General features: G+C 40.4%; 1 protein-coding gene across 3 annotated transcripts; it reads left to right on the top strand.

Annotated features, from left to right (window-relative positions):
• The first annotated feature begins 27,040 nt into the window (after window positions 1–27,040).
• TSPAN8 (tetraspanin 8) lies at window positions 27,041–53,289 on the top strand. Of its 3 annotated transcripts, none has more exons than XM_074869383.1 (10): window positions 27,041–27,068; window positions 36,916–37,132; window positions 37,628–37,813; window positions 42,576–42,638; window positions 45,323–45,451; window positions 46,092–46,166; window positions 46,274–46,381; window positions 48,085–48,234; window positions 50,311–50,394; window positions 52,985–53,289. In XM_074869383.1, the coding sequence occupies exons 3-10, from the start codon at window positions 37,754–37,756 to the stop codon at window positions 53,036–53,038; spliced, it is 723 nt and encodes a 240-aa protein (XP_074725484.1). In that variant the 5' UTR covers window positions 27,041–27,068; window positions 36,916–37,132; window positions 37,628–37,753; the 3' UTR covers window positions 53,039–53,289. The 3 variants fall into 3 exon arrangements, with proteins under 3 accessions (XP_074725484.1, XP_074725482.1, XP_074725483.1); XM_074869381.1 differs by having other exon boundaries at window positions 37,625–37,813; XM_074869382.1 differs by lacking the exon at window positions 27,041–27,068 and having other exon boundaries at window positions 36,520–37,132; window positions 37,625–37,813.
• Window positions 53,290–72,089: the final 18,800 nt, after the last annotated feature.

Below are 72,089 nucleotides of genomic sequence, written 5' to 3'. Positions count from 1 at the left end.
AACATAGAGTTATGCAAGACAAATGCCATACTTATCAAATTTTTCTGGCTGAGCTTGATACCTCTGAAAACCAATATTTATAATAGAAATGTTGACAAAGCCTTTAAATAAAGGTGTTAGACTAAATATATTAGCATGTATATGAGAAGATTGAATAAAATCATAGCTTTTCTCCAGATGAAAGTCAAATCCTGTAAAGAGAAAATCAAGGTCTTTGTGCTGAAGTACAGCATCCAGGGCAACTTTTTCAGATGTATGGAATGCTTTACCTAGAACAGGCTTGGCTAAATCCTTCTGTCTGCTTATGTGGTATAAAGTGAATTTAAAATAACCAGAGCAACTAGCAGACGTTTTCCTGCTGCAAGGGAATCCTCTGCCTGAAGAAAGATCATGGCAGTTGGAAGTATCTTGCATTGGTCACATTTTCACCATTGAAATAAATGAAAGCCATCTGCTATACATGGACAGTGGAGCAGGATGACACTGAGGTACGTTTGCCGAGGCTCTTTATTTGGTGGGAAAAAAAAGACCTAAATACAGAACTCCTGGGATAAAGGAATTACAAATGGCTTTTTTTGTAGCCCTTTTCTCCACCATCTACAAATATAGACCAGCTAGAATGGAAAATCTAGCTCTTAGTGCAAATGTATTCAGTACACAAAATTGGTATGTGCCTATATATTGGTAGGTTAACCACTTTGCATGCTCTGCTGGGACATTTAGACGTATGTACTCAGACAGCTATTTATGTGCTTGGATTTTTCACATAATTTAGGGGTACTCAAGCTCATACTGCTAGTTTAAAAATGTAAATCCATTTATATAAACATCTGCAGCCAATACAGAATTCTGTACATGTGACTGCACTGAGACCATGAATGAACCAACTGAGATGAACAAAGTCTGATAGTGTATAAACTCATCAGGATTCTAGACAAAAAGCACCAGAGACTTTAAAGTTAAAAAAGGAAATGTTTATGTTGGATGACCTTGAAACTATATAACAATACCAGCAATGTCCGTTTCTTCATTCTATAGTCACCATGGACATCCCAAATTCCCTATGAATATCCAGCCATGTCCCATTTTAAAACAAACTGACCCTCCCATAATTATTCCTTTTAACTATTAATATTTGTTCTCAAACAAACACACAGTTGCATTTATATGTAGACAGATGTCTGATCTATGCTTTCCCTTGTGCTAAAGATTTGAAACAGAAATATCCAAATTCAGCTGTGTTTGTCTCCTTTCTTAAAATAGTTTGCTACTTGAATATCTGAACCTTGTAGTTTTTAAGAAACTGTATGAAACTAACACATCATGTATCCACGCTTGATGTCTGATGAATAAAGACTGTTTTTATGTACAAAGAATTTTTGTTTTTATGTACAAAGAATTTTTGTGATGTCACTGATATGACATGACTTGGTTAGAACAAATTTGGGGAGTGGCCTTACAGTCCTCATTCTATTCATTAAAACTTCAGAAGAAACTAGGAGGCATTTGGGACAAATGACACTACAGGAGCAAATTTACTTTGATGTCATTTACTCTGAGGTGCCATTTTGCTGGCATAGATGGTGATTTGGATTATCATTACCTCGTAGCATGTCAATACTGAAATTGTAATTTGCACAAAAATTATTTTTTATCTCATAGGATTAATGTAAGAATAATATTAAAGGTGGAGGGAGGAGTAGGTTATCTGGTGTGCTTCTACTTCCTTGCATCTGGAAATTTCTTTGTTTTCATATATTGAAAGCATTTATGGCATGTTTTTTACGAAGTGTAAGTGGTGGAAGAAGAGTCTGAATGAGAAAGTTAGATAGGGCATAGAGGAGCCTAGGGAGAAAGCTAAGGTCCAGAAAGTCTAGTATGAAGCCCATTTGCTTGTAGTAATAACTGCTATTTGCAGCTGAGAATGCTCATCAAGTTCCAAATATTTGGCTGTGGTTCTCTTTCCATAAACATTGGAGTCACATCATACATATCTACAGGGCTCAGCCACACCTCTTCTGCCTTTGCCTCAGAATCCCTGCCTCTAGTGGTGCAGCCAACACAACAGTCCAGAACACTCTCCTTATCGTTCCTAATTCCTCCTTTTAAAGTTTGTTTTGGGGCTGCAACATGCAAAGTCTTTCCCCTATCTCTCTCCAATTCAGGGTCGCTGACCTCTTTGGAGATTAGCAGACCAGGTTTTTCTTAAGCTTCACAAGAGCCTGGCCTTAACCCACATATTGATAGAAATAGCTGGTGGTGTTTTAACTTTCAAGAAGAGTTTGAAGCTTTAGGGGCTATCTCCGCCCTGTTGACCTATTTAGCCTAAACAGACTGCCAGAGCTTTGGGGATGCCAAAGGTTGTGCTAGCTAGTTCCATTTGGGTCTCCCACCCAAACAAAAGGGTGGAGAATTCCAGACGCGATGTGATTCAGGAAGGCCAAAACCCCAGTAAGACTCCATGAAAAATATTTATTTTTCATTTTTTAAGCCAATCCAGAAGAAACAGCACATCCTTTTTGCCTTTAACTTGGCCGCAAGAGAAAATTGAACCACCACTGAAGGTGGAAATTCTGTGTACCTGCTCTTACTGTTGTGTTTTTAAGCAGAACCACAATAGTTTTATTGGAGTGTTTTGGTTAAAGCAGAGGTCAGTCTACCACTTGGGATATTTTGGTTGTTTGCTTTTAAAGCACATGGTAGAATGTAGTGACAGCTTTTTGCCTGTATGTTGACAATGTTTGTGCAGGTAGTGTTACTTGTGGTTGCTGTGTGAAAAGCAAATCCTGGGAGATACCTGCCTGTATCATGAGAGTCTTCTGACTACTCTGCATTTTAGGTGTAACATACATATAAAACTCAGCTTGTCACAGATGCTAACTGACAGGCTTTGCCAAAATGGACTGTTTTCATGCTTTCCCCAATACCCCAATACTTGGAGGAATCCTAGGAAGCATTTCATTATGCCATAGGTATCTTGACCAGGAGTGCAGCAAAAATCTTTCTCTAGAGCATAGTGGAGGCGGTAGCTACAGATTACCTACTGGAGGTTTTCCTTATTCAGATTTGTACTGGTTTTGGCTGGGATAGAGTTAATTTGTTTGTAGTAGCCTGTAGGGGGCTATGTTTTGGATTTGTAATGAAAATTATCTTGGTAACACAGGGATGTTTTGGTTACTGCTGAGCAGCGCTTACACGGCATCAAGGCCTTTTCTGCTTCTCAGACTGCCCTGCCTGTGAGTAGGCTGGGGGCGCACAAGAAGATGGGGCAGGTGACCCCAACTGACCAAAGTGATGTCCTTGACTGTATGGTGTCTTGCTCAGCAATAAAAGCTGGGGAGGTGGAGGTTGGCACGGGCTGCCATTGCTTGGGAACTGGCTGGGCATCGTTTAGTTGGTGGTGAGAAATTGGGGTTTTTTGGGTCAATTGTTCTTCTTGGCTGTCAATCTTTTCCCCTCCTTTTTTTCAAATAATTGAACTGTCTTTATCTCAACCCATGGGTTTTCTCACTTTTACCCTTCTGATTGTCCCACCCATCCTGCTGTGGCAGCATGAGTAAATGGCTGCCTGGTGCTTAGCTCCCTACTGGGGTTAAACCACGACAAGATTTGAACTGCCACATGAGTCCATTTGCCTCTCTTTTGAATCCCTGGAAATCATAGTTCAGAATGTGGTTTGGGTACTCTTCATGAATGTGCATCTACAGTCCTTAATTAGCCTTGTTTCTGCTCTGCTGCACTGCTAACCAGTTTTATTCCAATAGGAATGGAGAAAAAGAATAGATAAATTGGATAAAATTAATCTGACTAAATAGAAACATCTACAGTAAAAATAATCCCTTTTGGGTCAATCCCTTTGTAGTCAATGGAGAGAAACAAACATTTGTAGAGTATGATTTGTCTCATCCTGAGGTAGGTGTCTAAACTAGTTTAGATGTCCTAAAAATGCCTGATTCTCCACATAATGAAAGCAGATGGTGACAACTTCAGGTGTAGGTTTCTTCACTTTAGAAACCCTTATGTAAAGGGAGATGAAGTGAATCTCACCTAAGGAGATCCTAAGAACAGATAAACTACCACATCAGACCAGACCATCTAGCTTAGTACCACCAATGATTGATGCCTGAGACAACGTGCTTAAAGAATAATGCAAGACCAAGGCAAGTATTATCTTTACTCATTATACCCTCCCAGCTTCTGGTAGTCAGCAGATTGCAGTCTCCATGAGCCAGAGGTTCCCCCGCAGTCACTGCTTATTGTAGCTATTAGTGATGTCTTCTATGTATTTTTCTAGGCCAGATTAACGTACCCCACTAACCCTCCCCATTGTATTCTCCTCTGAGACTTCAGGATTTTTGCCCAGGATTAAGAGTGTCCTAATATTCCTAATCTGTCCATGTATGGAAACTGTTTCAACTGAATCGCTATGATACTTTTCTCTATATTTTCTCTATTTCTATTATATCCTCTGGGAACCAGAACTGCATGTTGTATTCAATGCCTACGTACTGCATGGATCATACTAATGTATTTTGTTCTCAATTACCTTCCTAATATTTCCTAATGTTCTAGCTGTCTTTTTGATCACTACTGATCATTACACTGGTTTTGTAGGTAATTATTCACCATCACTCCAGGACTGGTTTCCTTAACAGTGAGAATTAATAAAATAAATTAACTGTAAGGTACTTTTTCCTGTGTGCATTGCTTTACACTTGTCAATAGTAAACTTCAAATTCCATTTTCTCTCTTAGCCCTAGAATATTCTTAAATTCTCTTGCAATTCTTTGCATTTCTCTTGATTATGGTACTCTGGTTTATTTTATATGATCTGCAAGTATCGCTGCCTTCTTGTTCATCCATTTCCTGTGTAAATGTGTTAAACAGAACAGATTCCAGAACAGATTAACATAGGACAACAGAGATATACTCCTGTAAAAAGTGACCTCTTATCCTCAATCCTTGCTTTGTATATTTTAGGCAGTTGTTTATCCTATAACAGCTTAGTTTTTTTGAAGTTTCTTTGATAGAGGATCTCCCCAAAATCTGTTAAACTTTATGGTGAGTCTTCGCTGGTTAGAGATTAAAAGGGGTTTTCACTACAGAGAGAGAAAATGAATTATGAAATATACATTGTATTAGCAGAGAACTGGGGTATTAGGTAGTGGAGGAGATGCATGGAAGATCATTTTATAATAAATAACAAAGGAATTCTGTGGAAAAGGGAACGAACAGGGAAAAAAAAGATAATTGCTTTCAACATACAATAAATTAATTTAAATAGGTTGTGATTCTAGTACTTGGGAAGAGCAAGATTCAGAGGAGGAATCTTCCCTTTCCCTCTGTTTCAAGCCTGCTGCTTTAGAGTCTGCCTGCTTCTAATGTGAAGCTGTAGCACACCATGCAAAGTATAAATATGGATTCCTTCAGAGGTTTGATGACATTTTGTTGGAAGACACAAACATGTTTCTTGCAGATTTGTGATCTGCAAGAATTCTGTGTGTGCCAGTACATTGGGGACCATGCCATACATCACAGTTCAAAATTGCCAGTTCACTCTATTTATTTACCTGGGTTAATAGAAACAAAAGAATATTGAACTGCAATTAAACTGAACTTGGAAAAGGATTTATGAAACCTTGTCAACTGTGTTATCCAACACAATACCATTTGTGGGAGAACAAAGATTCTTCATTTAGAATATGTTGAAACCATAAGTGAAATCACCTTACAAATATTTTTCTCCTTGAACGGATAACATCTGACAGACGGGAAAGCAAAGCCTAACCCACTATTAACCATTACCTGGTTACCATTATAGTTAATTAGCAAGGCATTACCCATAATCCTCTGAAGACAATCGTTTTCTGGCTGTCACCCAGGCCTGCTGCAGTATAGGCTCACTGACTCCAGAAGGCTGACAAGAGTTTTTTTCCTGCAAGAAGCATGTTGTGAAAGAAGCCTGGTGAAGGTGAAACATGTGTTGTTACTTCAGCTTTAGGAGACCAATTTGATTGCATTAGCTGGCAGCACTTCTGATGTTCTTTTCAATGTCAGGGAAATTTCTGCATTGATTTTCAAAACATAACTCTATATACAAATTGCTTTTTCTCTTTGGCAGATACCTAACTTTAACTAGGAACTAATTTGAAACCTGTACTCTTGTTGAGAACTCATCAATAGATCATGAAAATCAGGTCACAGTTTGAAAAATTACAAGTTTTTTTCACTCTATGAAGAGACTAGTTTAACATCCTCATTAAAGATCTGATGATGGGGCAGAGTGTACCCTCACTAAGTTTGCTGATGACATAAAACTGGGAGGAATGGTTGATACACCAGGGAGTCTTATTTGACTTCTCTACAAGGATGGCCTGACAGTAATGCTGAACATGTTTATGTGGGAGATGTGTGTTTCCTCTTTGGACTGTGCCAATATGGCTCATGTCCTGACCTGGAAGATGCTAGCGTTACTGTGGCAGCAGCCCATTCAACTGCTGAAATGAATAAAGTGCCATGCTTTAATCCATAATGACATATCTTGATCACTAAAAGGAGAGTCAGAGGCCTTCAAAGTGGTCGCTCCCAGGTAGCTGACTGGCATGGAAATGGACAATGCAGTAAGCATGTCACTGAACTGTTAGACTTTTATCACATAAAACCTGAGAACAGTCCAGGAAATATCAACACTGACCACTTCAGAAGGAACATACCCTACAGGATTTCTGACTCATGGTGATAAGCCATTTCTGATGCACATCCTGGTATTTAAGACCCCAACTTTTCAAGGTGAATTTTCAATGACATTTGAAAAGAATTCTTGCTTTTCCATTCCTTTCATGCCTTTGACCCATACTTTCATTTTAATAATATTCTATCTGGTGATGCCAGAAGAAGTGAAGATTGGAAAGAAAACCAAATGTCACTACTGAGCAGTCTCATTGCTCAACCAGGTTGCATTCTCCATAACCTGCATTCAGTGCTCTGCTCACTGAAACACCAGTGTGCAGACTGCATAGCCCAGAACCCCTATTACATTATAGGATCTGTGCTGGGGGCTGTGTGGATATTGGAAAAGAAGACCTCATGTGACAGTCACTGCACAGGGTATGGAGACTTAGCACTTCCCATTTATGGAGCAAAATTTATTAAACAGAGAGTATATTTAATATATACATGGGCTTATTCATCTGGTTTTCTTCTCATCCTATCTGTCAGTGTCTACAGGCAACAGAAAGACCAAGGTTTCATGGCTTTACTTGTGACAGAGGACCCCTCTGTGAGTTTTGTTGTTGGGCTGCTGATGAGAGCCACCTGGCACTCTGCATTGGTTCATGGGTCAGGAATGGTGAGGGACAAAAATGGAGCATGTGAGAGAAGACTGCACCAGTAAACAAAGTAGCCTTGGACAGATGTTGTGCATAAGCTCACCTGGGGTTCAGAACTTAGACACCTCCTCATCAAAGCACATTGAGAGGCTTCATCTGGAGAGCAGGACCTACTCAAAATGTGCTGACAGAGGCATTCTTCACAAAATTTGGCTGTGGGTGCTACCTTCATTATAAAGCTAGAGCATAAAGACACCTTCCCCATCCTCCTCTATATAAGAATCTAATGGTGTGAACCTTCAGGCTGAAGGTGTAGGAAATCTGGATTCAGACTGTCTTCATCTTAAGGACACGCAGTTTCAGATCTCCCACTAGAATGCCTTAATCCTTGACTCTGGGGGAGGATAGGGAAGTGATCTTAGCCTGTTTTGTCAAAGTAAATGCAAAAAAAGGAGACAAGATTCATTGGGCTGGAGAAAAAGAGGAAGATCTGGGCAATTTCCTGAAGGAGGGGAGTCCTGGTGTCTTGATCTTTCATAGAACTGATACTGTATATTATATCAAGAAGTCACTGGATAAAATGAACTGAATTGAAACAAACCCAAAACAAACCCTTTTCAGGGGCCTAAGTCTTTTTGGATCTAACTATAGGTCCTTTCATTGCTAACTTTTATGGTGCTATATTGCTTTGATGACCCTATTGTGAATTCCCTTCATTTTACTGTAGCAAGCATGGTGGCCTGTTACTATAACTTTCCTTCTGAGAACAATGACATGACTGTATGCTGCGCATGTACATGCAGAATGTGTGGCGCACATTTTAACCTCACTTCCCAGAGCAGAGGTATATTCTTATTTTGGCTCACTTAGTAAGTTCACTAACAGGCAGGAGAAGAATAATGGAATTCTGGAGATCTGGCTCATGAGATACAGCTGTGTGACGTGAGTAAAACCCCCTTTGGAGATATAATTTGGGGCCAATTTCTTTATTTTGTAGTCAGGCAAAACTCCCATTGACGTCAATGGGAATTTTTCTTCCATAAAAAATAGGGACTCAGGTTTGGCCCTGAATTTTTTTGTCAGCTTGGGACACTTCAGATAGTGCCAGTATTCTGAACATCCATTGGTGGGCAGAAAGCTTCTGTAATGTACTTCAGATATTCTCAGGTTGGCATAAAAAGGTAAAAAGAAAAAACAACTCGTCAGTCGGCCTTTTGTTTGTATTTCCAAACTTATATTGTATGAATAGTTGGACCCCCTCAGATGCATAAGGATAGCAGGTATTTTGAATTTAATCTTTCAAAAATGCTTTTAAAATCAAACATCTGGTAATAGCTTGTAAATAGAAATGTTAATAAAAATGCATCACATTCAGGGATATTCACAATGTGAACTGCTTACTCTGCCCCAAGCTTAGGAAAAGTAAATGTTATCCATTTTCACATAATTTTTTTAGCCAAAGTCTTTTAAGCATATAACTTTACAGCTTTCATAAAAAGGGCATAAAAATGAAAAATGTGTTTTGCAATGAATCTGCCACTGATATGAGTGTTCAATTAAATGGACCGTGCAAAAAAAGAGGAAAGATTTGCTACTGGGATATTGCCAGTGGTATCCTCTGACACTTCTATGGTCTCATGTGTTCCTGATCAAGCAGCACAGAGCACTGGAAAATCCCAAACCAATAAGCTTGAAACCAGAGCAGTCTGCATACATTTGATATGCAGTCAAAAGAGGCTGATTTGAAATGATTGGCACTGAACTACGGCCTTTCTATTAACTTACCTTAAACCATTTTTGCCCTTTTGTTGACACAGAACTTCACCAACTCTATTTATACCCTGGAAAACTGCATATTTCTGCTTAGACAACAGATTCAAACTGTGGTTTTAATAGTGGCAGCCACTTGGAATTCTTTCCTACCACACTGTATCCCATTTCACTTTAAATCTTCTCTTCTGGACACATACAAAATTCATACTTCTGTAAAATCTAGTTACCAAACTTGGTAATTTATCATTGGCATTACCCAGTGAAATATGTAACTGGTTTTAGTCCAGTTCCTGAATTTGTCTATTTTGTTCCCATCACAGAAATTTCAGTGTTCCTGATGTAATTTGGCATGGTTCCCAGTGTGAGATCCAGGTAGCCATGCATGCTGTACTGCAGGTGCAGAGACAAGAGTGTCAACTCTGCTGTCTTGACCTTTCTCTCCAGCTCCAACCCTCTCTCCTATGACTCTCCAGGGTGCCTGTCCTTCTGTGCACCTGGTCTGAGGATAGATGAGCATAAAATAAGGACTGGTAGTTGATCCATCTTGGTCACTGTTTAAAACCTTAGTAGCCAATGGGTGCTGAGATTGTCATGGGTCATAGAGTTGCCTCCCACTTTTGTGGTGCAGCTTCCTAGGAGGAATAAGGAAGGGAAGTTCCAGGGAAGAAAAGACAGAAATCCTGACTGCAATATGACCTGGGAACCAATGTTGGGTTCCCATGGTTTCTCTACCTGTTATCTTTTGATTTTTGTGTAAGGTTTCAAGTATCTGAACCGAAGATACAGAGAGAGCCATTGGTTTTGGGAGACAACTCCTCTGCTGTTCCCTCATCGGGACAGCAACCACTCATTCTGACTGAAGAAAGAAAAGGAAACCCTATGAAAAGGGCACATAAATGTTTCCATCATCTGCTGTGTCACACACCCATATACACAGAAAGAGGCATTTAGAGTATAGTAGGTGCTCTTAACAAAGAAAGCATGAAACACAGAATGTCACAGAGACCATTTTTCCTTGTAAAGCTAAGAAGTGGAAGCATCATGAATATATTTGCGCTCTTGCCACTCACTGGCTTACCTTCTGTAAAGCTGAGGTCTTCCTTTTCCAGTGCTACAAATCTGGCACCACTCATAATGATTAAATTCGCTTAAAGAAAAATAAGAAAGAGAGAAAAAGAATTATTGTGTTGTGTCCAAGGAATCCACAAACTACTGGAAGAAGAATTTTATAACTGCTTAACACAACATAACAGAGGTTATGCCAGTCTTCAGGCTAAAAAAGATCTCATTAAGAATTCAGCTTCTTACTTGCTGTTTCATGTAATTTCATTCTCATCTGTGCAGATGCCATTTAGTTCTAAGTATAAAACTACTATCAGATTTATTTTTCATATGCAAGAAATCCTGTTTCCATCAGTTCAAGATTCATCTGCTATGACTGAATTTGCTTTCTTGTGCATGAGTAAAGATACGTAGCTCATTTGTCAAACAAATGACATGTGAAGGACCTGCCACTACTCTTCCAAACACGTCCAATTCAGATATATCTTGGTGTTTGCTGGTGAAGAACACAGTTGTTAGAGATCTGTCTCTCTTCACGGCAATTCACTCAAGTTCTGTCTTTGGCTGCCTTGACCACTGCATCGCCAGCAGGCACATTGACTCCCTGGCCTGCATATGGACAGTTGATCCCTACAGTAGAGAAAATGGGACAGCTCTCAATTTCAGGGGCAAGTGGCATGGCAGACCTTGTGATTACTAAACATGTTTCCTCCTCAGAACAAGACAACCTTGTTTGTGCTCCTCCTGGGAAAAGTCTCTGCCCTGTGCTAAGCCTTGTATCATAACTTAGCATTATCTGGGAGAATATTAATTGTCTCATGTCAAAACTGGGAAGTATTCTAACATTTACATTTAACAGATGATTCTGGGAAATTGTTCACACTGATGTCCTGACTGTAACCTTTTTACTAGCATAAACATAGTCCAAAATATCTAAAATTCACCCCATTAAACTTGGAACACTAAGGAATAAGCTTGAATTGGTTTGCATGGGAAGCACACATTTTAGTGAGTTATGAGTTCTCATTGGTCTTTCTGATTTAAATTGAAGTCTCACTGAATATTGCCATTCAGTGGTAATTTGGGAACAGAGGAAAAATGCTGAAGACAAGTAAGCATACCATTAAGAAGTAAACTCGAGCCTTTGAAAATGCCAAATAAACGTATCTATGTAACTTTTAAAACAAATGATGGACATGTCCCCAGACTGCTGAAATAACATTATCTCTCCATTTTTTCCCATAACTTTATTCCCTTGTCTAACCAGGAATAATTCAGTGCAGCTGAAATTCGGGAGCTCAAATGAAATGCAACTGGGACTAATCCCAGCGAAGTTACTTGCTTCATGCCAGCCAGTGACTTCAGTACAATGAGTCATTTTAACTGCATCATGAGTGTCCAAAACACCTTCTGTTTCATTGACCTCTCAGAAAAGTGAAGGCTTCTTGTTGGGATAAGTCCTTTTTATTTTTTCCTTTGTTATAGTTTGTGTATGTTTGTCTATGAGACACATTCAGGACTATAAAGAACTGAATCATCAAACTCCTGACAAAATTAACAGTGGTGTTCAGAACAAAGAAAGATGACAGACAAACATACAGCCCTTTATAATTCCTTTTCAGTCCAAGTGGCAAAATAAACAGAGATGGCATTAAAATCTAAAAGGAAAACTAGGTGTGTTTTGAATATTGCTACATGGACAACTTCAGAAATGAAAACTTGGCATTCTCACATTTGTTGAAGCTAAGAAAAAATACAAATCTGTACTTGCAACTGTATTATTTTCTCCTCAATTATTTCAGACCTTTCATGTATTGTATCATGAACTTCTTTACAGAGAAAAACAAACAATCCAGTAACATAATTTGTGCAATTTCATGGCTCTAATTTCCTTTCTTGTGAAGTGGTCAAAAAGAGTGTATTTATTCTATTTTGGTTACAGAGCATTTTGGCAAAAACTTAGTTTTGGAATAATTTCCTTGACATTTGACCCACCAGTGTAAAGGAGAATGAAGAAGGAGAAAGAGGAATTTCCATCTGGAATCTTTCCATTTGGTGCTACCATTTATTCTGTGACAATCAGCAGCTATTCAAAACCGTCCCCGGATACAAGCAGTGAATGGTATTTGCATGTTAATACAGACTTTATTTATTTATTTATTTTGTTTATTACAAACAGTGTCATTTGTTTACATGCAAGTTTGAGGCAACAGTTCACAGTGATTTTAAAAGATGTTGTTTGATAAATAATCTAAAACTGTTCCTAATCTGCATGAGACCTAGGCTTTAGGAAATGAAAAAAAACTTCAAGAGGCCACCTATTCTGAAGAAGATCTTTGCAGGATCAGGATCAGGGCAAAAGTATTCCTGGAATTCCTTCTCAACAGAAGATAATGTCTCAGGGAATCATCACTGGGGCTGGAGCACCTCCCTCATGAGGACAGGCTGAGAGAGTTGGGGTTGTTCAGGCTGGAGAAGAGAAGGCTCTGGGGAGACCTTAGAGCGGCCTTCCAGTACCTAAAGGGGGCCGACAGGAAAGATGGGGAGGGACTCTTTATTAGTTAGTGTAGTGATAGGATGAAGGGTCATGGTTTTCAACTGAAAGAGGGTAGATTTAGATTAGATATAAGGAAGAAATTCTTTACTGTGAGGGTGGTGAGACACTGGAACAGGCTGTCCAGAGAAGCTGTGGATGCCCCTTCCCTGGCAGTGTCCAAGGCCAGGTTGGACGGGGCTTTGAGCAACCTGCTCTAGTGGAAGGTGTCCCTGTCCATGGCAGGGGTGTTGGAACTAGATGACCTTTAAGGTCCCTTCCAACCCAAACCATTCTATGATTCTATGATTCTATGAAAAACCATGTGCGGTATATACTGATAAACAAAATTCCTGCGCAATACCTCTGCATCACATTAAATCCTACATTTGCCCAGTATAATTTGTGTGATGTATAGGCTTGAGTGGGCCTCTTCACAGTTAAAATAGATTTACAAGCAGTGTTTTCTTTACTTGTCAGGAAAGTTGTTGAAAAAAGTACCCCATAATATCAGAAAGTGGGAATAAAGTGGGAATGTGGTTACATGTAAGGATAGAAATCCCTAGTAAACACTGTACTCTGAGACGGAAAGACTATGGACCTGTTATTAAGCCCATCAAAGTTAACAGGAGCAGTTCTGACCACGAGAATGAGTGCAATTCACATACAGACTTGGACTCTGTGAACAAGTTTGCATAAAACAAGAGCAAACCTGAAACCTTGCAAAAAAACCTTGAACTGAACCAAGCCTTTTCCTGAGGGTTGGAAAAAATTTGATTAATTGTTTAATTTTCACATTCCTCATCTTTTCCATTTTCAGTTGGGAGAAAAAGTGAACAAGAGAGTATTTTGTGGTATTTTTACTGGCCTGACTGAAGCTGAAGAGGTATTGGAGTTAGTCTCATGAGAAAGTTTGACCTTGCAAGATTTCCGATTGATTTCCAGAGCCAAAAGATTCAGATACATTTGGATAGACTTTGATCAAACATCCAAACTTCTGCATGCTTGTCTGAACTGAAGATCCAAATGTTTTGATACACCTTCCTTCCTCTCCTTGATGAACACACATGTATATTGTATGCGTACTTGCCTCTGTTATTTATGAAACTTGGGAAAATATGCGTATGTTTAGGCTCTTGTCAGAGGGGTTTCTGGGCTGAAGTGCTAATTCATTACTGGAAATAAAAGTTGATACAAAACATAAGTGCTAAGTACTCCAAAAAGTACATTATGAAAAATAGTTGAGCTATATGCAGTCTTCAGTCTCATTAGGAAGTGAGAAAGAGATGGCATGGAAAAAATTAACTTGTCAACATAGCCATATATAATTTTCAAAGAGCACAATGTGAACACAAGATGTTGCACTGACCATTCAAATAAATCAGAAAGCTGTGAATTGTTTCAGAGATTTATTGATTTAATTACCGATCATAACACAATGTGTTTGTTCTAAAGTAATCCTATAAAAAAGGAGAAACATGATGTATTTATGCAGCTCTTGGACAGAAAAGCAGATCCTTTGAAACTGGTGTGTTATGGACCGCATGTAAATCACGCATTTACTATGCAAAGCTTTTAAAAAGTTTCTATAGAGAAGAGCAGCATCAACAGGGCATGTAAAATGTTAGAGATTCCAGTGAAGATCTTTCTGACCTCAGAGTAGCTGAAGATTTCTCTGATTTTGGTCATCACTAAAACCTGAAACATCAAAGCAGCACACTGACCAGGAAGATTATTTAGCCTGGGAAAATCATTGGTGCTTTTCAGCTTTGCACACAGACAGCACTTAAAAATAACTATCCTGCAAAGCTTGTACTGAGATGGAGGGAGCCTGAAGAAAATTACCTGGTGCTCCTATCTGAATATTTGCCAGCATTTCAATATTTAAACACCCTGATCAGAAAAACTAATTAGAGTTAAGCACAAGCTAAAGTCTCCCGAGGCAGTTCACATGCTGAAGGTTATGTATGTGCTTAAGTGCTGCCCCGTGGCAGGTCTGTGTAGATATGGAAGCCAGTATACTGAAGCAGTACTGGGAAACAGGAGCAAACAAACAGATCTGTAATTATGGATAAGGAGCAAAAAAAAGCAAATAGCCACAACATAGTGGAAGAGAAGTCACAATGATTAAATTCATGTCTTATGATGGATCCCTTTGTCTAAGGCAGATTTTCCTCCTCAGGACATGCTGCTGAAAAACCTTGTCTGGGTTGTCCAAAGAACCCACAAGGCACATAAGAGGTCTTTTTGCCATAATAGCACAACACAGTTTATACATAGATTTAAACAATATTTGTAATATAGAAATTTCAAAGGTTTTGATCTTCAGGGACTTGATTCATCCAGAATAGGACCAGAGTAAGCAAGCTTGTGTGTGCTCATTTTGAGCAGTCAGGGTACAAGGCCCATTGAAATGGGAAGTGAAGTGAATTAAACTTGGTGTTTTAGACTAAAAAGTATCACCTCATATAAGGGATGGGGAACGAATTTACCAAAGCCACAAGGATTCCTGTCTACCTGACTTTTGGTCCATGTTCTACATGTAGGGAGATGAAATTAAACATAAATGAATGTGATTTCTCTGGGACAAAATTTAATTTTCCAGGCTGTCCGCTGCAAAAATTAACTTCTAAACTAAATCTCTGGATTTTAATTCAGGCCTGATTTTTATTGGTCCTTAAGGAATAAAAGTTAGTAACATCTAAAATAGTGTAGCCTACATCTCCCTCAGAGCTGGAATAAACAGAAATTTTAATGATCTATAAAGTTTTATGAGTGACTGAACTTTAGTCAGCAGTGTTTCAGTGGGATTTCTAGAAACATCAAAAGAATAAAAAAATCCAAATATAACACCATTCCACTTTGGTGGCTAAGAGTTAATAAAGTTAAAACCTCTTCCATACTCTGTCATTTAACTCCATATCATAACTCTTGTTACACTAAGGTTCATTGCCAAGAATTCATAGTAGTAGAAGCAGCAAATGAAAAATGGCCAGAAAGACCACAGTTTTGTTAGGCAAAACAGTTCAGGTACAAGATTTTGGCTGCTGTGAAAGAAGGGGAGGTGGCCAAAACTACTTGAGTATAACAGCCTCCCCATATTCTGCAATTATATAACAATGAGTCTAGTCATTAATATCCATTAACTGTCTCAAAATCCTGAGCAATCCAGTGCTATAACCCCTCCCAGAGTTCATCAAGCCAACAGCCTAAAGAGGTTCCCAAGACCTAAGCAAGCAGAATAATAATGATAGCTGGGATTAAAACCTTTGTTCAGTAAAATTAATCATTGCAATGCTAGATTCTGTGACCAGGTCATTACCTTAAAGGCAGGTTCTGATTGTGGCAGCTGAGCAACCATAATGGAAAAACTCATATGCAGAGGGCATGAAGGAGTTCTTTCATAACGCGTAACTAGGCCAAGGGAGCAAGACCTTACAAGTGACAAGCTGAGCTGGTCACCCTGTTGCTAGTATAATACTACTATGGCTATAGGATGCTGCCATCATCTAGGGGTGACATTCACTGACTGGCAGAAGAAATGAGAAGAGAAAGAGGTCAACTCTGTGTAAGGCAGAGAAAGTAGATGAAGAAGCAGGACAACCTGAGACTAACACAGCACTGCCCCAGAAACTGAGCTTCCCTTGCTGGGAAGAGATGCAGTTAAATGGAAATCCTTGCTCTGTAGTTGGGCGTAGGCAGTGCTTACCACCCACAGCCTCTGCTGCAGCCATTAGTAGGCTTGAGGCCTCAAAGATATACCTGCAGAGCTGGAGGGAGGAGGTTGTCTAGTTTCTATAATGTACCTAACTTGCTACTATTTCCATGGGAGGTTAGGTGTCTGAACATTAAGTTAGGCACCTAATACCTTTCATGGACCTGGCCTCCTATCCTTACAAAGATAAACTCATTTGGATTCCTTAATAATAATTCGAAAGTGAGATTCCTCGCAGTCACTACTACCACTTCTGTAAATAGCAAAGGTTCCTGCGTGGTGTGCAGGTTAGAGTCAGATAGCAAAGGATACAATTTATGTCCATGTCAGTCATGGTGGATGAACTCAGTGGGAGTCAGATGAAAGGATAAGGCAAGTATAAAGTGAACAGGGCTTAGCAGGTATGCTGAAATCACAGATTTGCATTTGTTTGGCCAGTGCAGGAAGGGCGTTGTGGAACTTATTTCTCTGTCCCCAGACAGCATAGAGGGTGGCTGAGGAAGAAACAGACATGGCGATCAAGGCTGTCATCTGTGTCAGATCACAGGCAGGAGCTGACAGTTTGATAGGCTGATATATTTGAAGATAGGGTGAGGCTAAATGTGAAGGATCTTAAAGGCAAAGATAAGATGCTTGTGTTCAAAAATGCAAAGCCATGGGAAGGACACAAGGAGAGTGGTGATGCAGCCAAAGCAACGAGCCAGGAACATGGTTCTAATCCTCAGTGTTTTGAATGGAAGCGAAGGCAGCAGTAGTGCTGGAACATGGCTGGAGACCAGATTATTACAGACAAAGTGCAAAATGATGGGATCCTCCTATGAGCCTTAGTCGGCTGCTGAGAGAAAGGATGAATCTGTGAGCTATTATGTAGGAGGAGGCAAATAGACTTGGATCATACAGTGACTGAAAGAGGGAGCAGAATCTAAAATGTTCCCTGATCATGGGCTTGAGGAAGTGTGACATTAAGAGCAGGGCAAAAAATTGGAGAAGCTGGACAGAAAATTTAGTTTTAGCCATTGCTGATTGTCAGAGACGTGGAAGTGAAGTGTTAGAATGAGAATTACATAGAGAAAGAGATAGTGAGATATTTGGGAATCATTTGCAGACATAAATTCTTAGGAGAAGGGCACCTACAAATGGGATAGAGCTAAGATCTTTAAAGAAATCTTTCTGCCTTTCTGGCTCTCTCCTCCCAAAGCCTAGGCAGCTGGAAAAGTTGTAGGCATCACCAATAGCAATTCTTTCTTTCTTTGCTTATTAAAGCATAATTTTCTTAATTTTATTATGTTTTTCTCACTTCTACAATAGGTTGTGCACTGAGTGCACAGTCAACTGACACAGCTCTTGGTATTCCAGATATTCCAGATACTGATAGGGATTACTGACAATACTGGACACAATAGAGCTTGCGAGTTTTATGAAAAAGGACAATACTTTCAGTGCAGTGACAAGACTCATCCCAAAATGTGACAATCTACTGGATGCACAATGATCCCAGTCTTCTATTGTTTCGATGTAAAATAGTGTGGCTATATGACAAGGCCCTGGGCATTCTTTAAGCAGCTGTGTGTGGCTTCTTTAATTTTCACAGTGAGATAATTTTCTATCTGGTGAGAAACAAGAGTCCTGATGGGAGTTACCGGATTGACAGCCCAGGAATTACTTGATGGACATGTCATTCTTATCAAAACCACCTGCTTTCCTGCCAGGTTGAATTAAGTCCCATCAGTATGTCATGGTCCAGCTTTTCTGTACTTTCTACCGTTTTGTCCCCCCTCCGTGTCCGTGCCCCCCCCCCCCCCCCCCGTATTCTTGTTGATGGACATGACACCCTCCCTCACAGCCTCAAGAAGAGAAGGGCAGTAAGGACTCCTGTGCACTTTTTTGGCTCACTCCTTTAATCCCAGAGTGACAGACTTGGTCTCTGATGAGAGACACCAGGATGAGCTGCTCTTCAAACTTGCTCCAGGACTCATTTCATGACAGGTTTTAGCTCCATCAAAGAGTATCAACAACATTTTCACAGATTTCTGCTGAGAAACCAAGGCCAAAAGCCAAGGAAACTATTTGAAGAGATGGTAGTAATTCCTTCTTTCTACTAAATTTCTAGCCAACATATAAAAACCAGGGTGATGGCTGAAGTGCTGAGAGTAATAAGCAGAACATCTTAGTGATTGTTTTGGCTTAAGAGAAAAAGAAAAGCAGCAAGCCTTTGTATACTTGAAATAATTATTAACAGTTTTTATTAGGAAGAGACCAAACTTGTTCAGCTTCTTTTATAGTAAACATGTCTGATGGGGTGGAGGGAAAGGAGAGAAAATCACGCATACTTTTTATGCAGTCTGGTTGGATAGCTGGCAAGTGCACCTGTAGGGCATATGTGAATGTATAAACCCACACATGTTCACTTAAAAGGACACTGTCAGCTTGCTTCAGAGCTTTTGTTTGCTCTTTAATCTGCATTATTTTAATACCCTCTTAGAAGCTTAAAAAACATTATTTATTTCCCTATTGATTTCCTTCTCTTTCCCCTTGTCAAGCCCTTTCTGCGTGTGTTTGTTTTGCTTTGTTTTGAGTGGAGATAAAATTAACACAGCTGGTCTTATTTAACAGCCCAAACAACTTCAATTTGTACCACACTTTATTAGGCCAGTGCGAGCAAGGACAAGAGTGTCAGTGGACAGCGAGCTGCGTGGGCACACCATGGGACTGCTGCTCCATGGTGTTGTGCTTAGACTCGCCTTTGATGGGACCAAGGCAATGCGGTTCCTGTGTTGGTCACCTGGGCCTGGCAGAGAGAACAGACACATTAAAGAGGTTCAGTTCCTGTAAAAATGTGAGTAGCCATTTGCTGTCCCTTCTTGAACAAAATGGATGAATTAAAAATCCATGGTGGCCTTCGTCTTAGTCTGTGCTGTCAGGCTAACACCTGACAGTGCAAAATGACCTGGTGTTAGTATAACTAAGTGTGAGCAACTCTATTTTCAATTCTTACTGACCACTGTTTTCAATTCTTACTGCTCTTATGAGCATGGGTCAATTTGCAGTGATGCAGAGCTCCACGAAGAGCCCTAGGGGCAGAGGCTGCCTGTCCTTGCCATCACCTCGGGGGGCTGCAGGCAGCAGACACACCAGGAGAAGCAGCATGGTGGGAGACACCCAGTGAAAGCCCTCTGCTCCTTGCCCTCCCCATATGTGGGGAAAGAAAAGTGCAGAGAGGAGCTTGCCAGAAAAGAAGAGATGGTAGGGAGTCATTCTGGGTACTGGGCTTTCTAGGTAGATTGAAGTGGGGAAATGAGAAAGAGCAGAGGAGCGTGAGAAGGGGAGTTTTCTAGTTAATCCACTGTGCAATAGCTCTGCTGCAGGACCTCCACCTACCTTGGGAGATTTAGCTGCGCTCACTGCTCACTTGGACATTGCCTCTAGGATCTGTTCCAGAACAGATTAGTTTAACTGCTGACTCTCATTTTTAGATATTTGATCAAGTGAGGAGGCTAGAGGGAAAGCAACAGACATCCAAGGATCAAATAATGCTTCTGTCTTCAGCCTTGCAGGCTTTGTCAAAATCTAACAATCCCTCTTTTAAGTTCCACATGGATGAAAGGATTTTGTGATTTCACCAAAGTTACACTCAAAAGGAAGGAGCATCACCTTTGACAACTTGCTTAACACTGAATGAATGCAAGTGGGACTGATGCTGGCACTGGCACTGTGCTTTTGTTTCTTCTTGATGGCATGGTGGGACAAGATTGCAAATGAACCCTTGCAAGCAGAAAGTGCAGGAAAGGCTTATTAAGCAAAGCACCAGGCTAAAACATACAAAATGAGCTGCACAAGAGCTCCAAATCTGATGTTTCATCTGTTTTTGAGAATTCACAGGATTGCTGTCCTTTGGAACATGACTCTCCAAAGGTTGCCACAAAAGAGCAGAATCTGATCTCAGAAATAGCCGTGGCTACAAAAGCAGTATGAAATAAGAAGGTGAAAAGAGAAATTCACACCCAGCCCATTACTGTATTAAGCGTTTTCTGTTCCCACAGTGTCCAGCTATTATTCTCCAGTACTTCTGGTGTCAAATAAACATAATACACCAAGGCAAAGAAAACACTCCAAAACGCTGAGATGAAGAGACACCCTCACACGTAGGTCAGATGTGGCTACTTCTTTATCTGTAATGAGCAGCTTCGGGCAGGGCTTCCCCATCTTGACTGGTGGGATGCCATTTCAGGGCTTCCTTCTGCCATCTTCTGCTTCTTTGTAGTATTGCGAGCCGGGGAACAAATGCTTTGGTCGGTGGCAGCAGGACCTGGGCTTTTGCTCAAGGGCAGAAGATCTGATTATAGTCATTCACCAGGAAATAACTGAAAATAATTTGTGTACAGTAGTAATTATGCTTTACTGAAATGATGCTCTAAGTGTTTATAGGCATCCCTGCCTAAGCATCTGGTGTCTGAGAACACACATGACAGTAGAAAATAGCCGACAAAGGTAAGAGACCATTTTTTCCCTGAGGATTTTTCACCTTGACCTTGTGCTGCTAGCTGCTCCACCTCCTGTTGAGGGAGGAGCTTTGTCCACCCCAACGAGGTAAGGTGCCCAGCTTCTCTGCAAGGAAGACTATAGGTTGCATCCTTTGAAACAATGAAGAGGGCAGACAAAGAAGGAAGCCAGAAACCATCTATTTCACAGTGTTAGAAGATGGCTGCGCACTCCCATGGGTACTCAGGTGTTTTGCTTCCTCCTAACAAAAATGTGTTCAGTGACCATGTAACTTTACCATGTGTGTCTCAGGATATTGTTGATTGTCTGATGGGCCTGGCTTACAGTCACCCCTTTAATTTGCTCTGACCAGCTAAGAGTTATACTGAATACTGACTTATGCCTGAGTTTTAGATAGGGATTGTCTCCTTGGGCTACTGCAGTAGAATTACACACTGTAATGGTTATCATCCCCGGTTAGTTGTGATGGAGTAAAGACTGTGAGGGACCCTCCTTTGCCTCTCTTTCTTTTAAGCTTCCAGGCTGAAGGATAGCACTCATTCAGTAAGGTGGAGGGCTACTAAATTGACACCATCCAAAGGGAACAGTTGTGTGTGTGTAAGATCTATGTCCCTTCTGAAGGGGGTCCCACCCTGCTTTTGTTGCTGATGCATTTAGCCTTAGCCAAGCAACTTTCTGGATATGTCTGCCCCCACCTCAATGCACATTAGTCGTTGCCATTGCTGGTTTGGATAATATTTGAAAATACTTTGCATAAGTAAATGTGGCATTATTTCCTTGCAGCTGTATCCCTGTATCCATCCACCATGCTGCCAACTATTGCACAGCATCCGGGATTTGCAGTGGTGTTCTGCTGCATTTGTTTTCATATCAGTTAGTAAGTATGTTTTCAGGTTTTAAGAAAACCTCAGCTACAAGCTGTATATACACATATATTCTGTGAGGCATTTGCTGCTGGCATTTAAACAACAATAACAGTGACAGCTACCAATTTATGTTCCTGCTAAGCTACAGTACTACCTGAGAAGGTGGAAGGAGTTCAGCTATTTTCTGCTTTTACCTAAGAAGCTGATTTATTGTTTCTCATATGTTTTTCCTCATCTCATTTTGGCCCTGGATGTGTCTCTGTCTTGTCTCTATTTACAAATGTTGTCACAGAAGTATAAGGTTAAAACAGTGGTCACGCTATTCACCTCTCACTTGGAGTTATGGACGTAGAAGTCCCTTTCCTGCCAATTTCTATGAACAACCGCATCTAAAAGCTCATATGATGCCTTTCCTGGCAAAACACTGCTTCTCATTTCCATTCTTTTGCTACATTTTTGTCCCTGCACAAAATAATTAATACTTTCTGTTCTGCTTTCTCTTACCTTCCACTCGTCTTTGTTTAATTTCTGACTTTGTAAATTTTTTTTGGAATAGAAAGGTCTTTCTCTTAGCTCTTTCCAACAATCTTGTGTACTACATTTTATGAATGATTGTGACTTTTACAAACTACAGCCTATTTGTGTGTGCAATTTTGCAGTGCTAAGGTTTTCAATAAAATTCCTCTCACCACAGAAATTTAGTTAAGTAAAAAATTGACTTTTTTTCCAGTTCTGCTTGGGATTGCTTTTATGTGTTGTTAAACATGTCTAATTAACATTGGCACAATAATTTTGTCATAAAAGCGGAGACAATGCAAGCTAAGTAATCCTTGCCTAAGATCTCAAAATACAGAGAATGTTGGTGTTTTGTGGTTGTACTGTGATTTATTTTAACAGAAAACAATTTACTCCACCAAATCTTTTTGCATATTCTTAACCTGTAAGGTTTGTTTCCTTGCTTATGAATATGAATATTTACTACATCAGTTATTTGCTATTGTTTTTGTGGTTAGGGGGAGTCTCTATGCAGTCCCAACCAAGAAGCAAGGTTTACTGTGTCTGGCTGCCCAAGCAGCCCAGGGGGCAATGAACCTTTCCAGGCAAATCTCTGGGCACAGAGCTTGGCACAGGGACTTCAGCAGGGCTCTAAAGTAGCACAGGTGCAGGAGACTTTCTGGGCCAAAGTCTGAAGTAAAGACTGCTGCCAGCAGTAGAAAGACGTTATTTACACACTGAGGAGTAAGTAACAATCAAGTTTTTGTCTCCAAGAAACGAATTAAAAGGCAGGGAAGGTGTAAAGCATTATGATAAACCTATGTTTAGTTTATAATTTCTGGGACTATATTATTTTACTAAAACTGGCAAAAATATGCTGTATCAGTTGCACCCTAGTAAAAAAGCTGGGCACATGCTGAAAAAAGAGAGAGTTTAGTAGAAGAATATTTTGTTTGCTGTAGTGTTCCTTTTCCTTCCTGTTTCTTCAGCAAACATGTGCGTTACAGTACGCACGGTATTTTAGCTTAATCAGTAATGTACCAGGCACCAACAGTTACACATCATCACACACACGTTCTTATCATCTCTCAAGGTGTGTTTGTAGATAGTGTGTAATGTAAATGTGAGTGAAGTCTCCATCATTACATGAGTTCCACAGACTTGTTATTGTTATCTACGAAAATTATTTATTAACAGAATAAGGGAGGAGAAAGGCTGGGTGCAGTTTCAAACTAGGGTTTCTTTTGATTAACCTTGAGTAACATGAATTACAAACTGAGGGGTGTGAATGTGTATCTAAAGCTGTTCTTTATTGCCTCAACTATGAAGAAGCTCAGGAGCATTTTGTCTGTCTCTGATCTCTGTTGTTAATAGTTTACTGTGTAGCACAGTCGATGTATAGCCCCCGTCTTTCTTGATTTCCCTTGCCCTAAGTAGCTCACAGTACTCTTCCTTCCCCTGATTTCCCTGGTATTTTCTTTGTCATCAATTCTCTGCCCTGTTTCTGTTTTTCTGTTCTCTCCCCCACTCCTGACACTGAAGCAGAGCATTTGGTTTGGAGAAGTGTCAGGGTTGCAAAAGCCTGCTTCGAGTGCTGCGGTATTCCAGCAGTCAGGGTCGCTATTGCTTGGCCATGCCCCAGAAGACTTTCTATAACCAGAGCTGGTGCCAGAGTAGTTATGCCAATTTGGTGAATGTAGAGGATTCCTCTGTGCATGGAGGACAATCAATTTGTTATTTAACTACCTTGAAGTTTTCTCATGAAATCTGCAATGGCACCCAAACAAGCCTGATGTGGTTAAGTATTCAGCCCAATGATCTCACATCCTCCACAGCAGTTGAAGACTCATAAACACATTTTATGTCTGTATTGGTATGCTGTCATAATTTGGGAGACACATTGCCTGGAAACACAATAGTTGGTTATGAAAGTCTAGTTTGATGCTGAGAGACCTCAAGCCAGATGTTACATTCCATAATCAAAATTAAATTATTGCAGGAGCAAATAGAAAGTACTAAAAGGCTAACTTTATATAGCTCTGTTTTTTTCTTTTTCTTAAAAACATAATTTATTTTTGTCTTTAAAAGCAGAGACTATTCAGAGAAGTCAATGATGACTAGGAGACTACTAGGAGAAGAAATCCAAAGAGTTGTAGAATCAGTAGAGCTAGTCAGGGAAGACACTTCACATTATGCATTAACTTCGAATGTATATCTGATTAGAGCTGTACATGCATTAAGTATATCAGAGCTCCAAGAAAAGATCAATGGACTGTAGAATCAACTGGTGCAGGAGTACAGATGGATATAGAAAATATGGTAGAGAAAAGGCTTTACAGAAAACTCAGAATTTGCAGATATCTACTGCACAAGGCCATCTCATGGCTGTTCTAGATAAGTTGACCCAGGGAAGTGTGTCTATAAGAAAAATAAAAAGGAACAGAGAGTCAACTGAAAGACACAGAAATAATTAAGGGATGAGTTTTCTGCACACTGAAATGAAGAACAGGAAGGGAGAGAAGGTGGGAAAGAAGGAACTTTGAGAGAAGAGCCAGCTTCAAAAAAGACAGGAGGAAGAATGCATATATCTGGCAGCTCTGATCTGGGAAAGAAGAGGAAAAATACACAGAAAAGCTGTCTCTGAAAAAGGGACGGGAGAGGAGGACTTGGGGCAGGGTGGTGGAGGGCAAACAATCACATTGGAAGATTCACCCACCTCTCTGAAAACTAAGATCCTTTCACGAACAAATTGAAAGTTAGTGTGCTGGGCAGAGATGAATGCTTAAAAGTGGAAGCTCAGGAATCTTCTGTTTCTGTCACATATTCAAGAACCAATTTAAAGCAATATGCATAAACACCTATGGTAGTTGAATCCCACAACTGATCCATGGTTAGTTTACTATCCTAGCGAATAAACTAATAAAGAACCTGGATTCTGCTTTCTTATCTCCAGAGAGGCCTAGCTTCAGAAGTAGCTTATGTTTATACATGCTACCTTCATACCCTCCACAATGAACTGTCCCTCAATAGTGGGGATTCTTCCCCCTCATTCAAGGCTGAGATTTGCCTAGACCCGAAGTCTTTTGCTTCTCAGGAAAGTACTTCAGCTAATATTCAGAAAATCACCATCACTGGCTTTGTCCTGAAAGATGTGAAATATGCTTGATAAGACAACCACTTCCACAAACAATGGAGATGCAGAAATGCAGGAGCTCTTCTCTATCCTATCTCTGTAAAGCATGTGATGGGATGCCACATAGGGGGTTATCTGTTAAATCAGTAAGATGGAGATCAACGGAAGCACTCTATGGTGGGTAAGGAGATGCTTAAAGTAGAGTTGTCATGAAGTAGTGTTGAAAGGGAAGATGCTGGCATTAAAGGAAGTAAGTTTGTAGAGGAACAGAGCAGGAGCATCAAAGGAGCAGAGTTGGGACCTTTTTCTTTTTTAGCATTTTCACTGCAACATAGAGAATGGGAGAGAACTTATGGGAAATGCTAGTGACAAAGGTTTGAGAGATGATCAAGATATGAACCATCAAGACATACAGAAGATGAATGGCCTGAGGACTGGGGGTTTAGAGTAGGTGGATTTCTGCAAAACATAATGTCAAGTATTTAGCTTGGACAGGGATAAGAAAAAATCTTCTGTTATAAACCAGAATCTAATCATGTAAGATCAGCTGAGGATGGGAACTTGGGCATATAATTTACTGGGATAAGTATGCACTACTGGTGTGATACAGCCAAGAAAGACAGGTCAGGGGAGCAGTTACCTGTAGAATGAGGGATGGCTGTTTTTCAGACCTCGTCTGGAACTCCATGTCTTATGTGGGGCTCCCTTATTCAGGAAAGATGATCTCAAATGAAAAAGGCACAGAGATACATGGTTAGGTTCAGCAGGGGAATGACAAGCATCTTGAGAGGAGAAACTAGAAAAATGTGGCATCTTTTTAGCAAAGCAGTCTTTCAGTTCATAAAGGTGTTACAGAAAGAAAATAACTATTTAAGCTAAAAGACAGAGTTGTCAGAAAAGACAGAAATAAACTGTATAAATGTAAACTGGCCATGTGCAAATTCAAAACGGAAATTAGAAGAACTTTCCTAACCACTATAGCAACCGGAGTTGAGGAAGTGAAGAAAACAAACTGCTAAAATGGAAGTTGATAAAAAAAGGCATAATATAATGTCTGCAATAACAAGAGACTGGTTTATGTGACTCAGGAGTAGTCACTGAGCTCAAAGGCCAGTTTCTTAAATTAGATGTATTTTTATAGTTCCTTAAATCAGCATACCTATGGCAGTGAAGGACTGTCTAGCTAAACAAGACTGGATTCATATGTTCAGGTGAGGAGAGAGCATTAAAATCGTCTATTCTGAACTTTAATGTCATACAGCCCATAGAAACCCACTCATTCATTTTTGCTCCAGGCTCAATGCATCTCTTTGATCTATAGCATATCTTTTCAGAAAGGTATTCAGATTTAATTTAAATACTTCAAGTGAAGTAGAATCCACCACATTTAACAGCAACATCTATTGAAACTGCAATGCAGATGCGGTTTGAGAGAACCGCTTTTGACCTTCATGATTTTTTTTTCTTTTTTGCCATTGTTGACAGGCTTTATGAGGAAATGCATCAGATGGATCATTGTGGAAGATATTAAACTTCCTACATCTATTCTGATCTGATGAATTCCTTTTCAATAAGTCTCAGGAGGAGTTAATGGCCTGTGGTATGTTCTTTCTGCTATTGAGCCCAGTTTTGAAATCAGTGAAGTTATTCCCATTTACACCAGGTAAGAGTCTGATCCTTTATGCATTTGATTAACAGAGTTCCTGGGATGAGTAAATATTTTCTAAGTAACCCAACAGGCTGGAAAATAGCTATATATTTTATCTCCAGGTAAAGCCAGCAGACTTTGTTTTATGGTACGCTGTGTGCAGTGCACAGATAGAAAGCTCTTAGGGTAATATCTATTTCCTTTGATATTAGCTTCCTAAATCTGGCACATATTCTGAGCTAATACTTTGAATTGTCTCTATTGTCAGAAAATAGAGATAAATACTTGTTGACAACAAGCCATCTCACCTGGTTTATATACTTGGGATGGATCTCTGTCAGGTTAGAAAACTATCTTAAAATACAGACTTACCTTTTAAGTGGCTGCAATTAAGTGAAAGGAATCTTATTTATAAAGTCTGGAAAAGAAATACCCTCATGGCAGGGAATTCTGGGTGGCTGTCATAGAGTAAATTTGGAGTAGTGCAGTGGTAAGACTAAATAAACCAAAATAGCAGTGCTCAGATGCAAACAGAGGTCTGATTTCTATGTGATGGGGAGAAAGGAGAGGAGAGGAAGACATTCAGATCTGGGAATAAATTTAACTCCTCATAAAGTTCTATGAGCCTTAAAAACCAAGTATGGAGCTGAACCCAAGCATAACTAAATAATGATTAGATTCGTGGTTATTCTTCTCTTGCAACATTCCTGTTTGGTTGTAGTGTTTCACTGGTACCCCTTCCAGAGATCTCAGGCACCCTGGAGCATAGTCCTGTGCAACCAGCAGTGTGCACCCTGGAGGATGCTCCCACTGTGTATGACATCTTGTGACAAGCAGTTTATTGTTTGCAGCACTGTGGTTATGCCTTATTTTTAGTAACCAAAGACTCCTTCAAGAGCAAAGTGCAATGGTGCCAAACTTAGAACTTAATCTCAGACTAATCAAAATCCTTGCCCAAATGACCTTTTTTGTGTATAGTCAGCACACTGTTAAGCATGTCTCTTATAAGGATAGTTTGAATATATTTAATATATCTGTACTATGGTGCTATGAAAAGAAAGACAATGTGTCCAAACTCTGCTCTTAGCTACAGCAGTCAGCACAGCCATCTGGAGGTCAAGTATTTTTAGAGGGCTGACTTGGATTAAAGTATGACCCCCACGCGCATGAATCATCACAAGGATTAATGAAGTGTATAAAGTGTGTGTGCTTGTTAATCTCATCTACGGACATGACAAAGGAAGAAATTTTTCACTTTGAGATAGTAAATGGTTTAGCAAAGAGAAGACACAAAGCCTAACCATATGCTGATGGGGAGCCTACAGCTTAATGGAAAAGTGTCTTTTATTATTTTAAGTTAAGAAGTGCAGTGGTGCTCAAAGGAGGCATGACATGAAAACGATCCTGTTTCACTTTTAGCCATGAAGTTTTCACTCTTCTTCCTTTTGGCATTTCTACCTCTGTTTTAAATGTTATCTATTATATAGATTCTATTTTAAATTAAAACTAGAGTTTCATCATTTGCATTGATTTTAGCTGACACTTCCTTTAAGTTCCTCTGGCTCATGCCATGGTTATAAACATGGTTGCTCAAGATTTGGCTTTGGCTTGACCAAATACATTCACAGGGGCAAGTATTTCTCATAGCAACTTAATTTTGGCTTGAGTTGTTGCATTGGTTCTTTAACTGTAAGGTTAACAGGGGCCTCTGCCATTCCAGCTATCCACCCAAGGCAGATACTCTGAGGCAGAGTAGTTCCATAAAGATTATCTTCCCTGTCTCTGCAGAGGAGGTTTTAAAATTTTCAGTCAGATCTAAGACAAATTCTGTGCAGAACTTTGAAATCCTTCAAGGATGGTGGCAATCAGAGGCTCATCTTCAGAAGCTCATCTCTTCTGGTATTGTACTGTTTGACACAGAATGAGTCAAGGGGATCAGAGAGCAAGTGAGGAAGCACATCATGGCCTCCTGAGCTGGTCTCTAAGAACTTCAGTAGATACAAAAGCCCAGGGTTTGTTCCAGTATGTGTCTTCTTTCTTTCTATTTTGGTAAAGGAGGGTTTTGGACACTTCTTGTAGCATTGAACAGAATCATCTTTATGCAACAGCCAAGAGTATCCTAGCTCCATGTGCATGTTTGTTCAGAGGGAGATAATCCCAGAAAACTTGTGAAAGCTGAAAAAAGGGGAACTATTTTTACAGTAGTGGTTAACATTTGGAGCTTAGTGCTGGATGGTACTGGGATTCCTCTGAAAGCAGCTCAGCACTCTCTTCTCTGATTACAGTCTTGGGAGGCCAGCAGTCCCTCAGCATGGGCTTCTTAGCTTTTCTGAGGACCGGACTCTTTATGGCATCTTTCTTCAATGGCTTCAGTAGGAAATTAGTTTTTAGTACAAATGTGAATTGCACATGTGCAAGTTATAAATCTGGATCATTGCCAGTAGGTAAAGTCGCTAACTCTGCTATTTGGTAGTTACTATAAAGTTTTCAGTAATACTCTTCTGTTCTCTTCCTGTCCTTTCAGCTACAGAAAAAACATTTGGAAAGAAAAGAGCCTTTTTATGTATAGAGGGGCTAAATGAATAGCACTTGAGGGACAAAGATGAGTGGGAATGAAAATACGAGCTTTTTCAGCAAATGTTTATAGTCTGCAAATGATAGAATTTTCATACTCAACCTTTGTAGAAAACAGCACTCAGGGGCAGAAATGAAAGGTTTGTGTGTGAGGGGATTAAACTGAAAAAGCAATACAGCTATCTGAATCAGAAAAGACCCTAGTGTCCACAGAGTGCTGCAGAGCAGCAAAGTTTAATGTCAGTGGGATTGTGAAGGTCAGTAAGCAGATGAGGGTTGATCAAAACTCCTCTCTGGATTGTGAAAAAACTATACACATCTGGTAGAATAGTCCCAGAGGATCTCTGAGTTTCAGGGGGTTGTGAAGCCTCAGCTCACTTGCTGTGCAGTGTTATTTTGATAGCATCACTTTGTCTACAGCAATCATAGAAAAATAAAGAAGCTCCCATTCGACTTTCAGAACGTGGATGTTTTACTCCAGATGAGACTTAAGGAATTAATAACATTGAAAGCTAAAGCTTGCTTACTTATATTTGCTTTTTAATTTTTGTATGTGTTTACTTACTTTGCCAAACAGAGGTATGCCTCAGTTGAAGTGGGGATTGAGTGTCATATTATCCTGAAATAGAAGAAATACACTTGTCAAAATAAATGTCAAATCTGCATTTTTTTGAGCAAAATTTCATGACAGATGTTGTGTACTTCCCATGTATAAATTCTAAACGTAACTGGTGACCATATTGCCTGCCTGTGCATATTGTGTAGAGTTTTCGTATAAGGCATTAGGAAAGCATCTTTTATGGGGAATAATATAATTATAGTTACATAACTGATGTCTATAAAATGAGAACAGAATAACCTAGTTCTCATTTTTCAAACTATAAGTATCTGATTTTTGGATCACAAAATAACTGTATACCTGTCTGGGACTCATACCATTTGGGACACTTCCCACCCATGGCTGGAGGGCAGCAGGGAAAATTCAGAAAGTGTCACATTTTTCTGGCAGGTTTATTCTTTTTCCCGTGGAAAAATTAGGGCAGGGAGGAAGGTTAGATATATAATTACTAATCTGTACTGACAGTGACTTGCCTTATAAACTTCTTTTGGTTTACATAGGCATAAGCAAAATCAGAATCAAGTTCCCAGTGTTTAGACCTCAATATGAAATATGCATGTCCTTTCCCAGGAGAAACACTCCCAGATCAGTTCCCCCCTGCTTGAAAAAGAAGGTGATATTCTAAAGAGACATCTGAAGCCTTTTGATTCTTCATTAATAAAGGCAATTCTCTATATTTTTAAGTCATCTTTCTTCACAGCAATCTGTACTTTACAGCATAGACAGTTCAAGATATGCTGAAAATGTCAGGGGTCAAAAATACCACCTCTTATGTTAATAACAGCTCCCATACATGAGTTCTGCCTACATAATACAAACCTACAAGAATCATATTCAGTATGGGTTCTTTAACAAAGTTAAGTTTAATAATATACTTACAGGCTAGATAGTGAAACCCTTACTGACACTGATTAGCATGTTAATCCACGATGAATTCATTTTGAAACAAGCAAAATATTTTAAACCTGGAGACATGTAGTTTAAATGAATCTTGACCAGGCAGTGGGAAATAGGAAATCCCTGACATAAGCCCTGACATAAAAGAACGGCTTAGTTCATGAAGTACATAAATGAGCAAAAAGGATGTAAAACAGCCAAGAAAGCTAGCAGTAAATGAAAAAGTCTGGGGAAGCAGGGAAGGTGAAAAGAGAAATATGTGGATTAGGTATGTGAGTTTATTTGTACTTAAGGACTCCTTTTATTTTAATATGAGCCAAATATCAATGAAAGCTTAAAAAAATGTATTTCAGAGAGTTTTCAGATGAAAGGCTTAGAAGAAAACCAATGGTGTATGGGGAAGAGGAGGCTGCATCCTTTGGGAGGGAGAGCAGATCACAGGCAGACCTGCTGCACGAGGTTTGTTTTCTGGTGGAAGAGTTGTTGCTTTAGGGGAAGTGAGAGCGTTTGAGACACTAGACCTTGCTAAAGCAGGAACATATGAGTGATACTGGCGGCAGGCCACAGAGCGCCTGGATAGGACTTCAGCACAAAGCTGGCTGGGGATTTTCTGATGAAACTCTTTTGTCAGAACAAGAACCTTGTGTGGAGACATATCCCCATTTAAACTTGCTCCCTGGGGACAAGATTTCCAGTGCTAACCTGAAAAGTGTGATCAGAGTGAGGAGGGCATGATGTACCTCTGATGAACACCTTAATGGCCAACACACTCACCTGGGCCACAGGAGTCCCCCTCTGAGTGCCTATTCTAGGATGAGGGGTATTATACATCCATGCTGTCCTTCTTCAGGCCTCATGTAGAGGGGAAAACACCAGGTTAATCCAGCTATACATTTCCCAGCCTGGAGCTGGGACTTGCATGGGACACAGCAGGATTTGCCTGCTCCTGAGAGCATAGACATGGCTGGGACATCTAGATTTGTTTTGATGGTCAGGCCACTGCCTCTTCTGAGCTGGGTTGCTCACCAACTCATTTGTTGGGCTGTATCTTTTATATAAAGAGTTTACATTTTTATTGGCTAGAGTGCAGAGGAACTTAGTCATCATGAAAGAAGGGTTTTACATTGTTAATGACCACAGACACCTATTATTTCAAAATGAAAATAAAAGCCCCAACAGGCAAGAAATCTGTTCCCAGTATGACACTAATGGGAGCCCAGTTCACTCATATAGCCCACAGAAAACTGAGAGGCTCCAGGTCCTGCTCTGAGACACAACTTTGTTCATGCTTGTAACAGTTCAGGGTGTAGTAGGAGGGAGGAAAAGAAAGGAGAGAAGTCAGTAGCAGTATTTGGCACTGAGAGGCCGCACTGGACTGTTTTCTGTGTGGATTCTATCTTGCTCTGAAGTGGAATTGGGGTGGTGCTAGGGTCAGTGCAGTGCTGAGCTGCAATGAAATGGTGCCTCTGGGAGACTGGGCTTGCTGCTTTGGGCTGCACACCATGCTAAGGCAGCTACCCAGCTTTGGGTTGGGTCAGGGCAAAGCTAGCTCATGGCAAAAACTGTGCAGATGTGCCCACAGTGTTAAATACTAAGGCCAGATCCTAATTTTTGTTTTTTCCACTTTTTTCATCACTCTATTAGGGTAAAGAGGTCCTAAAAGGGAAACATGTTCTTCCTTTACAGTACTGTAAGAGCAGAAAGGGTCTGCTGTGAAACAGAGATGATGTCCCACTGAGGAGTCTCTTGGGTGGGAATCCATGTCATATAATTTGGGTTTCCTGGGCTCACTTTTTGGCCAGTGGAAATAAACAATCTGTTTGAGGGCACAGTTCACCTGACCTGTTTTCATGCCTACTTTGGGATAAGCTAAGTCACTCCCTAGCAGCCCCCATTCCTCTGCAGAAGCTGTGAAGGAATGCTAGACAGCTGACTCAGGCAGCCATATACCTGCCTAACACTGGTTGAAAATACTCTCATTCTTTTTCATGTGGTCAATTGCAGGATCAGCCTTGAACTCCATCACATCTATCCAAGCCATGTGAGGCATAGAAGTTTGCAAAAAATTTATCCGCTTATAGTATTGTCGATCACAAGCCAGCAACCTAAAATCATGAAAATAGTGTAAGATTTGTGATTAAATACAATACTGCTGTCTTCTTTCTTCTACTTTTTATTCAGCCTTTGGAGTTTTCAGGTATACTTTTGTCATGCATTCCACTCTTAGCCTTTATCTCAAGGCCTAGGTGAAAGGATATTTTAAAATGAGGGCAAGGAATCTTGTAACTGTTTGACTCTGGGAGCTGAGTATAAACTCAGCAGCCATGTCAGTGCCACATATATTCCAATGCAAAATAATTCTCCGTAAATAAGATCTGTTAGGACACTGTAGTATTTTGCTAAGAGTCAGACATGGGAGTATACTTCAGTTTTAAAATTGAGGTATTGCTAGCTATTATGGTATTGCAGTAAGATCTATTTGCTGAGGTTGAACCCAAGACACGAGGTGTAGTAGACTCACTGCAACCTCAGTCAGACCCAGTGTTGCAAATACCTTCAAGGACAAAAGCAGATGCTCCCATTTCCCCCTGGTTTGAAGGTGTTTTTCCTACTGTTTGGACTGCAAACATGTCTTATTTAGCAGCATTCCCCATTGAGATGAGTGCTAAAATGCTGTCAAGGCTGATGGCACACAGCATTTGTTCCACCTGGCATCATGGGTGAGCAACTTATTGTGAAACCATGAAAAAGCTCTTATACTTTTCACTGCTGTTTAGATAGGAGTTTAATCAGGAAATGCAGAAACTTGTATTGAGTAGAGACCTTAGGGCAACAGGTGAGGTTGCAAGAGGTGAAGTATCCCTTTGGCTGAAGGATGAGTGCTGTGACAGCCCAAGATCTGTCTCTGCACAGCTTATATAGGCTGTCCCTACTGATTCAGCAGATCCAGAGATCTACTCATCTCTTCGAGGTTGCAAGCTCCATGCTGAATATAGTTCTTACCTGCCTTCTCTGTTGTGCATTTATCACCACACTGAGCAGAAATTCCAATGGCAAACAAACTTTTATTATTCACTATCCACATCTCATGGTTCAAAGTGCTGCTGCTACCCAAGACAAACCAGTTTTTCAAGTCCAGACCTGAATATATGCCTGACTATACAGTGAATCATCTGACATGGGGCTTTGGTCACAGCCTGACCATGGAGAGGCACCTCACAAGGGGAAATGGAGATTGTAAAAGAAAGTGAAAGACTCAAAGTACGGAAAGACTTGGAGGAGAAGGAAGATAAAAACATTATAAAACTAACTGTAGCTGCTTGGGAAGTGTCAAAGGGGAGATGTTTTACTCTAGGTTCATTACATTTGGCATCTTTTTCTGCCAAAATATGCCTCTCCCTCTCCAGTTTCTTGTGTGACATAGTGGGAAAAGTCAGCATGTCATCATAGCTCCCTTGTTTTAGTGGGGAGCTGTGTGTGCTGTGTCAGAGGCTCCCACCCTGCAGTGCACCCAGGCTGTGCACTGATAATCCTCCTCTTCTAATCTGTAAGGAGGAGCAGTAAGTAAGTGAGGTTTTACAACTTCCCTACTGGGAGAAGCTTTTGAGCAGTTTGTGGCACAGGCTTCATTATTGGCAAGGCATAGCTGATCATCTAGTTAGTGCAGGGGTAATGGGAGCAGTTTCACATGCAGCCAAACAGCGGCAAAATTTCTCATGCCATTGCTGTAATTCATAAGCCTCTGCAATTATCTGCATGACCTTCATACTTGTAGGTACAACTGCAAATGTAATCTGTGCCATAATTGTGGCTTTCCCCTTCTCCAAGACATATAAAAAAGCACTGTGTAGCGAGGAAATAAGAAATCATCAAATCATACAGAAGATTTAACCTGAAAATCTGTCACTTAATGGAAACTTCTTGTTTGCTTTTAATCTTAGATGACATATTTTTACTTTGGATACCATTAAATATAGATATGAAACATGTAGGAATTGTAGCAAATTCAGATACTGAGTTTCTATTCAGCAGCCATATTTAGCATGTTGGAAACCCACTAGGAAATGTAATTAACTCTGACATAATTTTCTATTTGCCATCTTAGAAAAGGAGAATCTATCAGGTCCTAGGAAAGACTATTTTTGCTTTTTCTGAAGAGATCAGTAAACATATAAAATGCAGATAGAATCTTCAGGGTTTAGGAAGAACTGAGATCTTACCAGAACTCGCTTGTGGTTAATGGTCAATAGGCATATTTAAAAAAACCAAAAAGTTAAAAAGATAATCCCAGAAGTTCTGGCAGATTTCTTCAACATCCACAGCCACAAGAATAAAATTCTAATGAGAACAGGTTTCAGATCTATATCATATCTATCTTCAGCTGTTTAAATTTCCTAGACTGAATGAGAAACTCAGCTGTGCTGGTCTTACGCCTCCTGAGGATAGAGGCTGGGGAAGGGTTCAGAGATGCTTTGGAGCTCTCTGCCCCCTGGGGTCCTCCAGCAGCCCAGGACTGCCTACCACTTCGGGAGTCACTCTGGGGCATTGCTGGTGCAGACCCCTACCTGCCCCAAACCCAAGAGCGCTGTGAAGGAAAGCAGGGAGGCAAAGAGGGAACAGACCTCTTGCATGTGAAAGGTCCTTGCACACTGGCCTTTTTTGAAGGGCCAGTGCATGAATGCCCACACTTGTTTCCTATATTATTACTGCCCTAGCACAGTTTCCCTCCGATATCTCTGACTGAATGCCTGGGCTAAGCTTTTCACAGGTAACAGTGCTACAGCTCAAGCCTTCTTTAATGAGTATCTACTCATTATAGCTGTGTAGTTTTTGTTACAAAATACTGTTTCTGTGCTCTACTTAGTTCACTGCAATTGCGTGGTCTGATTGCAGACTTATCTCTTCAAATCCTGTGTCATCTGTGATTCTCTTATTACCCTTCATGGTCCTTTTCATACAATTTTATATGGCCCTTTAAACTTTTCTCATGATTCATTTGTGGTTATGGCATCCTTCCATAAAGACACCCACATTTCTCAACTTACTTATTTGTTGAGTGCTTTAGATCTAAACCATACCACACAGTTGTTTCTCCCAATCCTTACAAAATCTGTATTTCATGAGTGCAATTATTTTTAGGAACATTCTCAGATTCAGGGTGGATATTGTGAAATAAGCTAGTCAGACAGCCGATATCCTAGAGTTAGGAAAGAGCATTACTCCAGAAAGGAGCTCAGAAAGTCAAAGGCAGATGTAGAGCCACTCATAAAAATGGGAATGGCTGTGTCTGTTTAAATCTAATTAGTGAAAGTGAATGGAAAGATCAGAACATCACACCTTCATTAAAAGCTGGTTTAGAGGGCAGCAAGAGGAAGTTGTTCTCAACGTAGTGCAGATGTTTTTTTCTTTGTGAATCCTACGAAAGCTGTGCTCTAAGTTACATCTTTTTGTCACCATCTACAGGTGTGTTATATACTAACACAATTTTTTTTTTTCAATACAGACATCAGAATTGAAGAATGGGAACTGACAGTGAAGACTGGAAAATGAGCTTGGGCCAAGGGGGGCTTCATAAATCAGTTCAGTCCAGCATGTCCTTAATCTCTCACATTTAAATCCTTTGTGCTCACCTGCAAAATCTTCTTTTTTCTATGACAAACTCAGGGGAACCTGTGTCTGACCCTCATCCTTCCAAGGACTGCTATACAGGGCTTCTCCAGAAAATGGGCTGATAGAAAAACCAGAGCAATGATACCTTTATTTTTCCCTCAGGTTTCCTAGTTTGAGGAGCAGAAAAGAAAACAAACAAGACATAAAACAATACTAACGAAACAGGTTTATTGCCTTGTCTTCTGGGACGAATCTAGCTCCTGTTGCTGAGAGTTATCCTGCATCTGACGCCAGAACTGTGATTGCTGTGCTGGGGTTCACAACACTTTTGGAAACGTTTTGTGCACAACAGTGCTCAGGTTCCTGGGGTCCTGAATTGGTAAGGAAGAGAAAAAAGATCTGAGGTAGACACCGAGAGGGAGAAAATGGCGGCAGATTCTTTACCCTTCCTCAGTTGGGTAACACAGACCCATCCCTTTATGCCAGTTGAACTTCTGGAGTGGGAGGGTGAACACAACTTAATGACTGTTGGCAATGATCAGTGGGCAATAAATGAGTAAACCCTGTAACTTAAAAGCATTAAGAAATGTAATCATTTCCACCTCTTAAAAGCAGGTCTGTAAAATATTTTTATGCTTGCTTCCCTTTCTCTTGAAACTATGACTTTTGCTGCATTATCTATTTACTTTCGAGGTGTAGGACAGGACTAACAGGACTGTAGAAAAGTACAAATCACAAAGACGCAATAAGAGTCTGGAGACTCAATGATAACACCTGGTAGTGCTTCCCCAATGCTCTGGTTAATATTTACCTGTGGTATAGGTACTATTTAAATAATTGTCGATGCCTTGGTCACAATTTTTACTTTCAGTAGCGGAGCACGGTGTATTTGACGTGGTTTGAGAGGTTTTCTGAAGACGCAGGAACAACTTTTATATCAAGGTCAAACTCTTAGGAAAGCTTCTTCTGCAGTGCTCATTTTTCTCTCAGCTTGTTGAAAATGGCGGGTGTAAGTGGCTGCATGAAGTACTCCATGTTCATCTTCAATTTCTTATTTTGGGTAAGTTGGTGTTTAAATTGTTACTAGTGATGCATGGAATGTGTTCAACATTATCTGAACGCTGTAGTTGAAGGAATTGTAAAGAAAATAAAGCATAAGTGGAACCAGAGTATGATTCTAAATCAGAGAGGGGAGAGTATGTTTAACTTTTGCCCTTCCCTTTGTTTTTTTCCTTCAAAATAGCTTTCCCTCCACATTCAAAGGTAGACCAGCCATGAATCTGTCTTCCTGCCTGTATTGAGCAGGGGACATCACTCATTTCAGTCAGAAGATAATAACTCTCCATAATGCATCGTTCTCTTGCTTTTATTGTCTGCTGTTTGCATCCAAACGGCATAATCCTGAAAATGTAGTTGCAACAGAAGATACAGAAAATTCACTTGTATTTTTAGCCTCCTAATTGATAAATGGTTTTCATATCCTTCTTTGTGGTTCTTTGCTTTACATTCAGTGTCATAATTAGTTTCTGATGGTGGACAGTAAATGTAAAGTAGTATGGGCTGGCAGTACTAGCAGATACAGCACAGGGCAGCAGACAGGTTTCTGGGTGTGGTTTGAACTGTGTTTGTCTATTCATCACATATCAGCTGGTTTGCAAGAATTTCAAGTCCTGGAAGCTCTGTAAAGGTTTGAGTTAAAGAACATTTGTCTCATGGTTCAACATGTCAGCTTTCCCAACAGAGACTCGTCAGGTTCACTGGAGGTTCACTGAAACCAGAAGCAGAACTACTAGCCACATTATGGGCTTTGCCTCAAGGGATTTTTTTAAGTGAAAAGGTGATACCATTCAAAAGGGACCACAAACAGTAGCCCTGGAAAATTTGTGGCTAGCCAAAATGAGAAGAATTAGCAAAATTCTTTGATCACTTCTGGACCTCACCAAGAAATTCCTAGCAGGCCAGTGACGGTCTTCTTCCTCCACTTCCATCAAGGCAAATTGAACATATTTGACATCTGTGTTGAAGTTTTTCTGCAATGATACTTTAAAGAGTCCGTAAGTTTCTGACTTGGAATTCCTGAGCCTAGGAAGTTTTTCCTGTTCACATTCATCTGTATTTACTGTAAGCTAAAACATAGGCAAACATCTCAGACTAGCATTAGAAAAGCTGCAGACTACTTCTGGAACGAACATGTGAATAATGCCCCATGCCTAAGCCTCCAATGACAGCATGGGTTTCCTAGCAAAAACCACAGGATACCATCCTGGGGGAGTCTTGAAAGCTCAGGAAATAATCAGGCATGAAACAAACTTCCCAAACCTATCTTTATGCCAAAGGTAGGAAAATCCATACTCTATTCTGGGGAAGAATATGCTGAGAGCATTTGCTGTGCATGTGACTGCCTGAATGGGACAGAGGAGGACAGGAATGCAGCTGTAGGTACTTATTTTAAAGAAAGGGATTTAGCACTACCAAGATAGGGAAGAACAAACATGGTGAAACACGGAGCCAACAGAGTATAATGAAGCTGAGTTCTTTGATTCACTTTCCTGTCTCTAATTCCTGGAAATCATGAAATTACTGTAGTAAAGTACAGGGAACAGTGATGTCTTTACAGCCACTGGTCCCACAGCTGTTCTCTCTGGTGCACAAGGCAGTTGGCAAGTGGAAAATTAAACTTGGTTTAAAATAGTGGGAAATGAAGTTGACTTCAACCTTAACTAAATAAGAGCAACGGCTGCATATTTACCTGGTGTCCTTTCATTTTAAGCCCTTTGCAATCTCTCTGGGGAGAGAGCCCCCCTGTTAGGGGACTCAGGAGTGGGCTTTTCAGCCTTCTGATGCCTTTTTCTAAGCAGCTTATAGCACTAAGTATGTAAACCCTGGAATAGTCTAAGCTAGCTCTGCAAAGTAGCTCTGGCTTCACTACATGACATGTGCCTCGTGGGAATCTACAGCCCCATGAGCCCCATGATGGGCTCCAGCGTGTCCGTAGAGTTTTTTATCCTCCCAGTTCGGTGAAAGAAAGCTGAGCATGCGGGTTTAAAGGCCTATACTTTGGACCTGAGTGCCTATATGGAGCTTTTAATAGTCCTTAAGTTAATCCTTAAGTCAGTTTTGTGCATTAAACCTGACATGTAGGTCAGATTTTTCCTCCTTCCCTTCTTCAGAGTTTGCAGGATATTCAGTTTCACCTAATGCCCTCATTCTGTCAGCTTCTGCTACTCCACATCATACAAAACTGTAGAATTACCATTTTTTGCACTAAATACCGATGTCTGATCCTAGTTTGAGGCAACCTGATTAGTGACAGAGCAATCTTTTATCAGTTGTTGATACCAGACTTGCAGTCCCGTCTACAAACGAAGTGGCCCTTCACCATACCTTACATCTGAACATCTTGATCCCTGGAAGTAGCAACACAAACTTAGCAGGTATGCTGAGCCATAGACCGCATTCTCTGTAGGACCTTCCTAGCACTGTTAATTTCAGGTATCTTGAGGAAGTATTCCAGTCAAATGTTTTCCTGAACAGAAGCAACCTTATAGAAAGCTCCTCTTGATACCCTTAAAATGATTGCTTCATAAGTGTGTGCCAGTGAAGGGAATTCCCCATAGGCTTGGTATTCCCATGTCTGAGAAGTACGGAGTCTTGATATACTGCTGGTCCAGAGTCACAGCAGGCTCATCTGAGGTGATACTAATTTAACTAGGCTATATTTCTTCATCACACCAAGACTGAAGGGCTCAAGAAGGACCTATTGAATTTGAAGGACCACAGTCCTGCTTCTGGTCAGTTTGTAAGACTGCGATGAGGTCACTGATTCTTGGTCAAGGGTTGAAGCAAAACTATGACAGCCATCTAGTTTTGGGAAAATGGGTGAGGACCTTTTCAAAGAAGCTCTTTTTATTCAATTGGAAAATACCAGTCCATTAAAAATGAAATTTCCTGAAATGAAAATTTATTTAGTGGAAACTTTATTTTAAGAAAACTTAATAATTAGAATGGAGTATTCCAGCAAACTTGAAATGTTTGGCTTAGACTCTTTGGGAACAGACCATTTTGATTTGTTATTTCAAAACTTTTCTTTGTGTGTTCTTGTACACTTTGTATATTATGAAAATAAACAGAAACAAAACATTAAGATTTTACTGAAATGGAGCATATTTTTATCAGCCTAAACCAACTCTATTTTTATAACTAAAATATATACACCTTACTAAAATTTTTGTTTTATAAATTATTTTGCTTTTTTGAATAGAGAAAGTAAATATTGTAGCATTCCCATCTGATTGGTAAGTTCCTGTACATTCAGCTATAGTTACTTCTACTACTGTGCTGTATTTTTATGGGAGGTCCTATGTAACAAATAAGGCAGTGGGCCAAATTCTGATTGGATTTGTAGCAATAGCTGCTTCAGTGGAAATTTTCACTTTAGCAAGCCCATGTTGTCTGGTGCATAGCCACATGGCTCACATAGTGCTGCTGAACAAGACCCAGATATAAAGTCATATGATATCATCAGTTTCTAAGCAGATTCAGTGGGATTCAGAAGATTTCAGTGGGGACTTCTAGTTAAATTTGATAACATGATATAGCTGTCATCAATTGTACAACTTTCCTTTTCACGTTTAAAATGTACTTATAGGAGCTTTACTTAGAGCAGGAAAAAGTGTGGTACTCATGTCTGAGTGCTGGCTCTGTTCCATATTAAATAATCTGCTAAAGTCGTTATGGTCTTTGATGCTGAATATTATATGAAACCTTTTGTGGGGAAAATATTTTTAAAGAAAAATTATCTAAAACATGTAAAAATAGCTCTTTTAATTTTAAAAGGTTACGAATAGTCCCAGTCTTCATGGGAAGCTCATAACCACATTTCAGGGCCATTTATGTCTTGAGTATTAATGACATAGAGGAAGATAGTTCTGAATCTCTCTATTCTGGTCCTCAGTGATCTCTCTTTCCTACTAGTCATCTCAGTAGGCACAATCCTTACACCTGATTAGCCTCTTAATTATCTATCTAACTCCAACATTTAATAAAGAGAAATTCTGTATAAGAATCTTCATGGACAAGGTTAGGAATAAAGTGACTGGTGCATGGTGGAATGGTACCTCAAAGATCAATGAAACAGGAGCACAACTAGTGATTCCCTGAACGTGTCTGCCCTCACTTTGACATCTTAAAGCAAGTAATCCCAGTCTAACTTTCAGATGTACATGACTGAGTATGGTTGTTTTCTGTAAAAATTTAATGGAAATAATAACTATAGGTATTTTATAGGAGGAATATTCTAAGGATTGTTGATGGCCAGATATTGTTGCAATAGAAACAGTAGAAAGACTTTCTTTGAACTTTTCCAGATAGTTTAACCATAGAGAATATGTCTCTAAATATGTATCCTGAATAATTCTAGAAACAACATTTATGCAAAGATGCCTTATCAAATCTCATGTGTTTCCATTATACAAGAAACAATGTTCTTTAGAGTCATGTTATATACATACAATAGCAATTTATATTCCTCTCGCATCTGACAGAATTTCTGTGTGCTTCCCAACCACATGTATAAATCATCAAGGAAATGCAGAGTCCTCTGAGGTAGAAACATCAGGGATTTGGTGCATAACTGAAGATTTAACTACCCTTATGAAGTTTCCTGGATATGAATCAATATTCTACGCTCCAGCAATTCATGTTTCTTTCACTTTGCCAAACAAATGATTTCAGAATTTTGGCCAGCATCTGGTGCAATTTGGATGCTGAAAGTTGATCTAAAATTGCTGATCTTTCTAAATATTCTTTATTTTCTCCTGCAGGTGTGTGGTTCTGTTATTTTGGGAGTCTCCATATGGATACGTGTTAGCAAAAATGCCCAGCAGGTAAATATACGCAATCATACCAGAACCATGTAAAATGTGGAAGCCACTGCATGCACTTTAATTCTCCATCTTCATTTCCACAAATGTGTTATGTTTTTGTTGATGTGGTTTGTGTGGGTAAAGATTAATGCATTTTTATGATGTTTAAGATTAAAAAAGGTGGTGCAGGTAGTCAAATAAAGTGATTGACATAAGCACAGACGTGACTACAGGAAGTGTCTTTTAGGTTCTTGCAGATGCAACCTGATTTCTGTTGGAAAACGTGCCTCTCTCCCCTCTAATGAAAACCAATGATGATTTTGTTCCTGATTTCAGTGTTAGAGAGAATAATGAGAAGCCATGCAGCTCCTAGACTTCTCAATGTCTTTCCCTATTAGAATAGTATAGTCGTACGTATTCCTAGGGTTACTTCTGTATGTTTGTAGGGAATATTTTTTGCCTTTCTCACTATCATCAGTAATACAATCGTTATTTCCCCAGTAACTGCAACTTTGAAAGGGAGCAAGGATTTTTCCCTTCTATTTTCAGTGGCTCCTTAAAAACACCTTATCCTTCCTTTCCCCCTCATATTTATAAAGAACGAGTTTTAAGAGACCCAAAAATCTTTATTTAGGATTAAAATGTCCTAACAGCCCTCCTGGAGGGAAGAAGAAAGTCCTTGAGTTCCCCTTGTGGATTTTATCTGGATTATTAAATTACTTCAGGCTTTATGACTTTCCTTTTCTGCAAAGCTAGGGAAAATACAATTTTGAGGAGCCCTTGATCTTGCAGACGTGCAGCAGAGGTTGGTCCTGTTGGTGCAAAGGCCCTTTGGCCCTGTGGGCCCTGGCAACCTTTTGGTCCCAGTGGCACTGGCCTCTGACTTGCAGCATGTTTTCAGCCATCCTTGAGTGAAGCTGATTTCACAGCTCGTAGATCCTTCTCTGAAAGGCACTGTGCTATCCTCATATGTTGGTGCTTTGTTATATTATCAGGAAGAGCAATCTAAGGTTTGAGCAGTATATTTCTTCTTGTGAATTTGGGCCATAGAAATGTAAATTAATTTGAAAATTTAATTGCATACTTCTATTTCCAAAGAGGCTTTCTGACCATAGAAATTAAAAAATGGACAGGTGTGACATGGAAGCATTTTTTTCAGCTTTCAGACTGAGCCTTTAGTATAGATCAAGTTGCAAACCTTCAAATCACTTCTCTGCTGTTCTACCGCCGTCCGTCAGTTAGGAACAATAATTTTTAAGTCAGTATTTTCCCATCTGGAAACAAAAAGATGGTGGAGATAAGAAGATAGCTTTATATATTTCCTGCCATTTGGCTGATGATACTGTTTCCCTTAGCCAGTCCCAGGTGTCTCATGTCTGGTGGAGGGTGGATGCAAGAGAACTCAGTTCATGATGATGTTGTGCCATGGAGTAAATCAGGTTATGGTGGAGAGCTCTGCTATTCTCTGCTGTGGAAGAGGAAGAATGACAACTTTCCCTCCTCAGTCAACATTTCACAAGAAATCATTGCCATTACTTTCTAGTTGACCATCTCTAGTATGATGGCTCAGATGGTACAGTGGGGCTTGGAAAACCATAACCACTCTTACCCTTTCTTGGTTTTTTGAGATTTCTTATTCAGAAAAGCATACGTAAGTGTGTCCCAAACTGGTTTCTTGAAGTGACACTTAGTACTCCCCAAAAACTGTGAATTAAGAGTAGGGACCAAAATTGAAAGCATTTTCTTACATTTTTGCCTCTAGGCAGGCAAAGTTCCCATTCAAAACCAATGTATGTTTTGCCTGAGTAATAATTGAACAGACCATAAGGATTTGGCTGTAGATGAATAGAGCTTTCTAAGAATAAATAACAAGAGGTTTAGTCCAACTTGGAAGGGGAAAGAACAACACATTCTTCAAATTATACTTGTCTATATACCTTTGCAATTTCCATCAGAAGATAAATGTGACAACTTCCAGATATTTTTGCTAATCTTGGCACCAGCCACACTGGAAAATATTCTTTGAACATTTTTTCTCTATTTTGGCCTTTGGCCTTAGTCAGTCCTGTGGGAACTGAATAATTTTATATTTAATGATATTGAGGTATATGAATTGTTTAGTTGAATGTCCCACACATCAAAATACAGTCCTCATCTCTGAGGGTAATATTAGAGATCATGCCTAAAAAAGAGAATACGAAAGCTGCATTGGAAAATACATCTTTGGATTGGAAAATATTTCTCTAATATATCCAGCATCGCTCTGAGAAGTGTTCTCTCAGGAACAGCCAAAGACTATGCTTCTGGCCTTCTAATGACAAACAGAGGTTTTGTTTCTTTAACATTTGGTTAATGTAGGAGAGATTTTGAGATAATCAGTTTTGCTACTTCCAGTAAAAAGCAAAGATTCATCAACTGAAAACTAACTGAAAGCCACTTTAAAGACAAGAGCTCTTTATTTACTCTGCAAAGTTGACTTTCTTCTTGTGCAGAGACAAAGACTGTGAAAAGCCAGGCTCTACTGAGCTCCCCAACAAAACGTTTAAGAAGGGGCCATTAGAGGTTTGTTTATGGATCAGAATTTCTCCGTGGTTGCTAATCAGTATATTTATCAGTTATGAAGTAATTCTCTTGTTTTGGGGGATACAGATGTTTTTAGGAGGAGCTTCTTGTAGCTGAAAGATTTTTTTCCCTTCTCTTTTCAGGAGCTGGAGATAGACAGCAGACTGTTTGCAGGGGTTGATATGCTGATAGCCGTGGGTTCCATCATTATGGTCCTTGGGTTTCTGGGGTGCTGTGGTGCCATAAAGGAGAGCCGGTGCATGCTGCTGTTGGTAGGAAAGAGAAACATTTGGCTACCTTTAAGAGGCCACAGCTACATTTGATGGATAAGGTCTTTGCAAATGGTATCAAATGAGGATGGGGGCCTTTTTGTTTAACTAAATGCTTGATTATGATCACTTGTTTTCATTGCTTACCTTGTTCTTGAGCCCCTTCTGAATTCTAGTGCAGAAAAAATGATGGGTGGTCTCATCAACAAGAAGACAGGGTCCAGAGAGCCCTGAGCATGTCACTAGCTTTTTTTCCATCCAACCATTGCCAAGGTTCCCTCCACCAGTCCTCCCCCACTACCTACCCCATTTGATTTAATAAATTCCCAGTTGTTCCCTTTACTGGTCATCCTAGAATGTCCTCTCTGTTCTCCTGCCCAACACTTCTCACCTACACACTGCCCATCATGCCACTGCTCTGGTGTGCACCTTATTTTGATCACCAGCTGAGCACACCCTGTCTCAAGCACCCCTTTTTCTCATCACCAAAGAAGGAATAACTGGAGCACCTCTGACTGGAACTTCAGTTCATTCTACCTACATGGTTATTCAAGCACATGAAATCTTAACATTCACTTAGAAGAAATTATATCATCTTGGTCAAAAGTACTATAGTTTTCTCCACCTTTTTTTTTCTTTCTAGTTTTTTATTGGACTGCTTCTGATCCTGATCCTTCAGGTCACAGGAGGTATTTTAGGAGCAGTGTACAGATCTCAGGTACAGTATTATTCTGCGTTCTCACTGATGTCTTCTCAGAGTTCTGTTTCTACCCTGAAAACTAATAAAATCTACCCTGAAAACTAATAAAATATTTGGACTTGCAGATTGAAACATCCCTTAACAAGACTCTCCTGAAGAGTGTGAATTCATTGCAAAGCTCTACAGAAGAATCTAAAGTGTTTCAAGAGAAGTTCCAGAAGTTTGAGAGAATGGTAATTAAAATGTAACAAAGGGCAGGGGCTGTTGCTATCTGTTCCATCTCTAGCATTTGTCTGTGCTTCATTTTGTGGCTACTCTGCCATAGATTTGAATTTCATTCCCTGGAGGTGGGGAAGGGTCTGACTTAAATGCAAGTTAAAGCACTACACAAGGACTTTCTGCTCTCTTGCTATGACATGGGCTCCCTGTGATGATTTCTTTGTGCAATAGTGTTTACAAAAGCAATGGAGCAAGGACACAAAACATGCAAGTGAGACTGAGAGTTAGCTAAGCTCTTTCATGAGAAGGCTGCCTGCTTCTTTGTTACAGCTTTCCCTTTTGAAGGGACATTGCTCCTTCACTGTATTGCAATTAAGAACTATCCAGTACTCTTAAGGTAATACTACCCCAGAGATAAGGAAAACTTCAGGAGTGTATTTCATCTGGAATATCCTATTGCTATGAAGTCATTCAATGTCGTGTGAGAAGGGGAAGAAAATATGATAAAAGGAAGGTTTGTTTTCATTGTTCTTATACCTATCCTGGCTTCCCCCACCTGCAGGACCCCAGAAGGTGGACACTTAGAGCCGGCTTGCGCCTGGCTATCACACAGAGAAGACCCTTGAATCTCACTGACATAACTGAATCTTACTGATATCATTGATGCCCCTCCCACTTGTACCTGTGTCTATACATTGACAGAGTGCCTGCTGTTAATTTTTTTTTTTTATCCCTAATTGGTGATGACTTTGATGGGTAGGCTTAAAGAATTCCTGTATCTTTAAAGGCTGCTGGTGTGAAGGAAAAGGAAGCAAGAAACAATATTTGGGTGGCTTATATTACTTCCATTTCTCCTTCCCCATTCCACTTCAGCCCTGTCCTCTGCTTCTGAGCCAGCTTATTTCTTCTGATATAATAAGCAGCTCCCTGGAGAGATGATTGAAGGGTGAGCAAAATGAAAAATCCCGTAATTACTGTATTAATTCTTAAATAGACCAGGATTGCTTTATTATGTCCCACGGCCTTTGCTTTTATACAAAATTATGTGAACATTTCCAGCTGTTTTTTAAAAGGGGGAGGACCTCAAACCCAAGTCTGCACCCCTGAGCTTTAGTGGCTTGAGTAAAGTGGAACATGAAGTGAAACTGCACCTGGTTTAGGTTTCACAAACCCCAAATGGAGCCCTAGCCTCCTCAGTCCATTTCTAATTAAAGGGCTAACCATCATTCAAGATGGTTATTTTTCTAGATTTCAGAGTTTTATGTGCCTGAATTTTACATTTTCAGCCTGGCTTTTCAAGATGTGAAATGTGGATGTTACTGCAGCTATTACTTACCTTCTGAAAGTATAATCTGCAGAAAGAAGACTTGATTCTCAAAAATACTATACCCAGCATTGCTCCATGTTCCAGTTCCATTCTGATACTGACAGTTACTAGCTTTACAGTATGTTAATGTTTTTTGAGCATATACTGAAAATCTTGTCTTTTTTTCTTTTTTTCTTTTTTTTTTCATTTTTAAATTTGTGCACTTACATTCTTATAACTGGTATGGAATTGTAAAGGGTGTTTGAGACATACCAATTTGGGACAACTTCCACATGGGAAAAGATGAAAGGAAATTTCTCCTTCGTTGTTCCCCTCAACTCCCTTGCCTACTCTTCTTGAACTGCAAATCACCACTTTTTTCTCATCTCACCATTTCCTCCTTTCTTGCAGTACCAGTGCTGTGGTTTGCTGAAAGGACCTGCAGACTGGGGAAAAAACTTTAATACTCCTCTTGGTAGCAATAAAATCTGTGAGTGTGACGTAGAAAACCCATCAGCAGACCTCTGCACCTCCTTTGAAGGCAGACTCATTTATAAAACGGTAAGAAAGATATAATGTTCCACTCTTCTTTCCAAAAAGAGGTTTTAACCCAAGGTGTCTTTGGTGACTGGCATAGTCAGCAGTTCTGTATCTTTCCAAAAAGGCGAAGTTTTACCTTCTCTTCGTTAGCCAGAATTGCACCTGTGCCATCTGTTATGAAATTACTGTGCATACCTGAAATATGCTGCTGCTTCCTCTTCCTGGGATGCTTCTATTTTAGCTGTGCAGTGTAGTACCCTTAGGACCTCAGCAGTCTGTATGGTTACTGTGGGTGAAAACTACTATGGCTTTGGGGTCAGGGTATGCCTCTGGGTCAGAGCAGCGCATCAGCCACCCTTTGGTTCTCATTTCTCCCTCAGGAGGTTACGTTCCCACCCAGGCTCCTTCTGGTGGTAGACATGTTGACTCAGAGGCTTTCAAAGGGATAAGGGATATTGAAAAATGAACACATTAAATGTAATACTTTTGGGGTTTCATAGTCCTTTAATAAAAAAACCCACACTCATTTGCAGGATCTGCTGGAAAGAAACCTTACATGTTGTAGGCTTCATGGCAGCATACTCAAAGTTTGATTTTCTACAGCTACAGCATTTTGAAATGTATGTGGCAGTTAATATAATAATAAGGCAAAAATGTTTGATGACAGGCAACAAGAAAGCATACTCAAAAATTGGTAGGTGGGCAGCAGAGATCTCAATTAATTTCAAGGTTTATCTGACTCATATGGAAATTTGGAGTCTATGCATACAAAGAAAAATATGAAAAAGAAGTGGAAAACTAGCACAAAATAGTTGCATTTTTAGAATGCTGGTGGTACAAAGTTTGCCAATCTGCACCTAGCACAAAGCAGATTTTAGCAAATGTCCACCCTGGTTGTATACTTTTCTAAATACACAGCTCCTTAGCCAGGTCCTGCCTGAACACTAATTTCCTCCCTGTGTAGTCCCACAGAAGCAAATACTGTTTTAAAGCAAGGGAACAGTCTGGTTAAGTAGAGGATGCCAGAACCCAATCTGGAAATAAGATGTATACAAAGAGGCTGTTTTGGCCACATTTTAATGTCTTTTTGGCCTCAGGCAAACCCTCAAAGGACACATGAGAAGCCATCAGTGAAATTACTGCAGGTGCAAGATATCACTCACATGAACACATAGATTTCATGGTGGTGTTAGATGCTAGTAAAGACATTCAACTCTTATGATCCAGGAAAAAAGATTTGAAATTCAGTGCAGTTCTGAGTCAGCTTAAATGAGAGTCTGTTTAGAAGGACTAGAAGGAGAAGACCCATGTGTTTATTGTGAAGGAGGAAATATGGTGAAATATAACTATTTTGGGGAGGAAGGCAGTTGTAGTGTTTGGAACACTACTGTAGTTTTGATGGATTTAAGCCATACTTGGCTTTCTCCACAGTTTGCAAAAGGACTATTGTCAATGCCTGGAGAAGATGTAGTCATTATAAGACCAGATGTATGGGTTTATTAAAAGGGAGAGTAGCTCTGCATAGAACTTCATATATGATCACTCTCTTCCTCCCAGCCCCAGCCCAAGACCACAAAACATTTGTCAAAATTAATTTTTAAACTAGGTTTTATATCCAGATACTGTTAATTGAGCCCAATTCTAATAATAAGCTTTGAAGTTTCAAATCCAAAGATCAGATTAATGCGAAACTGAAGTTCTGTTTCAGATTTGGTCATGGCTGCATTGGCTGTTTCCTAGCAGCAAATGATTATCAAGTGAAAGTAAGAATAAATGCTTCTTTCCTTGTCACCTGAAAATCATGCAAACATTACGCATTACAGCTATATGTCTTCATCTGAAATGGCACCCTTTTATGGTCAGCTACTAAATTCATCTTCGTCTTTGGGAAGACCAGATATCTTTCTCAGAGCACAACGTACGTATAGCTTTATGTTTGTTAGAAACAAGCCAGAGTAAATTCAAATAGCCTTTCTTTAACACAGAGAGAAAGAGGAAGAGAGAGAGTGTGAGAGGAGTTATTTTAGAGGATGCATTCCTAATCTCTTTAGGATAATATTGCTTACCTATAATTAATAATTTTGTCTTATTTTTCAGCCTTGCGGAGATGTGATTATCAAATACCTTAAAGACCACCTGCTCATAATTATGGGGATCGCCTTTGGACTGGCTGTTATTGAGGTACCAGTATACACTATTAAAATATTTAGTAGCTGACAAGCAATCTGTTCTACTTAGAAATACACTGGGAATGGGATTAAAACACCTGGCTTGCTCAATTAATAGACAAGGGAAAACCACCTCTCACCTTAGCTATAATCTTACTGTTATTTCATATAAACAGTATATGGCTGCCGAGTTGCAAACTTCAGGTGGGATAAGACCACCCTGCTGCCTGTATGAGTGTATCACATGGGACTTTTTCTGCAAACATTTGACAGTCCTGGAGCCAGGCTGTGCTTTGACAGTAAGCCCTGTGGACAGAGGGGTGTGTGGATACCCGGGCTGAGAAAGACAGAAGGCAGAACAGCCTGTCTTTTCCTCCTCTTTCCTTTATTTGCTTGAGGAAAAAGTCATAAGAAAACTTAGCCCCTAAACTGCATATTCTTATCACGAAGAAATTGTGGTACAAAATTGTTGTTCTGAGGCATAACTTAGCCATCAAGATGGTGCATAAATGTGCCTGAGTGCACACCTGTGCTGCTCCATATGTTCCTGTGTGTAGAAAAACCCGAGTATGTGAGCTCTTTATTTTAATTTCTTCATCATACACTGAAGAATAACATGCAAAATTTTCTCTGAAGAGAGGAGGAAAAACAGTGAGGTTATCCAGTCAGCTACTTGATGAACGATAGGCTTTGATTAGGAGAAAATGTCAAAGAAACGGGGGATTTCATCATGTTGCTTTCATTGGTCATTTTCTTTCTTTCCACTATTCCTCTGTGGTTTCCCTCCTCCCCTGCCCCCCGCCAATGGATATTTGAGGGAAAAGCAGAAATGACGAAGATTGCTGTGCAGAGTTCAGTTTGTTATTCCAACTGAAAACTTCTTAACATCATTGGCAGAGGATTTCTCCTCGTGGTAGAAGAGTGGGCAAGAGCCCCAACTCAAAAATACATTTCCAGGAAAATAATAGTAAGGAGCACTGGGAAGAGTTATGCAGCTGCAACACTGGGAGAGGACAGGCCACTAACTTCTTACTTGGCATAGGCTTCATGTTACTTAAGGTGCTTTATGTGGGGGGTCAGGTCTCTTGCCTATATGTAGGCTTTGGGGGGGAAAATAGGTGTAATAATACACCAATATTAAAAGGCCTTTAAAAATATAATAGAAGTGTAAAATTGCATCTGTATCCCAAAGGTAAGTTACAAATCACTTTGCTCTAGTTACTGCAGTTACATGAGCTGTAACCTTTAGTTCATTGGCCATCATTCCTCCCTGTTCTCCAGTTGGCATTTTCTGTGGTGGCTGTCTCTCCCAATGAAAAAAGGATTAGAAAAAAACATGAATAAACAATATGAGCCTCAGCTGGTACAAATTGTCAACTGACAATTTACACTTGATAAACTTTTAGCCTTTCCAAAGATATTAATATATTGACTTCTCAAGTAATTGCAAATCAAAGGCCACATGCTTAACCATCTCTCTGCTCTGGAAAACCCCAGATAAAAAGAAGTGGACAAGGAAAAGTGCTCTTCCCTAATGCTCCTGCCTCTGCCTCCTCCATTATGTTACTTGTGGTCTGTTAATGGTTTCAGCTTATCCTATTAATGGAAATGATACTGAGAAGAAGGGCCTAGTTTCACTTGGGCACAAGTGACAATGCGGGTATGGTATGCCAGGGACATCCTGTCAGCTTATGCCAGCTGCGAGTTCATCCCCTTCTCTTAGCTGTACCCCTGTGTTCTGTATCCTCACTACTGTCTATTCCTTAAATAAATGAAGCACCCTGGTGTTCATAGTTTCATAAGTGTCAATTGGATACTTTCCACTTTTGTGAAACACCTTCACAGACTGGTTAATTTCAAACCCAGAAGAAAGCTTTCTGAACTTCTTATCTTGCCAGCTGTCTGTCACAGGTTGTGGAATTTCACCCAGTAATTCCACTACAGAAGATCACCCTACTGAATTTTATATTTCAAGCAACAGCTTCTGTAGTGGACTCAGTGTTTCAATCCCAAATCTATTACTGCTGAAAATAAAATATTTGTTGCATGATCATTTGCCACTCAAAACAGTGAGGCATGTGTATAGATGTAGGCCTGTATACATATACATATGTATGCCTTTACACATATATATACATAAAAGAGAGTGAGAGTGGAAAAGAAGGGAGATTTCAAAGGGAAACAACCCTTAGAACATGCAATGAAATCAGAAAGTTCTTCCAACTTAGAAAATAAAAGACTGAATTTTTGTCCAAACTTCTTGAACTTCTCAGTATTTCCTGCTCCATTGCAGCTAACAACTGCATTTTAAACCCCCAGAGTTACAGAGTTCCCCATCCCCAGAGGCAATCCATCTTTTAAACAAATGAAAGTTTTCCATCATGTCTGCAGTCTTACCTGTGGTACATACTGATTTCATTAAAATGGCTATATTCTAGTGTCATGTTCTTTAAGAATTACATTGGAAAAGATCTTCTGCATAGCAGATTTAGCCTGCATGTAAATCCAAGACATTTGCAAACAAAATGTTCCCACTGTGTATCAGTTGTATCCTGGGATTTCCAGGACTGCCAAGTAATACCAGAAATGTCTTTGTTTTCCAGATTCTCGGTTTGGGGTTTTCTATGAGCCTCTACTGCCAGATCCAGAGAAAATGAAACTGTGGAAGTGTCAGAACAATGTCACCAGCCAAATCAAAACCTTTGTAGATAGAAGGATATTTGGCTTGGCACATTCAGATAAATACATGCATGTCCCAGGCAGCTGTTCTGATGAAAACGGCAGCCCTTGTGCACACAGATGCTTCACAATTTGCAAAATGACCTCCTTACACTTCATAAGATTTAATGATGTGAATGTGAATTTTTATTTGAAATAAACATCTTTGTTTATGTTTCTGAGGAGTTTATTTTGTCTGAAGGAGCATTTAAGTCATGTTGAGATTCCCATTTCACCATATAGTGTGTCCATGCTGGTGTTATGCCACCCGTAGCAGTCACTGTAAACAGCTGCAAACGATCTTGCAGTGTCTGACTGGTCTGGGGAATCATATGCCCCCGTGCAGCTTTGCTTGTGGGGCAAGATGTTTTCATTTTGAGTATCTCAGATCAGTGTGACACTTGATATGGTATATATGGTCAGGGTTTTGTTACTTGTGAGAAGCACAGGGACTAACTTTCATCCAAATAGGAAAGCCACATTTCCCTTCAGGGACATTTAAATCAATATCCTGGCAGCTGAGATGGTCACTCGCAGGCCCAAATGATGCTTAGATAGCACACGAGGGTTGGATTTAGTGGCACGTGTTTTGCAAATATGCATCAAGGGTGAAATCCAAGCCCATGTGGAGGCAAGACGTACATAGAAGCCATGCGGGTGAGACTTCACCCAGACTGGCTAAGATGAGCAGTGGGGTCCCCAGCAGTGGGTGGACAACAGAGCGCACGGCTGGTAACGCAGCAGCAGCAGCACTCTAAAGCATACTTGCCTTTAGATTGACCAGTGCTTGAAAATGTTGCAGCCTTGAGGCATTGACAACCCTGACTGTCCCTTCCCAGCACCCTGGGGCTCCCCCCACCCTGCCCATGGCCCATGACCCCATGTCAGCCCCCTGAGGCTGTCAGCCCCTGCCCCAGCGATGCCACAGCAGGGCCAGGTTCCAGATCCCCATGGCCCTGTCTTGCTTGGCGACGGGGTCCCACTAAGCTGGGCCCACCCATGAGCCCATGTCCTGGCCTGGCTTCAGCACATCCCAGTCCCAAGGGACGTGCCCGATGCCTGGGGCTGGAGCTGCCCCAGTGCCCCCCAGCTGCCCTGCTCCTGGCTGGGGCAATGGGACAGGCCCTGGCTGCCAGGCCCTGCCCTGCTGCCCCAGAGGAGCCTGTGTGGTCCTGGCCCCCAGGGAGCTGCTGACCCAGGCGGCTCCCAGTCAGAAAGTAAATGGCATCAGGAAGCAGAATTTTTAAAGGTATGAAGATGTCTAACGATGTGCATAGGGATCTGCTGAGTTTTTCCACAGCATGCCAATGGCCTTACTGCTGTGTGCTGGGGACTAGCTGTTTTTGCTAGTCCTGCTAGGCCTCCATTTTTGTCTTTAGGAGCAACTTTAAACACAGACAGCTGCTCTTAAGAATCATGCTCTTCTGCTTTAAGATCCCTCAAGTGCCTATGACTGTTTCAAAGCACAGCCAGGCTGCTCCCATCTTGACAGAGCCATGCAACTGTTACTTACAAATACATTAAAAGCTTTCCTTGAGCAGGGACATTTGCCCATGCCTTATACTGACAGGATTGGTTTCAGGTAAAATTCATCTGCAGCAACTACTTTCTTTTAAAACACATCCAGAGGAGACGTTTCTGTCCCGTCCCCCACACTTTCACTAGCACTCAGACCATTAGGCCGAGCAGTGAGAGCTGCTTTCAGAAATTCATGTGTCTCCCAGGAAAGTCATCTAGCTACCAGAGAGTTCTGGCACTTGCCCTTCCCTCTGCTGAACCTCAGAAACTGTGCCAGAAGAATTCAAACTTTGTTGGACCAGAGAAAAAGCATGACTCTATAACCCAGCTGTACTCACTGGAAGGAGCAATGCTGGCTTCTGGGTTCCTCCTCCTCCCCAGGCTGTTTTTTTCTGTGCATAGCTTACCCGTGATTTGAAATCCTGGGAGCTGAGCCTGTATCACCCAGATCATGGGGTGGCAGCTGGACTCTTGGATTATTACTACAGAAAAAATTGGGACTAGAAGGGCAAAATGCAGAGAGAATTACATCTTCCTCTTTCTGCTTCTCCTTCCCATGAGAAGGAAAGTTCTCTTTGAACAAAGGACCAGACTGTGTCCCATAGAAAGGGGGCTTAGAGCTGTGGATGCCTAAGGGATGGTCATGAAGGGGAAGCTACAGCTCACCCTTGCTGCCAGAAGTAGTTAGCTTCAGGCAGCTGTAAACTTGAGCATTACTGCTATGGATTTGTGATAAGCATTGACACAAAGTACACTGGCTTGGACACCAGTCTGGTCCCGTATGCTACTCTGGGGGAGATAGTATAAAAGCAATGTTAATACATGTAAATTTTGCCTACAGCCTGGTTTTGGATATAGCCCTCAAAATATACTCCTCTTGCATAAAAATAATGTTGTATGACACATTAGACTTTTTGGTAAAAAGTGGTGACATTAAAATCAATAACAAAAGGTTGTTGACTTCAGTGAGGAACCTTGACACAAGAGTTTCATCTGGAACTGAGGTGAATAGTTCCTCTGTTTATTTAGGCAATTTGTCTTTATTTCCTAAAACTCTAAGGAATACAACTGAAATACTATGATTATATGCTACATGACCAACTTGCTGCTGAAGAGGGTTTGCCTCTAAAACATGCCCATTGCCTTTCATGTTGCAAAACTTTATTTGTAATGTTTTGTAGCCTCCTGAAGTCTTCTCCTCCATTTTTCAATGGAAACAGAAGAATAGCAAGCACAAAACAGACAAATATGTCTAGATGGGATTCATTTGGCCACATGCAAAACTCTAGAGTAGAAATTCATATCATAGAATCACAGAATGGTTTGGTTAGAAGGGGCCTTTAAAGATCATTTTGTCCACCCCCACTGCCATATCTGAGCTACCTGTTTGGACTCCTCTTATAATCAATGAAGAGAAATAAGCACATCTAGGATTTGAGGCATCTCATTCTAAAATAGATGTCCAAAGAGGTTAGATGAGTCATTTGCATTGCAGATAGGTAAAGTTGGAGCGAATGAATCTCACCCTACAATACTGAACTTGTTAACATCAATAGAAGCAGTGGTCAGTCAGGAAAGAACATTAACTCTCTGGGCTGGTAGGATGAGTTTCATCTGCTGAGCAGGAATGTCCCTCTCAGAGCCATGATACTGTAACAGAGATCCCAGCACCACTCCTTCATGGAGTCCTCTTGGTATTCTTATCAGAGAACAGTTTGATTAGCAATTGACTCAAAATAACAATGGGACATTTTTCTGAGCCCACATCCACTTTTTAATCATGGTGTCTGGAATTGCTGAAATGGAATTTGATAATAAATCCTCAATAGAACAATAGAACCATAACGGTTTTCTTTTGTGGGGTGTTGGGGAAGGTTGTTTTTGTTTTTTCACAACAATCTCATCCAAAGTTATGCTCCTTTCAGTGTTACCCAATAAAATCAAGCATACAGAGGAAAGACACATGGCCAAGACCTTAGTGTTTTGGAATACCAAAGGGAGAAAAAGCATATATCATTACAATCTTAAATAGTATAAGAAAAGAGTGGTAGGAAGAAAGACAATATGTCCCTGCTTTTGCTAGGGGAGCTGAATCCCAACTTAAAACCAAGTCTATTTAACACAAACTGATGATTTAGCATGTCAAAGCCAAACAACTATTTAATGGCAACAGATAAGACATCGCACCTGGGTCAAACTATCTCCAAAGAATGATTTGTTACATCATTGAAGGGATTTCAGGGGAACGTGTTGTTCTCAGAAGGGATTGCACTGGGGGGAAAAATACAGCATGAATAGAAAAAGAAAGAAGTTATAGATTATGGTAAAATATGAGTCAGTAAAGCAATGTCAGGAATGCCATAAACAATGAAGGGAGTGTTAATAAGTCTTTTATTGGAAACAAAAAACAATGAAGAAAAAGACAGAGACAGATAGACAAACAAAAAAGAAACCTGATTTTGAAAAATGAAAGAAGAATGAAGTAAAACAGGGCAGGTTAATCTGAAAGAAAAAACAATAAAGATATTGGACTTATCAAGGTCCAAGGGTTTGCTGCACTCAGCTCAGCATGAGGGGAATTTGACCCCAATCCTCCTTTGTGTCCTGACTGTCATGTTGAAAGCCAGTTCAACCTGTTCATGCGACACCAAATCTGCCCCAAATTTGGCTGTCTTGTGTCAAAGCTGGGGATCATCAGAGCAGAGCTGGTAAGCAAAGGGTACCCCAAGAGACAGCTCTGACTGATAGCTGTACGGCCCCTGGGGATGCCTGGAGAATGAGCCTGAGGAGCTGGAACTGCTGTCTTTCCCTCTGGGAAGGACACCAGGACACTGGAGATCTGACCCAAGTATATTTAGAGACATGATTAAGTGAGGTAGCAGCTTTATTTTTAAATTAAGATGGAGAATGATCAGTTTAAATTCTGAAATAGGATTGAAACTACAAGATTAAAAGCCAGTTCTTTGGCTCTGCTTTAAGACCCATCCTAACTGCTTATACAAACGCTTTCTGGCATGGGAGAAACTCAGCTGATTTAGACTGGATTCAACCCTCCTCAGTTGAGGGGATATTTGTCTTTGGGTTGTTCAGGTCAGCCAGTTATAGAGCAAATACCTAATGCTGCTCCAGGCCAGAACCGAAGCCTCCCCCTCCAGAGGTTCAAGCTGGGGAAGCTGCCTGGACACTTCTCCTCCAGGAGGGAATCAGGCTGTGCCAATCTGGGGAAATGTCTGACTGCATTCAGGGACCAAAGGGAGTCTTGGATCTCTTCCGGCTTTATCCATGGCAAGTTGATTATTCTTGATAGTTATACATCAAGAAAACTGGCAGGTTTTTCTCCCCACCCCTGTCAATAACAATATTCTCATCCTTTCACTGAAGGGCTCTCTTTTTGTGCAGTGGTTTGGATTAAATTGCTTTTTGTTCTTTTCAAGTCTTTCTTTTTTGAACTGAAAGCTGACCCTCAGTGTATTTTGCAAAATGCTGAGCCTGCTTGGGTTTCTTGGGGAGGTAGAGGGGTGATGTCATTCACCACTTGATAGGGTTGAATCCTTTATCTATCTGAACTTGGCCACTGGGGAGGAATGGGAAAATCTTGCCTCTCCCTTTCTGTCTTAAATCCACTTACAAATTCTTTCTCCTTGTAGAAAATAACAAGTCTCCACAGCAATATCCCCTTACCCCTAGATTTTATAAAATTTGATCGAGCAGTCCAGAATTCTTTAGAAGACAGGAACCAGTGAAGTGGAAAAGGCATGAAGAAATAAGAAGTGAGAGAGGTCCTTGGGCAGTAAGAGGAATAAGAGACAGATAATATTCTTCCTTCCTACTCTGTGAGGAGCTCAAATTCAGATAGTATAATTCATCAGAGAGACTCCAGTTTCGTCACTTACATTAACCTGTGCAAGATTGGAAAAAACTGTTTGGCCCATTTTTTCATGATAACAGAACTAAACTGTGCTAATGGACTTGCACACACAAGGCTATGGAAGAAACTGGGAAGAAAACCAGGCAACAAATATGGGCAAACCCAAGTGCACTCTCAGACATCTTCATAAAACTCAAGTCTCAAGGCATTTCAGTGTACCAGCTCTTTACACTGTAAGTCTGTGATCTTGATAATGTAAGGAGGTTAATTAGTGGAGTGGGTTCCAGGGGTTGTATTAAAAGGCCCAAAGTGTCAGTAGTTTCACATCTGCTATTAAATGAACATAATGTTTTTCTAAGCTGTTTCAAACTGTGCTTTTATGGTGTTTGTTATCTAAAAGATTTGTCAGATCAGCTAAACTCAGGCTGATATATGAATACTGGCTATTTTGTTCCTGTAATGCATTTTCTTGCTAAAGTTTCAGCTGAATATATTACTTCACTGTAATACAAATGTTTCCTAAACTCTATTTCATTGTATTCCTGAATTAAAGCAGCAGGTACACTCTGAACCATTAAATCTATCATTACTCAACTTGACATAAAATTCTTTATTATTACAGTTAAATCAGACCAGGAAAGATCTTTTGTAGATTTGATTCTGTTGAGGATGAGAAAGGAATTGAATGTACTAACTACTGTCTCTGTTAAAAAATTATCTTTTAGAATGTATTGAGTTTTGTTCAAAAATGTTTGTTAAAACCATCTTTGACTAAGGCTTAATATCTCTATCATTGATTAGCAGTATGTTAAGAGTAACACATATTAGGAAGTGGAGCAATGGAAATGAATGTTGGTTGTTCATCAGGGCCTCCATTATTTATTTCTGTTCTCTGCCTGGACAGGTGTCTGCTGCTATGAATACTGCTGAGATCCTCTGGCATAGGATTAAAATAGACTCTTTCAAGAAAAGCAGTGACTGAGGAAATCGTTTAATAAAAAGTATATAGTAAGGGTGTGAATAGGAATAGGAATGAATATACCAAAGAAATATACCAGCACTGCATTAATGTGTAGGAAGCAAATTGCAATCACTTCTTCCATTGCTGTAGCAAAGGAGTTGGGAGCATGCTTCCTTGATATCTGGGCTATTGCACTTCCATATATCTTTACAGACAGGGAAACAGATGGGGTGGGGAATAAGGATCACGTGGCAACAAGGCTCAGAACATCAGAAAAGGAGTTGGATGAGAACGACATACCTAAGTGCAACTGGGAGAGGAATTCAAGGAGCCAGAATGTGAATTACATGAACCGGAATGCAATCGGAGCAACAAGACAGAAGTTTGCAACCCAACTTGATGGGAAGTGTGATGGATCCCTGGAGCCTCTTGCAAACTGATCAAGGACTGGACTGTTTGTCAGCACAAATGAGAAATTACAGACTACTGAACACAACAGAGTGTGCTGAAAAGGGAAGGAAATGAGGGCTTGTTTTATAGTGGTTGGATTTCAAAAATGTCCTCTGCTCTAAGAGACATTCCAGATTCTGAAAGGGTTCGTCACATTAAGTACAGGAAATTGTCTGTCAGTTACGATTTTGGGTACTGTGATCGTGGTACAAAGGATCCAGATGTGCTATCTCTGACATGGTTAATACCATAGCACAAACAATTACGATGAATTACCTTCTCCCTGTGGTTTACAATTATGCTCTCATTGTACACATGGACTCTTACGGTGACATGGGGAACTTCCTACCATTACCTTTTTTGTATTATTATTTCTCAGTCTTTCAGCCAGTGGAAAAAGGATTTGAATCAATAGAACAAAGAGGCCATTCTGGAGTACAGTGTGGTGAACTTGTTTAAACATAATTTTTAAATATATATACAAAGAAATATACAAACCATCTGAGAAGAAAAAAATTGCCTGTGGCTTTAGCATAAGAGATGTACTACAGATGCAAAAAGTTGTGGACAAAAGACTTCAAGAGCAGTTTTTCAGAGCTGAAATTGGCTGTGCTTCAAATATTCTTGAAAGACTAATTTTTTTTGGATGGCAGTGACTTTAAGTTGATGTTAATAATGCAAGTCAATTTTAATAATGAGTGGCTCTAACTGCAGTAACCACAACAGTGTTATGTGAAAGGAACAAGTGTCATAGATTTCATGCTGGCGTGGAGAATTTTGTGAGCAGGTGGAGTAGGTTTTATATCTTCTAAGCAGGACGCTTGATGTATTTCTTAACATATGACAGCCATTCCTGAAACTTGAAATGATAGGTGATATAGTTGGTATAAACTTTCTGTGCTTGCAGATACATGCTTTGAATTTATGCCTATTGTCTGATGGCTATCACTTTAAGTTATATTGGAATAGAAATTTATCAGAGAGCCTGGAACGATATAGGCAGAAATGAAAAATATGTACAAAGAGATGAAAACAGAAATGGATATTGACACTTACTCAAGAAATGCAAACCACCAAACCAAATATTTAGATAATATTTCACAGGGGAACACAGTTTATATACTACTGCATATTACAGACCCTGACCATCACATCACAGACATGCTAATATCTCCAAATAGAGAACAATATAGAGGTTCCTTGATTTTTCTAGACTTCAGTGGAACCATTTATCAAATTAAGATTGGATAAATTAAGTGGAATTCAGTTACCTAATGAAGCATTTAGTACCTTTTAGACTGCTAAGGTCTTCTGCCTGGGCTTCAACTGTTGCTTGATGAGGCCATGTGTATCCCCTGGGTCCTGTGTCATCTGACAGCTCTGCACAGATTTTTTCCTCACTTTAAGGCTCTTGATTCACTCTCTTGGTCCTGAGTAAAGGATTTGTTATCACTCAACTACCCATTACCTGGGTTATTGCAATAGGCTTCTTAGAAAAATCAGAAGCCTAGAAAAGTTTGGTTTATGCTGGAAACAGAATGATTGTGTCAAAACACTGCTATGAGTTAGATATCCAGGTAACGTACTGTTAGCAATGCTAATGGGGCTACACCTGCTTCACCCCATGCTGGAAATAAGAGGTCATCATATAATCTGTGTTCTGAAGCAGTTGACCCAACTGTGAGACTGAGAAACAGACAAAAATGCTCTTGGGGATCTTGTGGACTTAGTGACTTTTTCACATGAAGATGTGACGGGAAATCAGCAAAGCCACAGGCATTACGACTAGATTAATTTCGTAGGCAGCAGAAAAAAGGCTGCAAGGAAGGGAATAACTAAAATATTTTAAGGTGAAAAGTGCAGTTCAGTGATGCTTTCTATTTTGAGTCTTGGTCATGCACCTGGGAGCAAAATTATGTTGGCATGGAAAATGCTGGACAGTTTGAAATTGAAGTGATAGAAGAAATCAAGGCAGCAAGGGCTACCTTAATCAATGTTCATGGGTTGTCCTGAGGCTTGTCCATATGCCGAGGACAGTTTTCTGCAATATTAGATCTGTAGACCATGTGAAAAATTTGTGACCCTAGGCTTTTACTTTCCATTGGTTCTCCAGGGTATACATCTTGCATATATCTTGTATGTGGTATGTGTCTTATTACTCTAACCAATGTAATGGTGTTGCTACACACTTTGCAGATCTCAGGAGGCTGCCTGTATCCTGGAGTATGACAAATTCTAACAAGGATATACAATTTTTAGGGCTCTGATGCACTGAAAAAAGTGCAAGTCGTCACTAGAGATACAGGTTACAGTGGCCTACATGCCAGCAGCCTACATGCCCGTCAGGCACAAGATACAGCTCAGCATCTGAGCCACACTTCAAAGATTAGCATTTGCCCGTAGCCAAGAAATGTCCACCCCATTGAAGTATGGATTAGCACTGTGCATGGAAAAAAGCTTTCACAGTCACCTTATAATTTGTTATTTTGAATTTTCTGTACATTTTTGCAAATGTTAGAGAGCAGAACTAAGAGTTAAGGACACAGGGGGGCAGCTGAGGTGGTAGCAGATGAGATGGATTTGCAGAACAGCAGTGAACTAATAAAATATCAGTATCATTTCACAGATTTTTAAACCATGTGTTATTATTCTTTTCTGAAACTCCAGAATTCTGCAGAGGATGGTACTTGTTAACTGTAAACACTTAAACTGCTAAAATGGCAAGTGTTGGTTTCTTAGGAATGTATCTATTTTTTCTAACAAAAATTGAAGAGTATCAGTCTGGTGGCCAGACAGCATTCACATGCAGGAGTCCATGTTCAAGCAAATACAGTGCATTTGTGCAAGCTCAGAGTAGGAACAAAGAATGCCACATCATGATCTTAGGAAATGGAAAACTGTTTTGTCCTATTTACCCTGATTTAGATTACGGAATCTTTGGGAATCAACAGTTTAAAAAAGCGAGTTAGTGTTTAGGGTGACAGTGCTGTGCCACTTGTGGAATAATAATGTTCTCTTTAACACATTCACCCAGGAGACAAAACAGGGCCAAATCCTCATCTGATGTAAATCAGCATGATTCCTTTGCCATTAGCATGGCTCCAATGTGTTTGGTGGAGCAATACCAATTTACTTCTGCTGAGGACTTTGGCCTTCTGTCTCATAGCTCAAAGAAATTAAGCTGCCTTCCAAGTCTTCTGACTGAAGATGTGTGCAGTTTAAATCTTGTTGCAAAAAGCCTGTTCAGATATGTTTTTCCTTTCTGTTTCAAATGATTTTGCACATTCATCATATGAGTTTAATGGAATATGTCTAATTTTCATCAAACCATGGAAAACCAAAAATTGTTCACAGGTTTACGCCAATGACCCATTTTAATGAAAAAAAATTCAAATGGACTTAAGTTAAATTTACTTTGCAGAAATGGTGTCTCTTTTTCTTTTAATTTTTAATGAAATGTGAAGGAAGTTAATATATAAGACATTTTACACTTTATTAATAACATTTTGACAGCTCTGCTTTGAAGATCTTTTCAAAATAATGAGAAAATCCAAGAAAATTATGTAGATTTTTTTTTAAAGTTAGAAAGGCACCTTTTTTTCATCTTTGTTTTTTCCTTGGTCATGTTTAAAGTGGCCAGTCTTAAACTTGGAAAACACCGTAAATTCCCAGTTAAAGATATACTTGTGTCCTCATTGAAACTAAGAGTTTCCTATATTACTTTAATTTAAGACCTCAGCTCATTATCTCATCTCACAAATCTGGTAAACTCTGATGCTCCTACAAAACGGGAAAATGATAGGAATTACCTTTTTTCATGTTACGTAGTGAGAACATCCCACACAGACATTAATAGTAACTGGGATCAGGATTGTTGTATACTTCCTCCTGCTGTGATCAGGTTTTGCGGTCATTTTGCATACCTTTTCCATCACTGGGGTTAACATTTTAGTTAAGTGAGGTATTGGGTAGGTTTATGAATTAATTCCATTTTATATTTCTTATCATAGCCCTAAAAACCCCACAGTCTTTCACATGTGTGGGTCTCACTGGCAACTGTCTGCTCACTAGGTGATGAAATCACCTAGGAGGTTAATATTGCTGAAGACCAATAACCAAGATCTGCGGGGACTTTACGGGAGAAAGAAAGGGCCTGAGAGGGGCTGGTCAGCCCCCACAATGAGGAGGACCTACCCATGAAGAAGCTGAAAGTCCCAGCGGCAGGAGCCTTTGAGGGACTGAGTCAGTTCACTGTTGGTGATACTGTACTGGAACTCTGAATGCCAAAGGTCTCCCTAGGAGGAAGGAAGCAAGAAAGGGTGCCAATAGTTTGGAGATACTGACATAGTGGTTCATGAAGTGGTGTGCTGGCCTATTTGAGAGGGGGGAACATAAGGGAGGATCAAACATCTCGGAGCAGGTCTACCTAAAACTTCCTCTTAATTTTAAGTTTCCCTGCAGCTTTGTCACCTGTCCTCACCGACCCTGTGGTCATGGCAGGAAACCTCCTTGTAACCTGGGTTCAGCATGGCCCTGCGATTAGAAGACGTGACCTCACGCATCCCACCATGTCACTTGTGATTGCCACCATGGATGTGAAGAGGGGAAAAGTCACAGGGGGTGAGGACATGGTGAACTGTGGTGCTGGCTGGGAAGGATCTGACGGCACGTCTAAAGGAATAAGTCCTTGTAAAGAGAAAAGCAGACAGTGTTCCCCAAAGGAACTACACAAGATGACCGAGAGAAGCTGTTTCCCAGCCGATCCCGTCTACACTAGGGCTCTGCTGGCATGACTATGTCAGCAAGTCTGGAAACTCGTAATTGAAGCACAGCTCCAGCGGCCAAACTTTAGTGCAGAGCAGGCCTCAGAAAGGGCCAGGACTCTCTGATGCATTATTTCCAGTGCAGGTCCCGCTAGATTAGGATGTGTTTTTCATTTGAAGTTGAGCTACTCTAACTCAATTCCCTCCAAACAAACAAACAACCAAATGAGCGAGCAAACAACCCCGTGGGAGGGATGGCTTATTCGTGCGCAGCAGGGAGCAGAGCGGGGTGGGGACCAACTGGCTCTGAGCGCCGGCACTGGGGTTGTTTTCCCCTATAACTTTCATCCTGTTTGTCACTGTTACCAGGGGTTTACAAACTCAAAGCAAACATCTGGTCTGGTTTAATACCAACAAGAAAGAAAACTGGATATTAATTTTGATATGACAGTAAAGCAGTTTGATAGCACTCATGCTGACAGAGCCACCACACCATTTACGATCTCTAAAACTAAATTGATTTTCATAAAACCCTCACAAGATCATATTAGGGCTAACAATTAAGATTATAACGCAGCCTAGCCTGCTAAGGAGCAGTAAATTTTCCTGGAATTTGGTCAGTTGGTTACACTGATTTTATATTAAGTTAGAGAAAATTTTGGTCATGTAAAGGCAAAAGCAGTTTAAATCTGTTTCATACATTGCAGCATGGTCTCACTGATTAAAAATACCTGGGCCTCTTCCAAACTTGTCGTCATATTGGCTACATGACTGTTATAAGCAAACCCCCGCAAACAGAGAGATCTGAAAGTTCAAAGCTTATTTAACTTGAGAGTGCTTGTAAAAGGGAAAAAATGCCATTTCTGCATGGAATAATGGCTTGTAACTTTTCCAGCATTATTTTTTCATTAATATCACCTGAATCTGATATCCATGTTTCACAGCAGACTCTAAATAAGAAATCTGGTACCTTTTGGCCTGTTATTCCTGTACCATCTGGCTAACAGGTACTGTACTGTTCTTGCAGTGTGACGCACCAAATAAAAAAGTCAGATCTTTTTAAAGCCACAATAAATTTCCCAAATGAGTTTGTGTGAAATGTTAAAAAGCAGAAGATAGAGGTTTTGGGTTACATTGCCTCTAATTTGAAAGGGGGATAAGTGGAGCCAGGTGGGCTACTTAGCCAATACCTGCCTGTTCCAGTTTTTTGAATCTGTGAACATTACACCCGGATACAGATGGAAATTGGAAACAATAAATGATTATTACAGAGATTTTATCATCCTGTAACTTGTGCACAAAAGATGAGCCACTCTCAAGGACACTTTGAAAGTGTGCTGCTTAGGCATGTATCCGGACAGATGTATGGGCTTAGGAATGTGCCATATATCAAGTGAGAGGAATAAGATTTCTTAATTCCACTGTGACAAGCACAAGTATCTTTTAAAAAATGAACCTCCCTTCTCAGCCTTAATCCAGTTTCTTTCTGATGTCCCTTTTTTGGTTAAGATGAGCATCCACCCATTTCCAGAAATCTGCTAGTCCACAGCTGGAAATGGGGGATGGTATCAGCAGACATATGAAGAAAAGAGGCTCACGATATCTTGTGTGACTTAAAAGTACAAGACATAAAGGTAAATGTCAGACAGTTAAGTCCTCCACTCCCACTGGCTACTTCTGACTTATAAGTCTGTATTCTCATTAATGTTCGAAAAGCTACGTTTCAAGACAACAACTGCAAATAAAGCCAGATCAGAAATTACTCAATGGCATATTTCTTTGTTGACTAGTCACAATCAAAACTTTCCACATGGATAGCCTGACTTTGCTGGGGAATGGATGGGAAACAGAAAAATTTCCATCACAAAATGTCTAGCTTTCTTCCAACTTGCTCGGCAGAGGCCAATTACCCTGTGGCCTGGGGTCCCCACTGCCCATCCCCTACTGGCTGTCGAGACCAGAGGCTGAAGGAAAACCATGGCTCTGGGAGCCTTGGCAGCAGCTCAGCCCAGATCCATCTCAAACTCAGGTGAGCCAAATCCCTCTGCAGAAGTGTGTGACTTTTCCCATTAATGAGGAAGGTAACCTGGACAGGCACAGGCACCATGCAGAGCTGGGCAGCTGGACTGCTGTGGAGTTCAGGGCTTTCCTCTGGAAGTCTTGAATTGGTAACAAAATGAATGATGAGACATGAAAATGCTCAGCAGGATGGGATGAGCTTCTCTGCGCATCTCTATAACCAGCTGGCAGTCTCTCCCTTTGGGATGGGAGACCACTGCAGCCAGTGCAAGTCCTGATAAAGCTTGTAAGCACTGGGCAGGTCTTCCTACACTTGTCTCTGAATCTCACCTGTGTGAAGAGGTTTTCTATTTCCATTTAATTTAAGACAAGTACACCAAGGGGCTGAGCACCATGATGCTCAGCACTGCCATGTTGGGGGCTGGAGTGAAGAGGAATACATAAACCCAAGGAAGGGGTCCCAGTCAGCTGTACCCTGAGTGGATCACGAGGGCTGTAAGGGCATGGATGGCCATAGCCCATGCCCCACAGGCAGGCAGGCACCCTGCCAGGACAAGGATGGGTGCAGTATCCACCTCGCTCCTGCATGGGGATTCTGCCTGCAGAGCTGGGATTCACAGCCCAAGAGCTCTCCTCAGGAGCCTAAGTCACTCCTCTGTTATAAGGGACAGATTTTACTCTCTTACAGTGTTGCCAGGCTTTCTTAATGTTCACTAAGCAAAGCGAGTTAGGGTTAGACAGGAGAGGGCAGAGGACTCACTGTGCTGGACTTCGGTGATTAAATTTGCTTGTGACTTTTTTCTGCCTCTCACCCTCATGCCTTACCATTTTGGCACTGTCTTCTGTTGTCAGTCTTTTTTCTTTCACAATGGTCAACTCACTTCAGCTCCTTGTAAAGTGTCACCAAGCTCTGCAACACAGAGCCCTTAATTAAAGGGCAGAAAGAAAGTGTAGTGATGGGAATAATGCAATTCTTACCCATTTTCTAGTCATTTTTCTTATCTCTTAGGGAAAATAAAACATGAGCTGGAACAGCAGGACTGCATTTAAAACAAAAACAAAAGCCTCTTCCAAAATATCTCAATGTAAAAGAATGGGAAATTATCCCTTGCAATTAGATCACATTAGGGTATTCCACAAGATGTAAGACTTAGCTCAGGAGGAACCACTGGAACAAAGTGCAGTGGAAAGCTTAACACCATCTCTATTTAAAAGGGAAGAAAAAACAAACTTTACAGATCTGATCTTCATTGTATGAGAAATCAAATAATATTGTCAACATTTATATTCATTCTGAATTAGTGGAAATGCCACAAGGATGAAAAATTTTTGGCCTAGCACAGAAAATGCCAGTTTCATAACAGCTGTACATGTTAACATACTTTTTCCCTTTGGGGTGTTTGTATGTCTTACCAGCTTAAATAGCTCCACTACTTATAAACTAGTACACAAACGTCTAACAGATGTACAAGTTCACATGAGAAGGAATAAAAAATGCACGAAACCCATCACTCTTTCACAACTAATCTGCTTTAATGTAGGAAACACAGCCCACTTGCGCTTCCTTCACTGCGAATGCTTTCTTACTCTGGGAGATCCCTGAATCCCACCCTACTCTTTGTTCTTTCATATTTGAAATAGATGTTGGACTTTTAGAAATGCTTCATCAGTCTTTTTTAATTGCCTCATGAGACCCAGTATTCTGAACAAGCATAAATAAGTGCCTTTAAAAGCTCCAAAATGGATTTACCAGGAGGTCTGAAGTAGGTACATTCCCTCTTATATAACAGCAGAGGAGCTGTGACCTTGAGTGGTCCTTTCCTCCCCTTATCCACAACCATGCAGCATCCACCTCTGAACAGTGTGATTTTCATTTATTTGGCACATTAACCTGCATCTAAATGATTTTGAGCTCCTGGTTCTCCTTCTTCCTGGTTCCTCCTCTTTTGTGACTTTGGGCCAGAGCTGTGTGGAGCTGATGCTTCTTCTTTCTCCTACCTCCTGTTTGCCGTGTCCCTTCTCCAGGGAAGGAACTGGTCTTACACGCACATTTAGGATATGTCTACATCCCACAGTGTGGTCCGCCAAAGAGGTGGCCTGAGCAAGCTGCATGTTAACAAGTACAGGCAATGCAGCACAGAGATCTTTGCAAAATAAATCAGCCTACAATTTTACCTGAAGATAAACTTATCCTCAGAAGTACAAAAAAATAGTCTCCCTGGACTGCCATACGAATTGGGCTTTACTGTTTCTGCTGTCTAAGCCAGCTTGGTTATGGTCGAGGTGGATTGTTTGTATAGCAGCAGTTTGTGTGGCACCACCTACATAACTCAAATTCAGCTCAGCAGTGGAGAATGGTTGGAGTGATCAGTCACTCAAGTGAGTCTCTCCCTCTGACTACTGCAGAGAGCATATGCTCTTGTGTGCTGTATGACACCAAAATCATTGTTGTGTTATTAAAAAAACATGTATTTTCTGAAAGAAAAGAGAGGAAAATTCTTCTAAATCAGTTGTTAGTCCATGCTTGCAGGAGGGTAAATGAGGAATACATTCCCATCACTTCAGGAGACACCTCAGTGCTCTGCTGAGCTTCCATTACCTTTACGATCATCAGGTTTAACTAGATGTCAGTTAAACAGTTGCAAATGCTGTATCCTTAACATTGCTGTCGATCTTGCTGGTTTACTGGCACCAGTGAGACCTAGATCGACTGGGATTTCCCCCTGTGTTCTTTGCTGTAGATCCTGCCTATGGCTTTTGGGTTAGCTCTTTTCCTTCATCAAGAAAGTCAGTAAACAAGCTGGTAAATCTGTCCTCTGCATTGTCAAAGTGTAAAGTTATACAGCATCTGTACTTTCTTCTTTGTTTTGTTTTTTAATAATCTATTGGGTTTGTTTGTTCAAGTTAATGAAAATAGTATGTTATTGTTATGTACTTATGCCAAAACACTTCACCAGAAATTTCATAAATGTTTTCTGGTGCACTGCCCGGTTTCATGTGGTTTCACTTTTTCCCTTCATATAGAAGAAAAGCACATGGAAGATAAAGATCTTAGGGTTAATACAACTAGAAAAAGCCCAGGGAAGATTCCTTAAACAGCAAAAAAGGAGTTAATGAAAAATCAAGTACAAATGAATTATTGTCTGGCTGGCTAACAGTAAAGCTTTAAGGTCTCGATCACAGCTTTTATTTGCAACGGTAAGCATTTATTCTCAGCAGGAGTCCAGCCAACTTTTGGGGGGACCATTTGTGTGAGAAAGCACACATCACCACAGGGTCCAAAAGGTCTCGCCACCTAACATTTGCAGCTTCACAAAGTTTAAAAATTGTCCTTTGCTCATAGTAGCATTCCTCTTGGGCTAAAGAGTTTCCATACAATTAAAAGGAGAGGGTCTCTGCCTCCAGGGAGTTCACAGCTGAAGGTCAAAAAAACCAAGGGGAATCAACAAAGGGGTTTTTTGTGCAAATCAGCCGGATGCTACAAAACAGCATTGCACTAGCCTGTCTTTTAGGATGTCTCTGACTTGTTCTGTTAGTACAAAGAGGCTATTTTCCCAGAACACCTCCATTATCTGTGTAAAAATGCTACTTTTGGAGATGGCACCTGAGAAGTTCTAGAACTGTGAGAAAGCAAATTATAAGAAGACAAACAATAACAAACTATCTTGTTCATTCACATAGTGTAGAATTTGAGTGCAGTAGACTTGCAAGGGTGAATATGTGTGTGAGGGTAGAATTTGTCCCTCTGATGCTAAATATGTCTACTAATTTAATTTTAAAGGCTAAATTCTGATAAATCAGACTTATATACCATCTTTGTGTCCTGGCTCTATACATCTTCTGAAGTTCAGGGCTGTGGAACTTCCTGGATATTTTTAAGCAGCAAAATATTCCTCATTTCTGATTTCTCTGCTGTTCATGTTAAAGTTAATGGAAAGCTCTCTCTGATTTTATTCAAGTGGGATCAAGCTCTCAAACATAATTTAAGACCTTAGCCAGTTCCCATTGCAGCAACCAGGCCCAACAGCTAACAGCTAGAGTTGCACATGCAGATTGCCAAATGGAAGGAAAACAGGCTGAAAGAAGCATAAATATAAGGGGTACTGAAAATGATTGGAAATGAACACTGAATCTGAATGAAAATCTGAATTGCTTCCAAATCAGTTTCAAAGAACTGATACAGCAGAAAAAGGCCTTCTTAGCCAGTATTATGTCCCTTACCTTAGATAAACTAACCTATTAATGATGTATAACGGAGTCACATATTTTTCTCTGACGCATCTGCCAAACATCTCTATGTGCAAGTGAATTCACAGATCCTGGATTGCTTTCAGAAGCAGGGATGTAGACATGTAAGCTCTCAAGTCAAAGTAATGTGACCCTCTTTGTAGCTGGATACTTTTTTTCCCTCTAGTTTCATACACACTAGTGAAAATTTCTCCAGAACTGGCCACAGCTGCGTGGAGTTATGTGATGAGGCACATCTGCCTTGACAAGCCACATGGTGGGGAGCACAATGCCAGCCTCGGAGCACAGTTTCTCAGTATGGGGTTCAGGTTACAGTATTGGGCTACAGCCTCTTCCCTAGGACACCTCAGGACTGATCAGTGAGTTTGGCAGATTTAAGATCAAGCAGACCAGCTGGATTTGGCATTTAATTACAAGAAAATTAAGCACAGTAAAAGGAATGAAGAGTCTCACATGGTGAGATGGTGGGTGATGGCAAACTGCCCCGTGTTATCTCTGAGTCCTACCCACCACAAACCCCCATCCTCTTCCCATCCAATGCTCTTCTGCTCACCTTTTCAACCCCACTCCTCCAGCGTTTTTCAATCTGCAGGCCTCCAGACTCTTTCTTGCTCCAACCTCAACTTCTCCCCATCTGCAGATGTTCCTGATCCATATTTCCAGATCTCCTTGTGCCTGGGGAGGCACATGCATGTCCCCTGGCTAAAGTTCAACTTGTTTTCAGGATGATGCTGATGATGTCCAACCCTCCCCCTAGGCTTGTTCCATCCCCACCACTGTCCACATCCATCACTGCTGTCCCATCCTGGCCGTGTCAGCTCCCTGCCCTGATTGTCCCTGAAGAAACAGTGATATTTTAAGAACCTATTCACAGGCTGCAACCATGAAAAGCTTTCCAGAGCTGCACCATGAGGGTGCAAAGTACGGGAAGGAGAGACAGTTTTGCCTGGGATCACAAACTAGGAAGAAATCATGGTATTGCTCTCCCAACATGCAAGGCACCAGTTTCAAGGGGGAAGAACATGAGGTAGGAGTCACTTACAAGGGTGTTCAGTACTTGAAACTTGGTCAGCCCACCCAAAGAGCTAGTGGTTGTTTACCAAATTTACAATAAATATAACAAAGTCTAGGACACTTGGAGCTGGGAGAACGAAATATGGAGC

The sequence above is a fragment of the Strix uralensis genome, chromosome 5, assembly GCF_047716275.1.
Source record: "Strix uralensis isolate ZFMK-TIS-50842 chromosome 5, bStrUra1, whole genome shotgun sequence".
Lineage (NCBI taxonomy): Eukaryota > Metazoa > Chordata > Aves > Strigiformes > Strigidae > Strix > Strix uralensis.
The sequence above is the reverse complement of the archived record's forward strand: the minus strand, read 5'-3'. Positions and strand labels throughout refer to the sequence as shown.

Bases quoted from the DNA above. Each gene is read 5' to 3' on its own strand.
- TSPAN8 (XM_074869383.1), top strand. From the start codon at position 37,754: ATGGCGGGTGTAAGTGGCTGCATGAAGTACTCCATGTTCATCTTCAAT. The intron at 45,452-46,091 runs GTAGGAAAGAGA...TTTTCTTTCTAG, and splicing joins GCCGGTGCATGCTGCTGTTG to TTTTTTATTGGACTGCTTCT. The intron at 50,395-52,984 runs GTACCAGTATAC...TTTGTTTTCCAG, and splicing joins TTGGACTGGCTGTTATTGAG to ATTCTCGGTTTGGGGTTTTC.